The 59,805-nt window shown below is 34.8% G+C and overlaps 4 protein-coding genes, 2 long non-coding RNA genes, 3 other non-coding genes and 1 pseudogene across 10 annotated transcripts; 5 read left to right on the forward strand and 5 right to left on the reverse strand.

Moving 5' to 3' along the window:
* Window positions 1–454: 454 nt before the first annotated feature.
* On the reverse strand, window positions 455–2,797 carry LOC143468118 (D-aspartate oxidase-like). Its single transcript, XM_076965114.1, has 7 exons — window positions 2,519–2,797; window positions 2,239–2,425; window positions 1,967–2,167; window positions 1,749–1,879; window positions 1,508–1,616; window positions 1,150–1,285; window positions 455–1,019 (listed from the first exon to the last, which is right to left on the reverse strand). The coding sequence occupies exons 1-7, from the start codon at window positions 2,603–2,605 to the stop codon at window positions 788–790; spliced, it is 1,083 nt and encodes a 360-aa protein (XP_076821229.1). The 5' UTR covers window positions 2,606–2,797; the 3' UTR covers window positions 455–787.
* An 8,490-nt stretch (window positions 2,798–11,287) lies between these two features.
* Window positions 11,288–13,082, forward strand: LOC143469208 (uncharacterized). Its single transcript, XR_013119082.1, has 3 exons — window positions 11,288–12,321; window positions 12,554–12,680; window positions 12,831–13,082. It is a non-coding gene; the product is annotated as an uncharacterized LOC143469208 (long non-coding RNA).
* Window positions 13,083–17,092: 4,010 nt separating this feature from the next.
* Window positions 17,093–19,254, reverse strand: LOC143469731 (D-aspartate oxidase-like). The gene is made up of 7 exons (XM_076967537.1): window positions 19,075–19,254; window positions 18,806–18,992; window positions 18,514–18,714; window positions 18,297–18,427; window positions 18,060–18,168; window positions 17,766–17,901; window positions 17,093–17,680 (listed from the first exon to the last, which is right to left on the reverse strand). Exons 1-7 carry the CDS (start codon window positions 19,159–19,161, stop codon window positions 17,458–17,460), a joined length of 1,074 nt encoding a protein of 357 aa, XP_076823652.1. The 5' UTR covers window positions 19,162–19,254; the 3' UTR covers window positions 17,093–17,457.
* Window positions 19,255–26,220: 6,966 nt separating this feature from the next.
* On the reverse strand, window positions 26,221–28,569 carry LOC143469730 (D-aspartate oxidase-like). Its single transcript, XM_076967535.1, has 7 exons — window positions 28,412–28,569; window positions 28,132–28,318; window positions 27,860–28,060; window positions 27,597–27,727; window positions 27,330–27,438; window positions 27,029–27,164; window positions 26,221–26,902 (listed from the first exon to the last, which is right to left on the reverse strand). The coding sequence occupies exons 1-7, from the start codon at window positions 28,496–28,498 to the stop codon at window positions 26,671–26,673; spliced, it is 1,083 nt and encodes a 360-aa protein (XP_076823650.1). The 5' UTR covers window positions 28,499–28,569; the 3' UTR covers window positions 26,221–26,670.
* Window positions 28,570–36,884: 8,315 nt separating this feature from the next.
* On the forward strand, window positions 36,885–39,305 carry LOC143468753 (D-aspartate oxidase-like). Its single transcript, XM_076966127.1, has 7 exons — window positions 36,885–37,051; window positions 37,145–37,331; window positions 37,426–37,626; window positions 37,741–37,871; window positions 38,030–38,138; window positions 38,313–38,448; window positions 38,577–39,305. Exons 1-7 carry the CDS (start codon window positions 36,965–36,967, stop codon window positions 38,797–38,799), a joined length of 1,074 nt encoding a protein of 357 aa, XP_076822242.1. The 5' UTR covers window positions 36,885–36,964; the 3' UTR covers window positions 38,800–39,305.
* Window positions 39,306–40,139: 834 nt separating this feature from the next.
* On the forward strand, window positions 40,140–40,221 carry Trnas-cga (transfer RNA serine (anticodon CGA)). Its single transcript has one exon. It is a non-coding gene; the product is annotated as a tRNA-Ser (tRNA).
* A 1,117-nt stretch (window positions 40,222–41,338) lies between these two features.
* Trnar-ucu (transfer RNA arginine (anticodon UCU)) lies at window positions 41,339–41,412 on the reverse strand. The gene has a single exon. It is a non-coding gene; the product is annotated as a tRNA-Arg (tRNA).
* Window positions 41,413–41,561: 149 nt separating this feature from the next.
* On the reverse strand, window positions 41,562–41,679 carry Trnal-caa (transfer RNA leucine (anticodon CAA)). Its single transcript has 2 exons — window positions 41,642–41,679; window positions 41,562–41,607 (listed from the first exon to the last, which is right to left on the reverse strand). It is a non-coding gene; the product is annotated as a tRNA-Leu (tRNA).
* A 1,927-nt stretch (window positions 41,680–43,606) lies between these two features.
* Window positions 43,607–45,569, forward strand: LOC143468754 (uncharacterized). Its single transcript, XR_013119022.1, has 4 exons — window positions 43,607–44,550; window positions 44,630–44,693; window positions 44,815–44,896; window positions 44,971–45,569. It is a non-coding gene; the product is annotated as an uncharacterized LOC143468754 (long non-coding RNA).
* A 9,761-nt stretch (window positions 45,570–55,330) lies between these two features.
* Window positions 55,331–57,675, forward strand: LOC143468752 (D-aspartate oxidase-like; annotated as a pseudogene). The gene is made up of 7 exons (XR_013119021.1): window positions 55,331–55,622; window positions 55,745–55,931; window positions 56,003–56,203; window positions 56,291–56,421; window positions 56,553–56,661; window positions 56,879–57,014; window positions 57,120–57,675. The product of XR_013119021.1 is annotated as a D-aspartate oxidase-like (transcript).
* Window positions 57,676–59,805: the final 2,130 nt, after the last annotated feature.

Below are 59,805 nucleotides of genomic sequence, written 5' to 3' on the forward strand. Positions count from 1 at the left end.
AGAGGTCGGACCGCTCCGCACAATGACCGCCTAAACCAGACGTTAAGGTGAAAGGTTGTATTGGAATCAAATATTTGTCATCAAACAATCAAGTCAAGATCGTCAGGATGCTACTAACATCATTGACAAGAACAAATGCATTTTGATTGCTGCCTTTTTGGCGACAACAAGTGCTGCAGAACAAACACTTTATTACGAAACATTACACTAATATTTTGCACATCTGTTTATTTGTAACAAATGTTTATCTGAACATTATAATAAGTTGATGACAGGTTGATTTGATTTTTAAGCATTTAACTTCAAAAAAAGCACAAGGGAGCAATTGATTGTCGCTGTAAATTTCTTTATTTGATATAAAGCTTTGTTTGTCTTAATTCATTTCAATTCCATTAAACTTATTGCTTTGATTTGGTTTTCGGAATTATCAATACGCCATCTGAACACACGAATGTAAAAGTTTCATTTTTATTACAGCGCATAGCATTGGTTTGCATAAAAAGTAGAAATAAATATCACAGAAAGAAAATATAAAACAAGAACTTGTTTATGTACATGCTAACTTAGAAGATTTGTCTCACATGCGATACTTAAGAAATAAGGTTTGCCGAAATCGGCTCGTCGAAGCAACAATGTGTAGAAAAAAACAAGTTGATAAAAAAATTGCACAGCATCAAGAAGACAAAATGTACAGAGAATTACACATTGCAAAGGTTATATCTAAATGAGTCTTGTCCCAACGACCGATATTTACAAGGACGTCACTGCTTGATCGAGAATTTGTTTGTTACAATTTGCTCTGACAGCTCAACGTGGCAGCATTAACCATTGGAATAATATCTTTGATGCTCAGCTCCGCTGAATTCTTTGTTTTCTTGATTTTCTTCAGATAAGTTTGGAGAGCATCACTTGCTTCAATTGCACATCCCCAGTGAAAAGTGACACCAGCTCCTCCATGTCCGTAGTTGTGCAGGACTGGAACAGTTTTCCCATCAAGATTCATTTCTTCAACTTCAATTCTAAAAAACCAACATGGTATGTACAGGGTTAGATTTAAAGTTCAGCATCCTTTTTCACTTGGTTAACGATGCAGATCCCACAAACAGGTCATTAGATGATTATTATTATAGGAAGATGCTCTTTACAAACCTTATTGCACTTCTCCCCGGTCTCAGACCAACTCGAACTTCTTTGATTTCACCGTATTTCAGACTTGGACAAATCTTGAGACATTCTCTCCAGATCTTTTTTGTGTCTTCAGGATTCTCTTTCAAATTGTAATCACCTTTTACCACAAGAGAACATGAATAACTTGAGAAACTTCATAAGCTTTCAGTTAATGAAAAAAATGTTAAATGAGCAAGTTGAATACATTGGTACGTAAGTTGTAATCACCTGTTTTATACGACAATGAACGACTGGTTTGTGCTAATATTTCATTTTTAAAGGAGTAAAACATATTTAAGCTCATGTTAGCTCTGAAAAAATAATTCACTTGTAACCGTACCAACTTGGTGAGTTCCACCAAGGACAACTTCTTCCATACGAGGTAGAATGTAAGTGTCTGTTCCAGAAATGTAGAAGTGGTTGATCCAAGGAGCTTTCACCACAATCACCTGTTAATAAACCGGAGGAAAAGTTACTTTAAAATTTACAAAAAAATTTTGTTTAAATTATGGAATTTGGTTGAATAATTAAAGTTAATTTCAATTTTTCTCAACAAAATTTAAGCTTGGTTGAAAATTTACCTGTCCTCTGTCAGGTTGCATCTTCTTGTCATTTGTAATGAAATTTGCATTAATACCAGTGCAGTTCACAATAAGATCGAAATCTTTCAAGTCGCTGAATGCGTTGATGTGATGACGTATAAATCGCCCTCCTATACACATAACATACATTAATGAAGCAATTGTAAATGTAGTTCATGGTGAGTTACTTTAGCAAACTGATTCATTTTTACACTCACCCATTGCTTTGATTTGATCCATGAGCCAAGGCAAATACTTGGAGCAATCGCATTGCCATGTTGTAAAAGTATGACCTGGTTGTTGAGGAATCATAAAAGCCGATTGTGCTTTTGGGTCGATTTCCCGAAAATCAGGAAATAATTTTGTTGCATATTCGGGAACTGCCCCGCCCATTATATAACCAGACACTGGGTTTATACCTGTAGAAATTAAACCTTTTTAATGTCATATATTATCGTTTGTTTAGTGGAGATCATAGCAATATACTCACCCATTTTGTACGCATCGGGATTTTTGTAAAGCACTTTCAACCAATCCATGGTTTTTTCAAACCACCCGAAAAGTTTTGGTTCATCTTGTCCATCAGCATATGGTCGCCCGCATGGATAGGGATAGATGAAGCCAGCTGCCACATTTCCAGTCGTTTCAGGTGAGCATTTGTCGAAGAAGACAGTTACCTGTCAAGTATATTGTTTGTAGTTTAAATTTAAATTTGTTTATTTTGTTACAAACTTGTGCGTTCTTGTCACGATTAGAAGTTCTAAACTTACCTTGCAATTGGGTATGTCTTTCATAACTTTGTAAGCAGTCGACAGACCCATGATACCAGCTCCAATAACAGCGATGTTGAGGGACATTTTTGTATAGTTTTTACTTTTTTATCTTTTACAAAAGACGACAACTATTGATAACTTTTGTAACTACTTTGATATTTCTGCGAAAATCCAAAAAAATGATCAGAGACTTTTTACTTACGCTTCGTTCACGATATCGTTCTATGCCGAAAATTTCACTAAATATCTTCAGTCAATCAGCACAAGCGTTAGTGACCGCTTACTTGTACTTTGATCTGATACCACAGTAAGCGATATGTCACTAACTACCTTTCCCGAAATGCGTTTGCTTTTATAGAGACAGGCTCGATGTAAAAGTCCCTTTGTAGCTGTTTTTAGAATCTACTCCATTTTAATCGTTGCTTCGTATTTCTGTCACCTACGTCAGAAATCTTGCTGTTTGTGCCAACGGCCTTATCCTGGTTATACGACGGTTTTGTTTTTTCCCTGGCGAAGCACAACGAAGAACGTTTTTTTTAAAGTCTGTCACTAACCCTATTACTCGGGGTTGATGTGTTTTCTGCCACCGGGTCAACTTGTTGTTTGAGTACTTTCAGGAGAATGGTTCATTGTTCATGCGTGAAAACGAAAATTTCGAAACCATTTCAGCTCTAGTTTTTCTAGACGATATTGCTAAAAACGCTAATCCTGATTGTTTGATCAATATTAGACATTATAAGTTTTCTGTTTCACCTCCTTTGCTTACATCTCCATCCGCTTAAATTATTTTCAAAATGTATTCTGGCTTGTTTGGCTCTCGTTTTGTCAACGCTTTAGACATTTCAAGTACCATGTATGTTATACACCTTTATTGGTTATTTCAGTCCCCAAAAACTCTATGACCACGTCATCTTACCCATTCACAGTTGCAACAAACTTTACAAGAAAAGTTTGGAACAACATGATAATTGTCGAAGCGTGAAACCGTGACGTGACCTCGTTATTTTAAAAGCGCTACAATGTACTGGCTGTGAGTGTTTTGTTTCTCTTCACGTTAAATATGGTTTCATTATCGTTTGTATTTCATACATCGTATAAATACTATAAAGCCAAGGCGTAGTTTTGCTCTTTAATATCTGAACGCTTTTGTTCTTTAACCCTTTAACAAGCGTAATTATTGTTTCATCTCTAAGTGAAAAAAACCTAAACCAATGTAGTATATCAATCTTTCAGAGGATAATTATTCTACAGATCAAATGCATATCAATGCCGTTTGGATAAAAATTTTATTCTGTAACTTATGATTAGTAATTAATTAGATTTTGTCAAGTCACTTATGGCAAACAACATTTTCGTTCGCTGTTTACAATATGCCTGTGATATTTTTGTTTGTCGAGAGTAAACTCGTGCGTGGTTTAGGTTTTTGCTCTAGGTTTGTTTTAAACTATTGGTTTAGAGTATTCTTGCACTTGATGCAATCAGTACCAGTTTAGTTTGGATAAAAAAAATTTCTGTAAATTATGACCTTGTGTAGTAACTTATAATTTAAAACTTTTGTCAAAACACTTATGGCAAACAAAATTTTCGTTCGCTGTTTTCTATGTGCCTGTGATATTTTTGTTTGTCGAGAGTAAACTCGTGCGTGGATTAGTTTTTTCGTCTAGGTCTGTTTGGTGAAACCACATATTTGCGATAACACGTCAATTCCTTTAAAACACAAACCCGACTACGTACGTTTCTGTGACCGCAACTTTGTCAGGTTTCACTGTTGTTGAGCAGCCGAATCACTAAACCTTGACTTCTCATACCTACGAAGAAGTTTGAAATGCGCAACAACAATCTTTCATGACATACCATTTTTGGCCTGCTTCTCTGGCAGTAAGCCGATCACCACGTACTCAGCATACAACCAGAAGACGTCGATTAATATAATATACATAAACAGAGATGATAAAACACAGATTGTTGTGAGAATCAAGCCACAAACTGTGGCGTTCAACATTGTTATGTATCACTAAACCACTAAATCTTATACTTAATCATTTAAAAAACACATTTCTCTGATGTAGAAACTGTGTGAAATCCTTGGTCTTCTTCGACCAATACCAACCAGTTTCGAACATACCATCTCTGGTCACGTTTTCGTTTAATCCTAGATAAGTTAGTACAATAAGCTTGATATAATTCAATCGCAAAACTTGTTTTTCGTTTTTACTTAACCGTGCAGTGTAGTGGTATCGCTTGTATCACCTAAATTTGTGTAACACGGATTTCCAGACAACGATGACTAATTGTTTGACTTGCGCAATGACATTGTACGGGAGAAAACTCCTCTGCTTTAAAATAAACGAGGATTAACGAATTTGGAATAAAACATTTCCAACGAGTTTCGGTTGTTCATGTTCCACCATCCAGTAATGTAAAGTGCTTTTACGTTTTATTACGTTATCAAAAGATCCCTTTAAATGTCTGCACTGATGTCTATGGGCAGACAAGTTACGAGCAATAAACTGGCAAACGATTGTATGAAACATTTCGAAAATATAGAAAATGCATCAAAATAAATGACAAATAAATTTCATTTTTCTTGAAATTCTGTATTGGCTCTTTTTCTTCTAAACTCTGCTTCTTCATCATTGCTCAAGATCTGTTTCATTTGCAATGAACAGTTCGATCGGTAATATCCGTTCAAATGCTTTGCGGTTTCTTCAATGAGTAAATCCATTATTACGATTTCCTTGTTAGCTTTCAATTTTTATAACTTTGTTTATACAGAGATGTTAAATTCATATTTTTTGTTAAGTCATGAAGGTCACACTTCTTGTTATAGCTATATCCATATTTAGCGTAGTCGTCCATGAATTTAAAACCTGCATTCATCGTGGCATTATATGCAGTTGGTGGACTGTATGCTCGATGTTTCTCTGTCTTGTTCCAGATGTCAGTCCCCTACATGCTAACATGCTAACATGCTAATGACAAAATGTTCTTTGCGTGTCGTTTTCCTTTATATATAGTTGACTTGAAGTCAAAACAGTGGAAAATTTTACAAAATGTTCCACATTCTTAATAGATTAGCTTTGAGCTATATGACGTTGTTGGTGACCTCATCAGTCATGACGACATCAACCACATGTATTTGTTATGTTTGTTCACATAGAGATTTATTTTAACGCGAAACAAACTGACCTTTCAAGGAATTTCAGTTTTCCTAATTTAATTACCAACAGTTTGCACAGATGTAGAGAGTTTTAAAAGCAGATTTGACAGTTTATCATGATGCATGAGAAAGCGCACAAATAAATGTGTTGTGGTTTAACGATCATAAATTTGAACATTTGAGCGCTTCATTTTTGATCAAACGATCGCAGCAGGTGATGTCGAAAATAGAATTTTTACGGTTTTTTGTTTCTATCTGTTGTCGTTTCGTTAAAAGCAAAATTTGTTCCGGTTAGTCGAGGAAAACATTTACATGAAAAGCACACAGGCACAGGAATAATTGTTTTGCAGTAGTGGTCATGACTTCAACTTGTTTACCGATGATAAGGAAAACGTCACTATGTGACAAAGAAATGTGTCATTAAATAAATATTTGAACGGCTGACGAAAAAGATACTTCTCTCTTTAATTTTAAACTTTGTTATTTTCTCCTTTCTGAGCAGATTTCCCTTTTTTAGATGCAAATCCTAAAGTGAATACATTCGTCGTAGAAATTTATCGAAATACTTTCAAATAGCTCAAGTTGGACGTAATAAAAACAATTTTTTCAACGTTTTTATCACGTGCACAAAGACTTAGATTGCATGATTTTAATTTCTTTCCAACATCAGAAGAGTTTCCTGTTTGTGCAAACTTGTTTGTGATTGCGTCATTAGAAAAGCAAAGACTCGTTAAGCGGGAGGATTGTCGGTATTTTATAAATCAAGCAACGATTGCTTTTCTGGGAATGAAACTTTACGTGGTTATGCGCTTTATTGGATAAAGTCACTGGCTCATCAGCAACAATTATTTTGAGATCTTCCGTATTTTGAACATAAAATGAGTTTTTGCGATGCTTTCTGTTATTTCCAAAAAGTTTATGGCATAAAACTTTCCTTTTAATTTAAATCAAAGATCTTATATAAAAGTTTGCATTTGTAATTAATAAGTCCTTTGTACACTGCCAGGTTCTTATCGAGGTAATGGCTGCTTCAACAACCGGGCTTTTCTTCTTACTGCAGTGACTTACACGGTCAATCCCACCTTTTAATGACACGGAAACAACGCGTAAACGTTTAACCGCTGGCTGGGGTGTCTACTAAAAACTACTCGTTTATGAACCAAAAGAAAAACAACCTCTATCCCCCAGCCAGCCACATCCAGACTAAAAACATATCAATGTCAGTCACTCCTCCCATTTTAGCATGTGGCACACCGATCTAATCAACCGAGGGAAGAGAACGGTATCAGGGCGATGGCCGCTCCAGCGAAGCGCGTTCAATGTTCCGCGCTTGCTACAATTAAGGCTCTACATTTGACTCTTGACAAAGTGGTGAACGGCCATTTTGTTTTGGCCCAGTTATAACTTTGTGTGAAAATTTTAGCTTTCACTTTGCTTTTTTATGATAAACCGTTTTTAAAATTGAATGTCGGTGATGTTTTGAAATACGTCACCTTGCGTTTTCTGCGTTTTTGTCAGAACTATTACGTTTACAGTTTTTCAGAAATTAACGAAGTTTTATACAAGTACAAGCCAGTTATTATTACTCATATGTTTATTTCAAGGCAGCATGACATAGTTAAGGATGTGTCTAACGCGAAGCATATTTAGCTTCTTAATTTAAAATGCGGGAGAACGTTTTAAAATTCCCTTTCGCCCAATTGGCCAAAACCAGTCTAAATCTAAAGTAAGTAAATTCCAACACCACCCGGCGTTTAAACAGGAAATTATAGTCATAGTCGTATCCGAGAATAAACGGAGAGAAATAACAAGCATAAATTTAGCGTTGTTTGTCACGATGATGAACATCACGACGTTCAAGGAAAGAATTTTCGTGTGCGATTCTCAAACTTCTGATTTAGAGATTCTATTGACACGGTATGTTTTGATAACATCGTTTTTCATCGTATTAAACGGTAGAATTTTAATTAACGCTGTAGATTTTAACAGTTTTACTTTTATCTGTTGTAGAAGTTTGTGACAGCGTTTAATTTTCTAATCCAAGCACATTTATTTTTTAAATTAGTCCGTTGTAAACTATTGTGATTGACATTTTCAAACTAACTTGGAAATTTCTTCACAGTATTTGAATTATGACGCAAATGTAACTCTTGTCACGGTCTCGGTTGATTAGAGCACAATCTTCGCAAACAACTTTGTTTTTTTTGACAAAGCAGACGCTTGATGCTATTTAAAGTGTTTGAAGTACAGAAGGAGGTACTAATGATATTAGTTGCAACAAGAACCTTCTTATTTTTGCCGCCATCGCGACCAGAACAACACGCGATTCCAGGTAAATATCAAGCAAATACTGAGCTTTTTAATTCAACTACACGGTGCTTAAACCCGCTAACCGCAAGATTCGTCATGGGAGAGAAATTAAAGTCGTAATCTGCATTGTCATTATGAGGTGACTTCAGTAAGCGCGCTTTCTCGGTAAGTGGATGTTTTGTTTATGACAGCTGTGTACACAAATGATTGGTGAGCCAGGACTAGACGCGCATTATTTTGGTGCTTTTTGCAGGGGAATCACCTCTTGTTCAATAAGTCATTGACAAATTATAAGCAGTAGCCTGGCGTCGTAGCCTCAAGATATGCGTCAGCACTTTACCGATTTAAACGGATTATAACATGAATTGAGATAAACGATATTATTATACTTTATTTGTTAAAACGAGTAATGTGATATTGTCAAATATGTTTACATTTTATTTCTCCAAATATTTATTTTTTCAAAGAATGAACTGAACAATGACAATCGTTCTAAAACAACAGAAGTATTTGTAGATGTTGTTTTTGCGACGATGGCTATTACTTTTAAAGATTTAACCCAATACTTATTAAAATTTAACCCAATACTTTTACTGGACGAGTATATGTAGAGTAGCTACCAGCTAGTAGCCAGAGCAAAATGCACAAGTACAGCTGGTACAGTACGTTAATTACCTGTGTAACATCTTGTCGCAGCCCGGGTCAAAAGAATCTTTCTGCTACTTTCGCGCAGATTTTAGCGATACCCAAGTGTGCTTTCCCGGAAGCGTCAACGTCAAGCCGACGGAAGCGTCAACGATTTCTCTTTAAATTGACCGGAACTAGGACGCGTGGTGTCACCAACTGGCGTACACGTGTGCCAGGCTGTGAAGAGCTCGTAACTTGCCGATGAGAAACGCCATTCAGCCGCATAAGCTGAGAAACATTCGACGCCAGATGCCTGGTCATTTGTAGAGCTCGTCGAAGCGACGTTTAAATAGAAAGTTTACCCTGTTTGAGCCATTTTAAAGTTGGGACTATCTGAGACTTCTGCTTCTGTTCCTTGCGTAGCTCATTAAATGATCGACCCAGAAGCATCCGGCAGTCAATTGACGTAAGGTGTTCTTCTCCGTCGCCTTTAAACGACAAAGTGGCTGACAAAATTTTTCTTTTATTTTCTTGTAAATTATTTATTTGTTTTTCCTATCACGGCTGCTATTCTACTAATTACCTAATTACGTGCAACTTTAACATTTTGTTTATGAATATTAAATGTTTCGTGAAAAATATATTTAAATATAGTTAATTTAATTTGTTTTGATGAATTTTGAGCTAAACCGTATTTTCGTTGCGTTTAAAAACAAAACCTCTGCTTCACCATAATCATAACCCCATCCAAATATTAAAATTATTTTATTATTTGCATCAGCTTTGTAGGTGATTGCATCATCAGAAGAACGATTTCCTTAACTTGTGACATCTTCCCAAGATAAAATAGTAAGATTGCGAAATCTTCCAAAATAACTTTCATGAATAATTTGAGAAAAACAAAATTAGAGAGAGAAAGTCGGAGAGTTGGTGTTCTAAAGTATCGCAGACGAGTGCTTGTTTCGTCACAATCGTTACGCGAAGATTCTTAACTTCGCGACACGTGACGTATTCTCAGTTCACAAGTACAATAATAATACAAGTATTAGAATACATTTTTTAGAATAAACGGAGAGAAATACAAGCATAAATATAGCGATGTGACAAAATAGCGATATAGCATGAATATAAGGATAGACAAATACCCAAAATAAGTCTTAATAAATGGAGATTTGTTCACAAAATTTTGCATCAAAAAACTTTTATGTTTTACCAATGTTTTGATAAATTCATTTTCACGTGACCTATACTTACACGGCAATCACGAGTTACGATTAGTGTATTTTATGTTTGGAAATGCTCAAATCAAAGTAAGCTGAGGTGGCTTCTAAGAATGCTTTTTACCATGACGCACCTTCCACCTGCGGCTGTGTAACCATCCCGTAACGTGATTAAATGCAATCGTTGTCATTTTGTTTTGTTATAATATTCAAACTATACAATTATCGTTTAAATTCTTTAAAAGTTTATTATAATAAACCGTTTGCATGTAGTATACTTCATACAATTCAAATTTTATAAAAACGATTTTATATAAGTTAGAGCAAAGTTTAAGAGAACACAAAATAACTAAAGTTTAAATGAGGCCATAGCTAGCTTGGGTTGTCTAGTTATGTTATTCTCCGAACTTGTGTATTTAGATAACGAAAAAACTTTGCAAAACCTACTTTAGGCTTTTTAACAGCGCTTAAAGCTGTGTTTTCAATGCGATAGAGTTTAAGCCAAACCCAAAAATTAACACAATTATTCGGGAAGTTAAATATGCCGACATGTGGTCTAGTGCAATGTCATGATGGCCATCTATTGATGGTTGTAGCTTGAAGATTCTAAATTTTAATCAAGCTTTTTATGGTAGGTTATGGGCACGATTTTATAACTTTGGTCAAGGCTTATGAAAATGCGTTCTCATCATGATTTTTCGAAATCATCTTTTCCTTTTTTCTGGGAGTTTTTCATTTGTGTGTCATATTATGTCTGATATCGCGTATAAGTCTAAGAAATATAGCCTTCCGCGAAAAAGCGTTCAGTTTAACTTTTTATAGACCCACTTGTTAAAATTTATTTGAAGTCAAAACAATACGATTTTCCATGGTTATGTGCTTGAGTATTTTTTATGAAATTAAAGCGCTTTTGCTATGAATCGAAGATAATTAATTGTTCATAAAAACAGTTCGTTGTTTTGGGGGTAAACGTTTTACTGTGGTGCATCCCATTTTCTCTCTTGCGATATTTGTCTGAAAACGTTTTGTAAGTTTTAGTAAAAAAAAAGAAAAATTTCACAATGAATCTGCATTATTTTGTACTGTTTTGACCAATTTGTTGAGCTTGTTTGAAGTGTCAATAAAAAAGTTGGGAAATCAAGCACGAAATGTTTTACCTTGAACATTGTGATATTCATTCAACACATATCGCAGATATCGCTATTATTATGCTTGTATAATTCTCTCAATTTTATCTCATATATTCATATATATGTCTATGTCGAGTCTTGAATTTTCAATTAATGACGCATGGTTTTGGAAATCGCCTTTGTCTGAATTTCAAACCGGGTGCAGTATATATTCGTGGTTTAAAACTTAATGGCAAAAGAGAAATTTCAAAACGTCATTTCACTGCACAATTAAAGAAATTGAAAACCCTTCACATTGGACAAACCCATTTAACCCCAGTCGGAAATTATACCAGATTATGTATGGCCAATTGATCACTTATGTCTGATTATAACAGATTATGTATGTAATATGTTTGTTCGTAAGAAAGAGTTACATAATCTTACATATATCCTAGTTTATCATAAACAGCCCATCGATGGTTCATGGTACCTTTCTAAACCTTGCCTCAAGTAAGAATTTCTTGCATAATGTTGGTATAAAAATCGAAATTTTTTATGTACGTTTTATCAAAAATATTGGATTGTTATTTACGTATCCTTTTACCAAACTTGAAAGACGTTATTTCTGCATGTCACTGAAAGCCTACCAGGTAATTGGAAACAATTAATTGTATATGGACTATAGATGATTACCAACATTGTAGGTGTGAAAATTGTATAATACGATAATGATCACACAGTAGGTACTGTATTGTAATGATAATTGTGGTAGTTCGATATTACAATAAGTGGCGATAAAATGCAAGGCGCAAGTAGAACAATTAACCGGTTAACTTAATTATAAATTATTATTATAAGATGGAATGTACATTTTCAAAATTTTATGTAAAAACGCAAAATTGTTCCTTTTGGAATCATTTGTAGTTATAAAACCTAACTCACTGCCACGCTTTCAACAGCTCGTACACAATATTCATTTTCAACATGGCGACCAAATCGCAAACCTTTATAGTTGTTCTCTTTACGCCGAAGAGTTTCTACGTCATCACTCTACCCATAGTTCTACCGATAAGGTTTTTCCCTTGACCAATCGCGTGGCATTGATTTATTTCGCGCTTTTTTTTTACGAAATCTAGCCTCATGGGAATTCTTTGTCTTGAATTCCTGTCCTTAGATCTGATGAGCCCGTGAGGCCGTGACTTGTTTGCTAGTGATAGTTAGCGCTATTCTTATAGTGCTTGTTAGTTAAACCCTAGTTCTTTTGTGTTAGCCTAGCGCATCAGTTTAATCCCAGCCAATTTAGTATGAATTGGAAGTTGAAAAAAAAATTGGAAGTTATTTAGCTGCAATGTATTGTAGCCTATCAGTCAAGTGAGTACGTAGGCCTAAGTATTAATTGTTGTGTATGACTATACGCAGGTAATACAAATATTGTTTAGTTGGCATTACTGAGACATTTTTGTGAGGTTTTGTAATCTTGTAGCATGTAATTCGCTAACAGGAGAAACAAAACATCACGGAAATATCATTTTACCCGAAGCAAACCTTTTTGTGTAAACTCATTTAGATTAACGAGACTTACCTGTTCCATTATTTTTATTAGGTTTGTATGAAAAGTGCTGTCGATTAGCGTATACTACGCAGCAGTGCTCAACCAGTGAGCCAGATGCTGAGGAATGTAACCAAAATGCAAGATCACTATCAAGTCTTGTACGAACTGATGATGAAAGGTAAATACTCTTCCATTTACTGTTATCATTGCTGAAAATTGCTGGCATTCATTCTTGGTTCGTGTGTGTTTATTGTAGATGTTTGAAAATGTGAAATTTTTTAGTCTATGTTAAACCTAATGTCAATGTTTAACACCAGTTTGTATTTAGTGGAGTCGGAGATTGGGATGGTGGGAGGGAAAAGAGGGCTGCAGCTTTGACAATATCCTAAAGACCAAAAGAGCCGCATTAAAGTGTCACATTTCTCACGTTTTGTCTGAGGACGATCGAATCTTGCAGCAGTGGGGAAGAAATACACACTCACCTATAAAGAATTCTTATTTTATCTTCGTTTCATTTTCTAATTTCCTGCGTTCTTGCTTTTGTCAAGTAAAACTTTCAATAAATATCATTTAAAACGTATACGTTGCATTAAGCCGCAAAAGATCGTAGCTATTAGTAATGTTACTGAAAGGGTTTTATGTCAGGTAAAGACTAGGCCCAGAGAAAAATATAAGATAATTTTTCTCAGGCTCTTGCATGGGTATATAAGGCTTATGATCGGTCGCCATACTTGGCCCAAGCATTGCCCATTGTCAAATTTCCTGACCTCTTTCTAACATATATCTCTGGCTGTTGAATGGCGGACGTACCTTGGGCCAACTTTGTTCCTAACATGTGCGGTAGATATCACATAGTAAGGCCAAAGATAAATTTCTGACTGGGACCAAGCATGACGTTTACTTGAGTTCATCTAGCTGTCTTTAAACAAATACTTTCAAAATGAACTGGTTTTCTATGTGCATGTGATAATTTTAAATAGTATTTCCTTTTTATGTAAAGAAACGAAACCGCTACACACAATGTACTTGAAATGTTTTTGACATAGAATTTTAAAACGGCTCATCATAAAAGAACAAAATGATAACAAATCATTTATTACACAAAATCATAGCTAAGCTAAACAATACAGTCGGGTATATCTTGCATTGCTTACTTGATCGATAACGTCTTATAACGAAAAATATTAATTTGAGCGTAATTCGCCTTGCGGTGTCATGCGGTGTAAGTGCAAACCACATAAAAACCACAACTCTTTTTACACGTCATTAAAATACTGGCAAAGTTAAAAATAAGAAACGCTACGTCACGTCCAACTTCCCTCGAAAAAGTGGTTTTTAAGCCATAACAATGGGAAACTGAAGAGTTTCCATAACTACAGAAGAAATCCCCATTTTGTTCATCGTGTCAGCTGATCACCATAAAACACATCTTTTTCCTATAATAACATTGTTGTCATAATCGATAAGTATAATGACATCACAAGCAATATTTCTGAATAAATATTCTTGTGTCCACATGAGAGTTTTCACGCGATGGTCTTTATTCAACTTACCACAAATATTTTTACTTTAGTGAAAGGTTTGCATTCGGTGAGATGAGTAACTGCAACTCGCAAAATAATCTGAATTGATGAAATTAGCAGAAGAAGAAATTGATTGACAATCAAACTGCGAGAATAAAATGAGTTTTAGTCATGATCATAACGAGAGCGATGAACGTCACGCTCAGTGGCTTAGCTGAAATACTACAGGGATTTTCTGCCTGGAGTGTAAATGTACTGGTTACATTAATATCAACACGCTTGAGGTTGCGGTGATTACGTACATAACGGGCGGTGTTTTGACGGGAAATAGGCCAAAAATGGTATGTGATGATTTCTTGTTATAATTTCCTGCGTAATGAAAACTTTTTTCTATAAAGTCGAAAAAGTTAACGATTCGTGAGTCAGCCGTTCACAGCAATGTGACATAACAGAACAGTGCTCACATTCAGGCACGTAACCATGGTAATGTTTTGAAAGAGTCAAAGATTTATCGGAAAATTGTGGTTATTATGACGTCATAAACGTCAAAACAAAAAAATAAACCACGCTTAAATATATGTTATACCTCGCTCCTGGTAACCAAGAAGTCACAGACAAAGAAAGTGTTACTCGAACTTCAAAGACATGTACGAGCTACAGCATAGGTGTCAAACTCCCGGCCCGCGGGCCACATCCGGCCCGCTTTACAATAAAACTTGGCCCGCAATGCTATTTTATACATTCAACTATTTCCGGCCCGCGAGATCATTGTGCAGTATAACTTACTTTTTTCAAGCAAGAAACAAGATTATAACAAATCGCACAATATAGCAGCACAACAGTTGCCTCATCATGCGATAGAATAAATCGATTTATTCCCAGCCAAAACCGCCAAAAAAACAAAAATTTGGTGCTGTTTCGCTGACTGTTCCAATTCATGTACTCGTGTCACGAAACGTTCAATCAAGTTTTATCCTTACGGCCCGCGGCGTTAAATAAGTTTTGAGTTTTGGCCCCTGGTGCGATTGAGTTTGACACCCCTGAGCTACAGCCTAAGCTACGTAAGCTCGATAGCTACAGCTGAAAGCAATGCCACCTGCATTAGATTTTAAATGTGGTGCAAAGCCTATATTTTTATTCATTGGTTTTCTTTAAATATGTTTAACTATCATGCTGTTCGAGTTTTTCGACAAATTATCACGTTTTCAGTGCCTTGTATCGACGGTCTACTTTAAGCAAATACAATTTATTTGATGCTCCTTCTCAGTTAAAATACATTTTACGTTTTTTGTTTTCATCATTTTAATAGAAAGCATTTTTACTGTATTAATTTTTTTGTGACATTTATTTCTGCTCTCTAATGCCCACCAATATTTCGTGCAATAAAATCACAAAACATTTTCCGTTCGCGTTTCCTTTTCCGATGCATTATTACCTTTTCTGGTCAATGTGTATGTAACCAAGTTTCTCTTGGGCCAGGAGGCCTCCCGATTTAACGGCTAGTCACTTAGCCGGTTTCTGTTTCCTATCTTTTATGAGTCTTCCTTTAATAAAAACAAACGTCTTTCTTGTATTAAAAACGAAGGTAGACTGAATTAACTCTTCTCCAAAAAACCACAACGTAAGCAATTAATTATCATTCCGGTGTGAGAATGGAAATTGCGGGCAGCGTAATATACCCCGGGGGGAGTTGTGGGGCGTAAAACGTATACGTGTGTAGAAAACTTACTAACAAGAAAAGGAATCACAAGTGAAATATCGATGAGTTACTAATACTAAATAAAAACGCAGTCACACATTATGACCACAACAATACGGGTGAAATACATCTTAATATAAATCTAAAAACACATCGTGGAATATACATCTAACTATACAACTAAAACGTATCAATGTGCAGTGCTACATAATAAAACAAGGGTGTAGAAATAATCCCGTGACATGTATACACAGCTTCTTATACATAAGGAAAAGGAGAAGTATGTTACTATGGTTAATCTCTATTGTCCTTACAACTTGTGGTTTTTAAAAGGTTAAACCTAATCTATATAAATCTTAACGCGCACAAACGCCTTGAGGCTACCAGGCCAGGTCACGACTTATCATCAAACTATCATTTTCAAACTACTTGCAAAGCGACAAAGTCATAATTATTCGGTACTTTTTCTAGGGGAATTACCTTTTTGTTTCATCAACTATTTATGAGAAGCCGTCACCTGGTCTTGTATCTTAAAGAGATGATTGCTTTTCAAAGATTTATAAACATATTTGGCTAATTAAAGTGTTTTAAAACCGGCATGCCATCACATTAATAAAGATAAGAAGAAGTTAACATGCATCATCTGCATGACAATGGCGGGCTAATATATAATAAATGGTAATTCTTCAATCAAAGATATTACATTTTATTTTAGAATTTGTTTTCAAAATTCGTCTGTCCCATATAATCAAATGCGCATTTGTATCGGTTATAACTCCTTGAATCTCGCACAGTTCATTGAAGTTGTGGTAAATTTTTACTTGTATTTCAACTATTGTTTGTATAAACCATTCGGTTATACGGACAGTGTCCCCTTGGTGCATGTGTGTGCAAGGAAAAAATTATGGCGTAGTAATTCTTCAATACTCGGCAAACGTGATACAAACGTGTAATCTTATGCTGGACTTTGAACTTCTTCCCCAAAACAGAAGACCAGGAAGAAGAGAAGAGATTAGATTAGAATTAGAAGAGTGAATTTCATTCAAGATAATTAATTGCAGGTCACTTTCTAGCAGACGCTAAACCGGTAATATGTTGTTGCAGATGTTCTAATAAAAACTATGGTTTCAAAATATCTAATTACGTTTGACGTTTGAGGAAAGTGGAACGAGTATGAAATATCCAAAACAATCTGAGCAATATCACATGTGTTTTCTCGTCTTGCTTTCAAAAACGTTTTTATGGATTTAACTGTTCTGCACATATTTCATCCCACATGAATTTGCTTCCAAGTTTTGTGTGAAATTTCTAAAATCTAGGACCACCAAGCCAGCACAACACTGATTTATGGATCAAGCAACAAAAATGTTAAAATTTCAACCATTTTATTGCACACAGTATACTGGCCTGCATAAGAAAGCAAAAATAAATATCACAGAAAGACGCTTACCAAAACATTACCTTATTTACAAACGTTAAGATGTTTCAAACAATTAAACAAACAGAACAGACAAAACAAAACATTGACCTTTAGACAAAATACTTAACAAACAGTATTTGTGTAAATTGGCTCAAAACAACAGACAACAGGTAATAAGACAAGATTATGACGAGATATTTTCCCAGCATCGCACATCGTTATTAATAATTAAAGAATGAAACCGTATAAGAAAAACATTTACTTAACATATAAATTACACACATTTACCATTGCTTGTACCTATACGGCTGCCTCATAGTTTACTAAGTGAAATTGCATTGACCATTGGAATAATATCTTTGATGCTCGACTCTGATGATTTCTTTGTTTTGTTGATTTTCTTCAGATAAGTTTGGAGAGCATCACTTGCTTCAATTGCACATCCCCAGTGAAAAGTGACACCAGCTCCTCCATGTCCGTAGTTGTGCAGGACTGGAACAGTTTTCCCATCAAGATTCATTTCCTCAACTTCAATTCTAAAAACCAACAAAACACTTGATTTATACAGTAATGACTTACACAAAAGTTTGTAGTTTTATTCATAACATGCTCCCTACAAACCTAATCGCGCTTCTGCCGGGTCTCAAACCAACTCGAACTTCTTTGATTTCACCGTATTTCAGACTTGGACAAATCTTGATACATTCTCTCCAGATTTTCTTTGTGTCTGCAGGATTCTCTTTAAGGTTGTAATCACCTGTTAAATAATGGTTTATGATGAAATTCAATTTGTATAATATACAGCATATAATATATTATTTCACAATAACATTTTGAAACGGCTTGACTAATACCATAGTTATTATTTGTGTGTAACATAACTTCATTTGACAACATTTAGTATTGCAGTCATACCAACTTGGTGAGTTCCACCAAGGACAACTTCTTCCATGCGAGGTAGAATGTAAGTGTCTGTTCCAGAAATATAGAAGTGGTTGATCCAAGGAGCTTTTACCACAATTACCTGTTAACAAAATGCGGTATTTACATTAAAATTTAAGAAATTGTCTGTGGACATATTGAAGCTGGCTGAAAAACAAATTTTAAACCTTTGCAATTGTAGATTTAAAAAAAGCTTTTATCACAATTTACCTGTCCTCTGTCAGGTTGCATCTTTTTATCATTCGTAATGAAATTTGCATTAATACCAGTGCAGTTCACAATAAGATCGAAATCTTTCAAGTCGCTAAATGCGTTGATGTGATGACGAATGAATCTTCCTCCTTTAAATGATACAATTGCGTATAAATTGTCATTTTATTTTTGTGATCACCAATTGTTTACTATAACTATCAAGTTTGCTAGTTACCCATGGCTTTGATTTGATCCATGAGCCAAGGCAAATACTTGGAGCAATCGCATTGCCATGTTGTAAAAGTATGACCTGGTTGTTGAGGAATCATAAAAGCCGATTGTGCTTTTGGGTCGATTTCCCGAAAATCAGGAAATAATTTTGTTGCATATTCGGGAACTGCCCCGCCCATTATATAACCAGACACTGGGTTAATACCTGGGAAAAAAGTAGGTTTAAACAATCATGCTTTTTGGTATTAGTTTAAAGAATTCCAGTTCGTTTTAAAATATAACTGTTCTTTACTCACCCATTTTGTACGCATCAGGATTTTTGTAAAGCTCTTTCAACCAATCCATGGTCTTTTCAAACCATCCGAAGAGCTTTGGTTCATCTTGTCCATCAGCATATGGTCGCCCGCATGGATAGGGATAGATGAAGCCAGCTGCCACATTTCCAGTCGTTTCAGGTGAGCATTTGTCGAAGAAGACAGTTACCTGTTTAAGGCAGAATAACAGTAATATCAAGAAATTTTGTACAATCGGAAACCTATTTTGCCATACTTAGCCCCACATTTACCTTGCAATTGGGTATGTCTTTCATAACTTTGTAAGCAGTCGACAAACCCATGATACCAGCTCCAATAACAGCGATGTTGAGGGACATTTTATCTAGTTTTTATGAATAAATGTTTCAATTCAAAATTTCAACGCCTTACGCTTACACTGTAGTTATTATTCCTGCACAATTTAATAAACTTAATGCGGTTTATAGAAAATTCCCTTTGCCACTTTAGTTTATTTTGAGCTGCATTTACATGCCATATAGACATCCTACTAAAACGCAATGAGTGCAAGCTATGACCATTGCCGCATGCTGGTATCTTCATTGTTGTACGACAGTAGGCGATAACTCACTGTCTGCTTCCACCAAGTCCGCCTCGCTTTTATAGCGTCGGCCGCCTTTGGATGATGCCCTGGGCTAGCAACTTGGCCAGTTTTAGATTTAAGATTTTTTTGGTCATTGTGCTTCTATTACGACAGGATTTTGAAGTTATTCGCCCGCAGCATGGATATAATTTTTAACTACATTGAATTAAGACGTTTCTTTTTATTGTGTTAAGTAAAAAGCTTCATTTAGGCTTCACGTTTATGATTTTTTTCTGTCGGAGTAAGGTTTCAGCTCCATATGATATTATATTTACGGCTTGACATGTTACTCTTGCTTATAATACTATTGCAAACATTTTGTTAAACCATTTGGAATAAAACTATTTAAGTAAGGAATTAAGAATAATTATAGCAAGCAACCGTTTGACCATGCGTAATGACTACAAAAACACATTATTCAAACATTTCACCAATTATAACGTTCAAAAATGTAGACACTTAGTCAGTCTGACGATTTCAAGAAGTCAATGACATGTGATACAAACGTCGCAATATTAGTCGACTTTTCACCGTTGCTTTCAAGTGGTATACCTTCACGTGATTATGATTTGCTATCTCTGTATATGGTGGCCACGAAATCGTAACAATAATCCGCTCAAAATACTATCACCATCACGTGTATATATGTGCATTATATTACGTAGTATGTTATCAGTTTACACAGTGTTGTGGAAAAAATGATTAACAAAGTGTTGAACTTTAAGCTCTACACCTGGATAAAATTTAAACTGCGCAACAACAAGAAAGCCGAGCAAAGCGTTTTTTTCTTATTGTCATGATGTGGTAGCTTTCGTCACGTGATCATTACACAAGATTTCATGCGATATCTTGACTGTGTTGTTATACAGAATATCGAAGTATCACGTGTAAAATTGTTACGTCACAATCAAATACAAAAACGAAAATCAAAATGTTCGTAGAAATTGTGGCCCTTGTAAGCTTGTTACAGATTATCTAAATTTTAAACTTCTCCGGCAAAAGAGAGCAGAAAATGAAAGAACCATGTATCTTGTTAGGCCTATTCTGTTCAAGAGTCGTTCCGATTGTCTTTCGTTCGTGTCGCACTTTCTTCCAGAATTAATAAAATCAATTTTGCTGATTCTTGAAGAAAATTTGGTTTAGCAGTCGATTCTATCATTGCTGTGTGCATTTTTTATTTCCAGGACTGCCTTCAAGAATTGATTATGACTTCACATCATTAACTGTTTCAGTTGCTTGATGAATCTGTTATAATAAAACCCCCTCCCTTAAAAATAAAACAGATTATTGTCTTTTATAGAGGAAATGTTTCATTTTTTTACAGAGCATGTAGATGTGGACAAAGTAGATGTAAAAATTCCCTGATTGGAACGTGACCGCAGAACTCTTCATTATTACAAACTATATATAATAACTACATAGGTGTGGCCTTCAGCAAAAGAGATTGTTGTTTTTGAAAACCAAAGAAGTCTTTTATAATGGAACTTTGATCCTTAGCGTTGAACCCAAGTCGTTGCTGAGGTCAGAATTCTTTCGTAGTTTCCGGTGTTTCATGAATAAGATTAATTTAAAGTCAAACAAATTATCAGATTTTTTCTTATTTTGAACTCGATTTTGTGTAAAATGTTGCCTCAAATCAACAAAATCATATTTTAGTCGCATATTTTTACACCAAATGGGTAAATTTTAAGATTTCATAAAGCTTTCATTTCATTCATTTTCATTTTCAATTTATTTCTAACAACCGTCTATAATACTGTCATGACTTGAATTTTATGACAACATATTTAGCATTAAACTAAGAAAACTTCTCTTTATTTTTGATAATAATTTATTCGTTTCTCTTAACATGTCCACGATTGAAATGACCACGACTGATAACATGGGGCTGTTCGTTCAACTTTTTTCGCATCATTGCATCATCAGAGGAAAGATTTCCGTGACTTGTGTCATCTTTCCAAGACAAAATAGCGAATCCTCTCAAAATAACTCTGAAGTTTTGAAAAACAATAAAGTGTAGATAGAGATTGACAATTATTTCACCTCAAACTGACAACTAGAAGACACGAAAGTAGTTCGAGTCTTTGCTTTACAGATAAATCAAATAGTTTAATAAAACCATTTTTACTTAACATATTCAGTCGTATTTTACAGGTAACGCTTTGTGTATTTTATGGTTTGAACTATTCATATCGCTTCAAGGCTTTAAAAAGAGTACGTCATAATACACCTTTTTTTTGCCGCCCTTTGAATCTGCGCGTAACGTTTAGTTGATACAATGACGACCATTTTGTCATAGTTCCTGATAAGCGTAGGCTTATTTTATTTAAATATTTGATAGGTTTATTTAATAAATTATATGATAACTATAAGACATATGTAGACAATATTTATATATGTGGGCTATAGTAACATGAAATGGACCACTGAAAAAAGAAAGGTTACTTGTTTTGAAGTTTTGTAATACCGAAGCTTTCTTGTCTCTAGCACCAGCTGGAATATTTTGTCCTTACAAAATCATTATACCTATACAGGTTACGTTACCGTTTACAGATAATTTGTTTCTTTTTAACAAATGAACTCATTTGTGGGGCTTAACAGCAAAACGTAACAAAGCAAAAGATAAAAAAGTTTATTTGGGGCCCTGCTTTGCAAGTGTTGTTTAATCAAACAGTGTTTCAAACCTGTTAATTTGGATTACAAACCAGATCGCAACTTTGCTGAGCCTGGGTGTACGCTTGCAGCAATATTACTTAAGACTCCACTTGCGCAACTCAAATCTAAAATACACACACAGAATGTTTGGAAGATTGCGCAGTAACAACCTATACAGCAATCAATAGACGGTGGATAAGTGCATAATATCACGACAATCACGCAATAACAAACTTTGGGACTTGCTTAACTAAGATTTTAGTTGTGCTTTTATTTTAGTTATGGGCGTGGGTGCGGCAAAACTGCTAAAAACTGCGGTCTCATCGTGATTTTAACAATTTGTTTCTCTTTGAAAGTTACTTGTTTAACGAAAAGGGGGCTCCAGCCATGATTAACATCGCGTAGAAATTTTCCGTGATCTTCAGCAAAATAAGTGTTCAATTTTACTCTCATAAGCCTGACTATTAAAACATTAAGCGAAGTTTAAGTCATAACCAAACTCATACACGTTGCTATTTTATTGGAGTTTTACTGCAAACTCAAAACGTTGTTGGAATTCAAATCAAACATTGTTTGGATTTGGGATTCATTATATAATTAATAAAAAAATAATAATTTTAAACAAAGCTGAACGTAACAGAAATATGTCCCACAAAAACTGTTTCTGGACAGCACTATACAGGCTGAAAACAAAAAATAATCCTCAATATAATTGAAATATTTTTGTTCATTATGTTGACGATGACCCAAACAATTGTTTTATTCTGCAAATTTTATATCTGTCACTTTGTTGCTAAATGTTTGGAAATTCGTCCGCTATTTTTAGAATTCTCGATTCGCGTTTGATTTCTTACTGTAATGTTAATTAGTTCAGGTGACTTAAATTAGATTAGTCTTGAAGTGAGAACCATCAAGGTGTTCATAAATATAACTTTATCTTTATCTTTTATGTCGCTATTTAGCAAGTTTTAAAGTCTTTTTTCTTTGTTGTGATTTGTGCGTTTCCCACTAAATATACAAGCGCGTTTATTCAATTAAATTTGATCGTGATGAAATTCGACTTTTATACCACTTGTTGCGGGCAAGAATAAAACCTTTGCTTTGCCGCAATTTTAATCTCATTCTGACGTAGAAATTTTCTTCCTGCTTTGCCTTCATTGATTGGATAAGCTGAACCACCAGCATTGTTTCTTTAAGATGACACGTCGTTGCGTGTTAAGATAATATTCAAGGTTTATTCTATTAAAATAAGCAACAAAAAACGTTCAAATTTTATACATGTTTTACTAGACCAAAAAAAACTCAAAAAACTCTTCAAGAATTTAAAAATATTATTAACCCTTTATGTACTTTATGTTTTAAAAATTATAAGTTAATATTATTATATTATCAGTATTATTATAATTATATATTATTATGGTTTTATTTTTAATTTTCGTAGAGTTTTGGTTATTTCCAAAGTTACCTTTTTGGAATGAAAACGTTATTTCAATGATCAATTTTTGTTTTAGCTTTTAGTAAACTCCCAGATCGTGATTAATATCTCCGAACCAAGCTGCAAAATAACCAACTCCTGTACGTGATCACTTAAACCGTTACCAGTTAATACATTTTTCATCATGTTATTCTCATATAACAAAAAAGTTCTGCTGTGACATCAGAATAAGCCAAGAAAGCCGAACGTACATCTAGCTTGACTATTTTGATGATCGGGGCATCGTTGGGGTCATGATGTGGTAACCGCAAAGTGCGTCATCAGTCGTAAGTCCGAATCATGAAAATGTTCGATCATTATGAGATGGCGGTTTGAAGTTGAACGCTTTTAACCGATGAACCTTGTGATGTAAATCTTTGGGAATGGTTTTAACTTTTTTCCTCTACGAAAAAACTTTTCATAAGGCCGTCTTCTTTGTTTAAATGTTAATCCAATAATCCATGTCGATATTCAAGTAAACACTGTGCAATAATTCCTTCCATTAAGTTAAAAATCTCACATATTCTGATTACTACAATTCATGCGTAATGCTACATTTTTATTGCAAGATCATAGCAGGTGTCCCCATACAATTACTACACATCAAAAAACATTGGCAAAGACTTTTGCGCTGTTAATTACTAACCAACACATGTGTTGTTAACCACGCAACTTATTTCAGATTTCTTCCTCGTTTACCGACAGCATTTATATTGGTGCTGGAAATGGAACAAAAACCATGAAAAATTTCGCAAAATATTCCTGGACACTTGCGCATCACGCATGACGTCATCGATAAATTGAAGCACATTCCTGACATTTTTTTCGTATGACGTCAGTTATTTGCTTTCTTATTTATTTTGTTCGTGCATATACCAAACACTATGAGCTTGCTTTTCTTTGAAACTTTTCATCTCTGTTTGTTATGAATTTACAATATCGAAAGAATCCTTCACTTCTTCAAAATAACCATGGTAAGAAAAGTTTGACTTGTTTAAGATCGTAGAAGAAGACTTTCCTGCAGATGACTTCAAGCTAAATTGAGTAAATAACTCGAGTGCATCTAAATAACTTCATTAATGCACATCCTGAGATGGATTTATTTCTTCGTAAAGTGTTTTGCTTTGAATACTCCGTGATAAATGAAAAAAATTGATTGCTTGTTCCTTTCGTCTGTTTTTACAAATTGTCGTCTTTCTTGTGTAGGCTTAGGCATACTTGGTTTGTTATTACCAAATTACTGCTATTTATTGCTCACTTCAAGCAAGTTTTAATCTGGTATTGGAAGCTTAGTCTCGCAAATTGCAATATGTTAGGAGAATGTGATGAAAATACGAATAAATAGGGCATTTTTTGTGTTGAATATATGGAAAAGAATAGATTTATCCAGCACTTCTTCATTTAGCTAATCTTATTGTGTCTTAGCTTTTGCTCATTCTTGTGGTTTTAGTGCAGATAGACTTACTATAACATTTAATATAGGCTGTTCCTTAAGATAAAATGCAAGATAGCTTCAAATCTAAAAGGTACCAAAAATATCGAAATTCGCTAATATCTTAAAAACTAGAGCCAATTTGCAAAAACTAATGGCATTTTCGAGCTCAGCGCCCCAGATATACTCTAAGATCGTTCTTACCTTCCATGCCAAAATTTTTTTGTTGGCCAGTGTAATTGTTTGTGTATTTGAAGTATATTGCGTTCGTATACGATTTGGTGACCTACTCGGTTTACGTTTTGTGGACAGGTTGGCTGTGGTGTTTAAACACAATCGTCTGTCAGTTAAAAACCATTTACTTTATTGTGCTCTGCAAGATTAAAATAAAACTTGAAAGTGTGTGTATGCACTAATGTCGCGATAAATTCTTAAGTTAAGGAAACTTTCCGTTCTTACTGCTAGACACTTAATTAATCTTTCAACTCGAGCATGTTTGTGATCAAAGCAAAGGTATTCGCTTCACAGTCAGTAAAAACAAGCGTCCTTCTTACATACAACCAAAACGAAGAATAAAAACGTCCTTGTCCACAAAATCACAGCGCAATCAACTAAAAGTAAGGTGTGAGATTAGAAGATGCGGCCGTATAACATGCCTCGAGGGTAGTTGTGGGAAAAGGCGTAAACCGTGTACGTGTGTAGAAAACTTACTAACAACAATAAAAGGAATCATAAGTGGCATATCGATAAATCATTAATACAAAACTCGCAGTCACACATTGTGCACAAGAATGGCCGCGACAAAATGGGTAGAATATATCTATATATAAAACTAAAAACACATCGTGAAATACATTTAAATACACGTTTAAAAACGTATCAAAGTGCAGTGCAACACTAGCACGACTACCAGCATGATTAATATACGACCAAATACAAAACGTGAAATTTATTTACAAAGATGCCCCCAAGATTAACGTTTTTTTTATGAAAAGAAACGTTTTCGCAAACAAGCATGATAGATAAAATCAAAACAACACTAACATTTGTTTGACTTCTTTTATACATGCGATTAAGTATCGACTGCATTCAGATTGTAGATTACAAATTTGGCGGGCGAGCTTATAAATCATTGACAGGCTTCATAGACCGTTGTTGTTACTCTCCCTACTGACGTTTCTATAAATAATTATTCGTAAATGTGCGGCCTACAAAGCATTACCAGCACAAATATTTCAGTTCTACGAGTTTATTTTCGATAGTTCAAACCATTTTTCATAAATAACAGAAAGCATTAAATGTACAACGCTTAGAACATGGAGAAATAAATGTTACATAAAACCATACAGCAAGTAATTCAGTCTTATTTACACGTAGCATAGTCTTCCAAATACAGAAAATTACAATTACAGACAAGGCATCTACAAATCTAGTTTTAACCTCATTCGCATACTTTCAAAATATCAAGATCGTATTTAATAAAATTCAAGCAAACTTCAGAAGTTAAAAAAGCAAATATTAACAACAAAATATTGCAGGAAATCATCATAATAAATAGTAAAAAGTAAATAAACTTTGAGTAGTAAATAAATTAGAAAATAAGTAGTAAATGAACTTTATGAAATAAATCCTTCATCTCGTACCAAAATTTATACGAAACCCGTCATTGTTTTTATCTCAATTTTTTACAGTTTACTCTGACAACTCAAAGTGACAGCATTAACCATTGGAATAATATCTTTGATGCTCAGCTCCGATGAATTCTTTGTTTTCTTGATTTTCTTCAGATAAGTTTGGAGAGCATCACTTGCTTCAATTGCACATCCCCAGTGAAAAGTGACACCAGCTCCTCCATGTCCGTAGTTGTGCAGGACTGGAACAGTTTTCCCATCAAGATCCATTTCCTCAACTTCAATTCTAAAAAGTGCCATCAAAATTTATTACTTTAAAGAAAATAAATTTTCATATTTTGCTCATCTTATTACATACAAAATATTGGAGGCATAATAATATATTCCATAGAGAGTATAGTTAGTATCCAACCTTATTGCACTTCTTCCAGGTCTCAGACCAACTCGAACTTCTTTGATTTCACCGTATTTCAGACTTGGACAAATCTTGAGACATTCTCTCCAGATTTTCTTTGTGTCTTCAGGATTTTCTTTCAAGTTGTAATCACCTGTTAAATAATGGTTTATGGTGAAATTTTATTTAAAAAATATACAGTTTGTTAAATACCTGTTGAATACACGATATCAAATAGATTTTGCTCTTAAACATGAAACTAAAATAACTAAGTTACAAAACGTAGCTACAGTGATAACACTTTGTGTAGCAGTCATACCAACTTGGTGAGTTCCACCAAGGACAACTTCTTCCATACGAGGTAGAATGTAAGTGTCTGTTCCAGAAATGTAGAAGTGGTTGATCCAAGGAGCTTTCACCACAATCACCTTTAAAGGAAATGAATTTTGTGACAAGAGTTTTCGAAAAATAAAATAAAATGTTTGAGGCAAATCTCATTGCAGTTTCCATTTCTTTGCATTTTATTTTAAGGTTTCATCAAATTGCGAATAAATGTTGAATATTCAAAGTTGTTGAGGATTTTCACCTGTCCTCTGTCAGGTTGCATCTTCTTGTCATTTGTAATGAAGTTTGCATTGATACCAGTGCAGTTCACAATAAGATCGAAATCTTTCAAGTCGCTAAATGCATTGATATGATGACGAATGAATCTTCCGCCTTTAAATGATATAATTGCGTATAAATTGCCAATTTGCCATTTCCAACGAGACTTAAAAGAGTTTTAAAATGAGATATTTCAATGTTCGCTATTTTACCACTTTTTTACGAGATCTTGGTGTGATGTCTTACCCATGGCTTTGATTTGGTCCATGAGCCAAGGCAAATACTTGGAGCAATCGCATTGCCATGTTGTAAAAGTATAACCTGGTTGTTGAGGAATCATAAAAGCCGATTGTGCTTTTGGGTCGATTTCCCGAAAATCAGGAAATAATTTTGTTGCATATTCGGGAACTGCCCCGCCCATTATATAACCAGACACTGGGTTTATACCTACAAAAATTAAACCTTTTTAATGTAATATATTATCGTTTGTTTAGTGGAGATCATAGCAATATACTCACCCATTTTGTACGCATCAGGATTTTTGTAAAGCACTTTCAACCAATCCATGGTTTTTTCAAACCACCCGAAAAGTTTTGGTTCATCTTGTCCATCAGCATATGGTCGCCCGCATGGATAGGGATAGATGAAGCCAGCTGCCACATTTCCAGTCGTTTCAGGTGAGCATTTGTCGAAGAAGACAGTTACCTGTCAAGTATATTGTTTGTAGTTTAAATTTAAATTTGTTTATTTTGTTACAAACTTGTGCGTTCTTGTCACGGTTAGCAACTCTAAACTTACCTTGCAATTGGGTATGTCTTTCATAACTTTGTAAGCAGTCGACAGACCCATGATACCAGCTCCAATAACAGCGATGTTGAGGGACATTTTGTATAGTTTTTGAAAATTTTTTCTTTTTCCAAAAAGTGTTTTTACACACCTATATACTTTTCTGCAAAAATGCGTTATTTAATCATTTAAATAGTTCAAGTTTAAACTTCTTTAATATCGTTTCCTTACTGACAAAAAACAAAAATCAGGGAGTATAAGCTTTATTTCAGTTACGCTTATACTCTAATATTTTTGTTGAGATGTCGCAGATGTCGATATCTTGCTGATTAACTTCGTCGAGAAGCGTTCGCTTTTATAGGAAGGAGCTGAAGTTAAAATCGTCATTCGGCTGGATTTAGAAACTCGTTCTTTTTTTCCTCTCACTGTTAAAATTATAGATTAGTTGAAAATGTGCTGATTTGTGCTTACGGCCGACATAATTTTAACCACAATGATTTGGAGTTTTTTTAGTTACTTTAAACTTTAGCTTTTCTTATACTTGGCCATGAAGGTCATTAACTAAAGAGCTTCGTTGTTTACAATTGTTCGCTTGATGCGATTGGGCTGGGCCGCGTATATGACAAACGCGTTTATAAAAAACTTGGCTTTGTTTCACAATGTCATAAAAGAAATCTTTTCCAAAGACTGAATTTTATAATTTTAAGAGAACGCCGAAAGTTATCATAATAAATTACAATACACATTTTACACATTCATTTAATGTAATCATATTTCCTGATATTTCTTGTTAGTTGCTTAATGACATCATCTTTAATTACCACGTGTTTGCACGCTGCTTGTCACGTGATCAATAAAGTCACGCGTCATTGACATCATTGGTAGGTCATAACAAGGAAATCCTTCAGCTAAAAATGCGCAGCGACTGTTAATCGTACTGTATACTAAAAGAAACGCGATTCTCGAAACTCACAATTTAACGCACATTATAAAGCCATAACAGACGCTTTTCTTAGTTTTTGCTTCTGTTTAACAACGATTTCGTCATTATTGCCCGCCACACTTGCAGTATTTTTTAAATTTGTTGATTTTGAGTTGCGATTTTTTAGTACTTTTTTAGCGTGTAAAACCACTTCTACACATTACCACGATCCTATCCCTTTCTGACGTCATTGTTTTCTTCCTGATGTTTGTGCAACTTATTGATGCTGTTGCGTCACCTAAAATAATAATCGCTTAATAAATACACGTGTCTTTACGAGGATTGTGTCGCTTTAACATCATCTTACAATTAATTTTAAAATTATTCCCATACCAAAATATTGAACAAACAGCGGTAACGGTTGTGTTAAGTTAGATTTAGATTTGTATGACGGTTTGATGGTTTGTGATGTCATGTTTTTCATGATGAAACGACTGGAAACATTTCGGCTTATTGCGTTATAGTTTCAGTGACATCACAACTGCGTTCACTTCCCACAGTTCATTTCACTTTTAATTGTTCTAAAACAACTTTAAAAGAAATTATAAATACAGCAAAAGTTAACGTTTTTCTAAATTGAGGTTTTTGGTAAATCTTTGGCTTGACAGTTTTATGTGACGATGAACGACCACGACTTTCTTGCGGTTTTAAACTTTTCGCCGCGAGCCAGAGAGTTTTTAATGGCCATGCACTAGGTCATGACAAGTAGTCAATCATGCCGACGCTATAAATGAACAGAACGATATTCATTGATCTTGGTTGGGGTTTTTCAGCAAAATCTTTTGCTTTTGATATTTTAATTCTGAGTTCATATCACATAAATTTGTTGCGAACGTTACATGCGCATGGAACGAATTTCTTCTGCTATATACCGTGCATTGTTAAATAAAAGAAGCTATTATTTGTATTGTATTTAAACTATTATTATTATAGTTTGTAATTATAAATTGTTTCAAGTTTCTCAAAATTGTTGTCTGGAGGCCGGACTACGACTAAAATGTCTAAGTATGATCATATTTGGCAGGGGGTGGAGCAATAATCACTCCAGACTGGCAATGTGCTATTTAATAGAATAGCGAAGTGACCTTGTAAAGCTTCTGCTCGTCTTCGAACGCAGTTTTTGTCATACTTAAACTTTATATGAAAAATTTTATATAACTCGCTATGCTTGTGTTTGTTATATTTGTTAAGCTTTTAGTTTCATTTTCACTTGGGTGGACGTCTATAATTGTTTATGTTAGCTTTGAATCGTTGTTTTTGGTGGGTTTGTTGATGCAAATGATTGCAGAGCTACGCTGTCCTGGTGAATTGTCGTTCTTGCACAACCTTGTAAAAGCACAATTAAAAGTCAGAATGACGTTTTCTCTGACGTTATTTTATTTGGTGCTTTTTTTAGGGAAATCTCCCCAGCTCAGTGAAGCGATTATTGAAAAAACACAGCTTGTCTTGTTGGCTGCAAGGAATGTAGGTATACTACCGAAGAATTTAAACATATTACAAAATCATTTTAGTCCGATAAAACAAATCATTTTTACAGTTAACAAAATTTTTTCTATAAGCAGTACATCTGCACTTCAAAAATTCAAACAAAATATACCCAAAAGTCTTAAACCAGAAAATTTGTATGCTTATGATAAGCAGTGGATCGATTTACTCGCCATAATGGAACAGCTCTACTTTTTTAACTTACAACGTACAACTAAAAAGCTCACAGACACGTTCATTTCGTTCAGTTATCCCAAGTCCGCAAGTTACTCGTTAATTATTATTATTAATACTTATAGTAAATTTATTTTCCATGATTTCTCTTTTATTTTTATAATGAATGAGGAAATAAGTCATTGTCTAATTTTCTATACATAGTTATATATGAACATGTAATTATATACAAATTCAATGCCTTTTGAAAATCCCCTTCTGATGTAAGTCATCTGAACGCTAATACTTCGTGAAGATCTGTGCACATTTTAAATTGTGATCGTTGGCGGACGTATTTTGGTTATATAGTATGCCTTATGCTTCAACACTATCCAACAGGCAAACACCAAATTACAAAACCTTGGAATAACGTCCGTGGAAGAGTTAAGCGAAATGCGGTTTGAAAAAGATCATTTATTGTTAGTTTTTTGCTTGAATTTAAAACTATTAAAACTATGAATTTACAACTATTGATTATAACTTATTTTTTACTTTACCGGAGCGATGTTAAAAATGAAAGCTTAAACGTCTGCCATGCAGTGTAAGCTAAGCGTAATTTGTAAAATGTTCTAAAACTTTTCTTTTAAATCACGTATGGTCACAAACTTTTTACGTTTTTGGCGTTAGTTATTTCACGTTTCTGTACGTTTAAGAATGATCAAGACATTTTTTATTGAGAAGTTTTAAGCCCATTTGAAGTCTTTAGATGATATGTTTACAATTTAGAATACATTTATACATCGCGTAACATAAAATATTTCTGTACATTTATGCCTGTAGTTGTCAAGGTCATTTCTGAAAAAAAGGATTAAAAATTCAGAGTTTTTTCTTAGATGAAATTTAATCGTGAAGAAGTTTGTCTATTACTGGAGATGTTCACTTTTAAGCAAAATTCGTTTAGTTTAATTTCATCCTGACATTGAAGTGTTTTCCTGTTTGTTTGGCTTAAAATATAAATACATTGGCTTCATTCTCTTTCATATAAGTTCTGTTTCTATGACCGCTCTTACTTTTTTAAGTTTTGCGTGATCACTTCTCACAATGAACGTTTATCTTGATCAAGGACTAACTGTTGGTTTTAGCTCGTGGTAAACTCCAAGATCGTGATTAGCGTATTTTCTTGAATAGAAACCGCGGCTACTATTTTTTATTTTTGAACGTTTTGTGCGGCTTCTATTTTTATTACGTGAAAGTTTTTGTCTTCTAATTGGTGCTCAGTGGGCATTCGAGTTTATCTACCATAAGTACCGGTAACAAAAAAACGGAAACAGTAATTCAGCTGCAATTTTATTGTCTTTTTTTGTAAAACCGCTAATCCGACAGCTGCTATTATTGTCGCATCTGTGTAAAGAAAACAAAACCAGAAGGAAGTACCGGTAGTGTTGATTTGGTGACAATAAAATTTTGCGCTCTCTTTTTACAAAAAGGTTTTATTCTATTACTATCCGAACACTACTGTAATGTGACAACTGCTGTTTTTCGCATGTGCAAGCTCTCAATGAAAGCCTTTATATTACACCGGAGTCAACACTCTATTGGAAGACGCTGTTTTCATTGTCTTCCAAGTTGTGTCGTTATAATTATATTTCTGCTACGGTATTTATTGCGCTATTACATAACGTCATACTTGCCATAAGTTCAATCTCGGTTCACGGTATAATTGCAAACTTATCGAAGAATAGTTGATTGACAATCAGTGGTTCCGTAAACATGCTATCCACCTTGCACTTTTGAACTTATTGTACTAAGATAACCCCATACTTGTCATCCTATTTTGTAAACATGTTATTTACATTGCATTATGAACTTGCCGAATTTGAAATAACCCCTATGTGATTGACAACTTAATTGTACATTGTACATAAAAAATATGTACAACGCTTGAGTTGTTTTTTTTGCATGTCGTTAGATATGTTTGCTTTGTTTTATGTTATCAGTAAAGATGCGATTTCATCATTGTCTTCTGCGGCTTCTATGGGAAGGCGGCTTCTATGCGAGGGCGGCTTCTATGGGAAGGCGGCTTCTATGCGAGGGAGGCTTCTATTGTTTATTTTTAATCAAATCGTGCGGTTTCTATTAAAGAAATTGCGGTAGACACTTATGATCAAGTTGAAAAATACGCTACTCGATATGCGTTATGACGCAAATTACAGTACGTGACATGGCGTAGGTCAAAAATATGATAAAAAAGTTTCATGTGGCATGTACGCCCTTGTTATATAACAAAGAAGCAATGAGAAAATATTTCGGAGAAATTTTCCAAGTGATAGTTTTAGCTCGTGGTAAATTCCCAGATCGTTATTAGACACTTATGATCAAGTTGAAAAATATGCTACTCGATATGCGTTATGACGCAAATTACAGTACCTGTCTTGAAAACTGTTTCTGGACAGCACTACAGGCTGAAAACAAAAAATAATCCTCAATATAATTGAAATATTTTTGTTATTTATGTTGACGATGACCCAAATAATTGTTTTATTCTGCAAATATTAAATCTCTCACTTTGTTGCTAAATGTTTGGAAATTCGTCCGCTATTTCTTGAATTCTCAATTCTCGTTTGATTTCTTACTTTAATGTTTAGTTTATTTGATTTAGATTAGATTAGTCTTGAAGTGAGAACCGTCAAGGTGTTCATAAATATAACTTTATCTTTATATTTTATGTGGCTATTTAGCAAGTTTTACAGTCTATTGTCTTTGTTGTGATTTGTGCGTTTCCCACTAATTATACAGGCGCGTTTATTCAATAACATTTGATCGTGATGAAATTCGACTTTTATACCACTTGTTACGGCAAGAATAAAACGTTTGCTTTGCCGCAAGTTTAATCTCATTCTGACGTAGAAATTTTCTTCCTGCTTTGCCTTCATTGATTGGATAAGCTGAACAACCAGCATTGTTTCTTTAAGATGACACGTCGTTGCGTGTTAAGATAATATTCACCGTTTATTCAAGGTTTATTCTATTAAAATAACCAACAAAAACTTTCAAATCTTATACATGTTTTACTAGACCAAAGAAAACTCGAAAAACTCTTCAAAAATATAAAAATATTATTAACCCATTATTTACTTCATGTTGTAAACATTATTATGGTTTTATTTTTAACTTTTGTGAAGTTTTGGTTATTTACAAAGTTACCTTTTTGGAATGAAAACGTTGGTTCAAAGAGGAAAATTTTGTTTTAGCTTTTAGTGAACTCCCAGATCATGATTAAAATTTCCGGACCAAGCTGAAAAATAACCTACTCCTATACGTGATCACTTAAATCGTTACGATTTAACACATTTTTCTTCATGTTATTCTCATAAAACAAACAAGTTCTGCTGTGAAATCAGAATAAGCCAAGAAAGCCGAACGTACATCTATCTTGATTATTTTGATGATCGTGGCATCATTGGGGTCATGATGTGGTAACAGCAAAGTGCGTCATCAGTCATAAGTCCGAATCATGAAAATGTTCCATCATCATGAGATGGGATTCTGAAGTTGAACGCTTTTAACGCGAATATTTTTTGGCTTTAGGAGGCTTAAGTTCTGAAGTTTTATGTAAAGCTCTGTAGGAGATGTTGACATAGAATAAAACCATAAAAATATTTAATTATAATAATACTAATAATATAATAATATTAACTTATAATTTTTACAACATAAAGTACATAAAGGGTTAATAATATTTTTATATTTTTGAAGAGTTTATCGAGTTTTTTTGGTCTAGTAAAAAACGTATAAAATTTAAACATTTTTGTTGGTTATTTCAATATAATAAACCTTGAATATTATCTTAACACGCAACGACGTGTCATCTTAAAGAAGCAATATATTATAATTATATATATAATTATATAATTTTTCATATAAAGTTTAAGTATGACAAAAACTGCGTTCGAAAACGAGGAGAACCTTGACAAGGTCACTTCGCTCTTCTATTAAATAGCACGTTGTCAATATGGAGTGATTATTGCTCCACCCCCTGCCAAATATGACTTTACTTGGACATTTTAGTCGTAGTCCAGCCTCCAGACAACAATTTTGACAAACTTGAAACAATTTATAATTACAAACTATAATAATAATAGTTTAAATACAATACAAATAATAGCTTCTTTTATTTAACAATGCACGGTATATAGCAGAAGAATGTCGTTCCATGCGCATGTAACGTTCGCAACAAATTTATGTGATATGAACTCAGAATGAAAAAATCAAAAGCAAAAGATTTTCCTGAAAAACCCCAACCAAGACCAATGAATGTTGTTCTGTTCATTTATAGCGTCGGCATGATTGACTACTTGTCATGACCTAGTGCATGGCCATTACGGACTCTCTGGCTCGCTGCGAAAAATTTAAAACCACAAGAAAGTCGTGGTCGTTCATCGTCACATAAAACTGTCTAGCCAAAGAATTACCAAAAACCTCAATTTAGAAAAACGTTAACTTTTGCTGTATTTATAATTTCTTTTAAAGTTGTTTTAGAACAATTAAAAGTGAAATGAACTGTGGGAAGTGAACGCAGTTGTGATTTCACTAAAACTATAACGCAATAAGCCGAAATGTTTCCAGTCGTTTCATCATGACAAACATGACATCACAAACCAGCAAACCGTCATACAAATCTAAATCTAACTTAACACAACCGTTACCGCTGTTTGTTCAATATTTTGGTATGGGAATAATTTTAAAATTAATTGTAAGATGATGTTAAAGCGACACAATCCTCGTAAAGACACGTGTATTTATTATGCAATTTTTATTTTAGGTGACGCAACAGCATCAATAAGTTGCACAAACATCAGGAAGAAAACAATGACGTCAGAAAGGGATAGGATCGTGGTAATGTGTAGAAGTGGTTTTACACGCTAAAAAAGTACTAAAAAATCGCAACTCAAAATCAACAAATTTAAAAAATACTGTAAGTGTGGCGGGCAATAATGACGAAATCGTTGTTAAACAGAAGCAAAAACTAAGAAAAGCGTCTGTTATGGCTTTATAATGTGCGTTAAACTTTGAGTTTCGAGAATCGCGTTTCTTTTAGTATACAGTACGATTAACAGTCGCTGCGCATTTTTAGCTGAAGGATTTCCTTGTTATGACCTACCAATGATGTCAATGACGCGTGACTTTATTGATCACGTGACAAGCAGCGTGCAACCACGTGGTAATTAAAGATGATGTCATTAAGCAACTAGCAAGAAATATCAGGAAATATGATTACATTAAATGAATGTGTAAAATGTATATTGTAATTTATTATGATAACTTTCAGCGTTCTCTTAAAATTATAAAATTCAGTCTTTGGAAAAGATTTCTTTTATGACATTGTGAAACAAAGCCAAGTTTTTTATAAAAGTGTTTGTCATATACGCGGCCCAGCCCAATCGCATCAAGCGAATATTTGTAAACAACGAAGCTCTTTAGTTAATGACCTTCATGGCCAAGTGTAATGAAAGCTAAAATTTAAAGTAACTAAAAAACTCCAAATCATTGTGGTTAAAATTATGTCGGTCGTAAGCACAAATCAGCACATTTTCAACTTCTCTATAATTTTAACAGTGAGAGGAAAAAAAGAACGAGTTTCTAAATCCAGCCGAATGACGATTTTAACTTCAGCTCCTTCCTATAAAAGCGAACGCATCTCGACGAAATTAATCAGCAAGATATCGCAATCTGCGACATCTCAACAAAAATATTAGAGTATAAGCGTAATTGAAATAAAGCTTATACTGCCTGATTTTTGTTTTTTTGACAGTAAGGAAACGATATTAAATAAGTTTAAACTTAAAATATTTAAATGATTAAATAACGCATTTTTGCAGAAGAACATATAGGTGTGTAAAAACACTTTTTTGAAAAAGCAATAAGTTTTCAAAAACTATACAAAAATGTCCCTCAACATTGCTGTTATTGGAGCTGGTATCATGGGTCTGTCGACTGCTTACAAAGTTATGAAAGACATACCCAATTGCAAGGTAAGTTTAGAACTTCTAATCGTGACAAGAACGCACAAGTTTGTAACAAAATAAACAAATTTAAATTTAAACTACAAACAATATACTTGACAGGTAACTGTCTTCTTCGACAAATGCTCACCTGAAACAACTGGAAATGTGGCAGCTGGCTTCATCTATCCCTATCCATGCGGGCGACCATATGCTGATGGACAAGACGAACCAAAACTCTTCGGATGGTTTGAAAAAACCATGGATTGGTTGAAAGTGCTTTACAAAAATCCTGATGCGTACAAAATGGGTGAGTATAAAAAATTAATATGCAATAAAACAAGAAAGATCTAAACATCATCTTAGAAATCCACAACAACTTGCTATTATTTGTCTTTCTACAGGTATAAACCCAGTGTCTGGTTATATAATGGGCGGGGCAGTTCCCGAATATGCAACAAAACTATTCCCTGATTTTCGGGAAATCGATCCTAAAGCACAATCGGCTTTTATGATTCCTCAACAACCAGGTTATACTTTTACAACATGGCAATGCGATTGCTCCAAGTATTTGCCATGGCTCATGGACCAAATCAAAACCATGGGTAGGTGATAAAGTGGTAAAATAGCGAACATTGAAATATTTCATTTTAAAAATTCTTTTATGTCTCGTTCGAAATGGCAAATTGGCAATTTATACGCCATTATATCATTTAAAGGCGGAAGATTTATACGTCATCACATCAACGCATTCAGCGACTTGAAAGATTTCGATCTTATTGTGAACTGCACTGGTATTAATGCAAATTTCATTACAAATGACAAGAAGATGCAACCTGACAGAGGACAGGTAAATATCCTCAACAATTTTGAATATTCAACATTTATTCGCAATTTGATGAAACCTTAAAATAAAATGCAAAGAAATGGAAACTGCAATGAGACTTGCCTCAAACATTTTATTTTATTTTTCGAAAACTCTTGTTACAAAATTCATTTCCTTTACAGGTGATTGTGGTGAAAGCTCCTTGGATCAACCACTTCTACATTTCTGGAACAGACACTTACATTCTACCTCGTATGGAAGAAGTTGTCCTTGGTGGAACTCACCAAGTTGGTATGATTACCATACAAAGTGTAATTACTTTATTTACATTATGTTACATAGTTATTTTAGTTATTTTAGTTTCATGTTTAAGAGCAAAATCTATTCAATATCGTGTATTCAACAGGTATTTAACAAACTGTATATTTTTTAAATAAAATTTAACCATAAACCAATATCTAACAGGTGATTACAACTTGAAAGAGAATCCTGAAGACACGAAGAAAATCTGGAGAGAATGTCTCAAGATTTGTCCAAGTCTAAAATACGGTGAAATCAAAGAAGTTCGAGTTGGTCTGAGACCTGGAAGAAGTGCAATAAGGTTGGTTACTAACTATACTCTCTATGTAGAATATATTATTATGCCCCCAATATTTTTTATGTAATAAGATGAGCAAAATATGAAAATTTATTTTCTTTAAAGTAATAAATTTTCATGGCATTTTTTAGAATTGAAGTTGAAGAAATGAATCTTGATGGGAAAACTGTTCCAGTCCTGCACAACTACGGACATGGAGGAGCTGGTGTCACTTTTCACTGGGGATGTGCAATTGAAGCAAGTGATGCTCTCCAAACTTATCTGAAGAAAATCAAGAAAACAAAGAAGTCGTCGGAACCGAGCATCAAAGATATTATTCCAATGGTCAATGCAATTTCACTTAGTAAACTATGAGGCAGCCGTATAGGTACAAGCAATGGTAAATGTGTGTAATTTATATGTTAAGTAAATGTTTTTCTTGTACAGTTTCATTCTTTAATTATTTATAACGATGATGCTGCGTAAATATGTCGTCATATTCTTGTCTTAATTATTACTTGTTTTCTGTTGTTTTGAGCCAATTTACACAAATGCTGTTTGTTAAATATTTAGTGTAAAAGTCAATGTTTTGTTTTGTTTGTTCTGTTTGTTTAAATGTTTGAAACATCTTAACGTTTGTAAATAAGGTAATGTTTTGGTAAGCATCTTTCTGTGATATTTATTTTTGCTTTCTTAAGGGGTCACTTCCCAATAAAACGACAATTTTGTGCCGACAACACAGTGATTGTGACCGTGTCGCACTCAATGCGTCATATTAAAAAAAGTAAAAATTTTCCGGTCCAATGCGCATGTGACGTCGATGTGGAGTATTTCGTCGTTGCTTTGACGACAGCTGGTTCCAGGTCTAGGCTAAGTTGTAAATTTTGTGTGGGTTTGAATTTTTGTTTTTTTGGAGTATTTGTCATAAAATGTTAAGCTAAAAACTTGTAATAAAGTTTAGGCAATTGTTATAGAAAACTGAGTACATGGATTTTGTCCAAATTTAGACTGTAGACAGACATAACCTAGGTCTTGTTGCAAGCCAAAATTCAGGGTAGGTTTATGATGTAGTTTTGCGTTGGTAGCTTCTTGATTTAGTGTACTTTGCATTAAAAAGCCTATCTCTTTGAATTGGGACATGACCCCTTAAGCAAATAACAGAAGTTTACTTTAGTACTTAAAATTTAGTTGAAACTAGTTTATAGTTAATACACTACAGAGACGTAGGCGTAGCTAGGTCTCGAAATCAGCTTGATTTTCATCTAGAATACGCTAGCTTGATTTTCATCTAGACTACGCTTGCTTGATTTTCGTCTAGACTACGCTAGCTTGATTTTCATCTAGACTACGCTAGCTTGATTTTCATCTAGACTACCCTAGCTAGATTTTTATCTAGACTACGCTTGCTTGATTTTCATCTAGACTACGCTAGCTACATTTTCATCTTGTCAGATTTGAAAGTCAGGAGAAGATTCCGGAAACACCGACATGGTGGAATCTATCTAGTGATTCGAGAAAAGTGCCATTTTATCTATTTGCATTGCACATTAAGCACAGTTGTCGTGGCCGAGTGGTTAAGGCGACAGACTTGAAATCTGTTAGGCCCTGCCCGCGTAGGTTCGAATCCCGCCGACAACGCCGATATTACTTTTGCAATTTCATATGGATATTCGGAAAAGTGCCATTTTATCTATTTCATTTATGCATTAAGCACAGTTGTCGTGGCCGAGTGGTTAAGGCGACAGACTCGAAATCTGTTGGGCCCTGCCCGCGTAGGTTCGAATCCCGCCGACAACGCCGATATTACTTTTGCAATTTCATATGGATATTCGGAAAAGTGCGATTTTATCTATTTCATCTATGCATTAAGCACAGTTGTCGTGGCCGAGTGGTTAAGGCGACAGACTCGAAATCTGTTGGGCCCTGCCCGCGTAGGTTAGAATCCTGCCGACAATGCAGATATTACTTTTGCAATTTCGTATGGATATTCGGAAATGTGGCATTTTAACTATTTCATCTATGCATTAAGCGCAGTTGTCGTGGCCGAGTGGTTAAGGCGACAGACTCGAAATCTGCTGAGATCTGCTCGCTTAGGTTCGAATCCTGCCGACAACGGGGAATTGGAATCACGCTTCCATAAGTGATTTGCGAAAAGTGCGATTTTATTTAAGTCCTAAAGCAATAAAGTCAAGATGCGCAGAAAGCATAGGGCGGGCGGGGGGAACGTTCAGTGGAAAAACCGGAGAACGTCGACAGACAAGCTGCAGGTTCAAACCAGCGAGCCGCAGAGCGACGAGCCAACAACCGTTTGATGACCATTTGACTGTATAGGCCACCAGCTGGCCAGACTCACGTCTGTAGGCCACCAGCTGGCCAGACTCACGTCTGTAGGCCACCAGCTGGCCAGACTCACGTCTGTAGGCCACCAGCTGGCCAGACTCACGTCTGTGAACTTGATTCGTGCTATTACGCCAGTCAGATAAACTGTAAGTAGAAAATCGTCTATATTATCTTTATATATAGCTTTCACGTTTTTCACGCCTCCATTCGGAGACCAGAACACCCTAGAGCCGCACAAAGCGACTAAGCTTCTGCTTGAGTCTGGCGCCTTAGACCACTCGGCCATCCTGACCTCCATGTTCTGTATGCATCTCCGTTCTTATAATACTTACCACAAAACCAGGAAAAAGCTTAATTTAGCACTAATATCACGGTTGTTTTTCCTCGTGGCTGTATAAAATTCACAGATGCATGCAACGATGTTTAATCGAGCATAAATACAACGAACCAGGCCAAGTTGTTTCATTCTAGTTTTACTTTATGGAAGACGTAGACGATGATGTTAACGGTATGCTCAATTTAGGATGAAACTATGTACAGTTAATTGATAAGATTTTAAAAATATTAAGCCAATCATCTCTGCCAGAAGTCGAACCCGGAACCTCTGGATTAGAAGTCCAGCGCGCTAATCCATTGCGCCACAGAGACAAACTCATAATAACCTTTAACATTTTCACGCTTTAAAAAACAATCCAGCCTAGAAAGTCGGAAAAAATTACTGGATAGAACCGTTTTTGAACTAAGACCTAAGTTTATCAAAGTTAGCATATATGTGAAGTAAAACTTTCCAAAGCTACTGTCAGAAGTGGGATTCGAACCCACGCCTCCATTCGGAGATCAGAACACCCTAGAGCCGCACAAAGCGACTAAGCCTCTGCTTGAGTCTGGCGCCTTAGACCACTCGGCCATCCTGACCTCCATGTTTTGTATGCATTTCCGTTCTGAGTCTGTAGGCCACCAGCTGGCCAGACTCACGTCTGTAGGCCACCAGCTGGCGGGAATATTTAGGAAGCTGTCGGAAGCTGTAAAACAAAGTTGCAAAAGTTGCAAAAACTTGCCCTACTAATCACCTAATCCTAATCCTAATCACTTACCTTATATAATATATATAGATATAGGCATAAGTAAAACTAAAATTTATGAATTTTTTCACGTTAAGGGGTCACTTCCCAATAAAACGACAATTTTGTGCCGGCAACACAGTGATTGTGACCGTGTCGCACTCAATGCGTCATATTAAAAAAAGTAAAAATTTTCCGGTCCAATGCGCATGTGACGTCGATGTGGAGTAGTTTGTCGTTGCTTTGACGACAGCTGGTTCCAGGTCTAGGCTAAGTTGTAAATTTTGTGTGGGTTTGAATTTTTGTTTTTTTGGAGTATTTGTCATAAAATGTTAAGCTAAAAACTTGTTATAAAGTTTAGGCAATTGTTATAGAAAACTGAGTACATGGATTTTGTCCAAATTAAGACTGTAGACAGACATAACCTAGGTCTTGTTGCAAGCCAAAATTCAGGGTAGGTTTATGATGTAGTTTTGCGTTGGTAGCTTCTTGATTTAGTGTACTTTGCATTAAAAAGCCTATCTCTTTGAATTGGGACATGACCCCTTAAGCAGGCCAGTATACTGTGTGCAATAAAATGGTTGAAAGTTTAGCATTTTTTTTGCTTGATCCATAAATCAGTGTTGTGCTGGCTTGGTGGCCCTTGATTGGAGAAATATCTCACAAAACTTGGAAGCGAAATCATGTGGGATGATATATGTGCAGAACAGTTAAATCCATAAAAAAATTTTTGAAAGCAAGACGAGAAAACACATGTGATATTGCTCAGATTGTTTTGGATATTTCATACTCGTTCCACTTTCCTCAAACGTCAAACGTAATTAGATATTTTGAAACCATAGTTTTTATTAGAACATCTGCAACAACATATTACCGGTTTAGCGTCTGCTAGAAAGTGACCTGCAATTAATTATCTTGAATGAAATTCACTCTTCTAATTCTAATTCTAATCTCTTCTTTTCTTCCTGGTCTTCTGTTTTGCGGAAATAGTTCAAAGTCCAGCATAAGATTACATGTTTATATCACGTTTGCCGAGTATTGAAGAATTACTACGCCATAATGTTTTCCTTGCACACACCAAGGAGACACTGTCCATATAACCGAATAGTTCATACGAGCAATAGTTGAAAAACAAATAAAAATTTACCACAACTTCAATGAACTGTGCGAGATTCAAGGATTTATGACTGATCCAAATGCGCATTTGATTATTTGGTACAGACAATTTTTTGAAAACAAATTCTAAAATAAAATGTAATATCTTTGATTGAAGAATTACCATTTATTATATATTAGCCCGCCATTGTCATGCAGATGATGTATGTTAACTTCTTCTTATCTTTATTAATGTGATGGCATGCCGGTTTTAAAACACTGTAATAAGCCAAATATGTTTATAAATCTTTGAAAAGCAATCATCTCTTTAAGATACAAGACCAGGTGACGGCTTGTCATTAATTGCTAATGAAACAAAAAGGTAATTCCCCTAGAAAAAGCACCGAATAATTATGACTTCATCACATTACAAGTTGCTTGAAAATGATGTTTTGATGGTAAGTCGTTGCCTGGCCTGGTAGCCTCAAGGCATATGTGCGCGTTAAGATTTATATACATGAACTGTTAAAAAAATTTTACATGCCTGATTGTAAATGCATTTTACCCTAATTTGCTGTAAATATTACGCTACGGACGGCGTCGCTACCTAAAATTTCAGAATTAACCAATGAAATCGAGTTATGCTTGTCACGTGTTTGCAAAGTACACGAAATGTTGAAAGAACGGCATTGTCATCTGCAGTCTAGAGAACACCTGATCGTGGGAGGTGTAGGCTAGGTTGAAAAGTTAGTAGTTTTATTTCTTTGAACTAGGCTACGTAAATAATGGAAGAATGAGTGTTTAACTGGATATTACAATGCAAAGTTTTAAATCTAGCTGGACTCTATTGACAAAATCACCCTACAGGCTACGAATAATACCAGTACGGTGTAGCAATAGTGGAACCGACTGGAAAGTAAGGCAGTTTTTGACGAGTAATCGTGCGTGCAAAGATTGATGTGATGGTGTAATTTTATAGCAATGAAACAAAAAAATTAGGCATCAGTACACATCACCAGCCCAAAATTTGCGTATGCTCGCTCGACAACTGGTCAAACTGCCACACTTTTCAGTTGGGTACTGTATAGGATTTAGGCCTGAGCCAAACTAGGCTAATCCTATAGACTACAATTTGCTAAGTGAACAGATGAAGTCCTGTAGTACTTGCGTTTTATTGCAGGGAGATTTAAGCCGAAAATATTCACTTCTAGCCTAAGCCTATGTTTTACGCCATGCAAATACTGAAATTCTAATTATTTTCTGCCGCAACTAATTCCTAGGTCTATATTTTAATAAATGATGCTGATTGTAAGGCCATTGGCACTACCCTGCTTATCTGTCCCACTGTTAAGTTACAACTGTCAAGTAATGAAACTAGGCTAAATGGAATTTCACTGTAGGCCTACTTGAAATCTTTGTATGCTTGTTTCTTGTGACACGATTTTATGACACTGCGCCAGAATTGTTTGTTTTTGTACTTGTACAGGTATAGCCTTGGTTAACGATAAATGGCATCTGCAGTAGGTTTTCAGTGCACATTGCCAATATGTAACAAGGAATTTCGTGATATGTCTTTGCGAAGTCATATCAAATGTCATATTAGAAGCAATCTATCTTTGAAGTCTTTGCTGTAAGTAAACTTTTTGATTCATTTTTGTCAAGGTTGATCAGTGATGATGGCTTTTTAAGTCTTGTTTTTGGGGTTTTAGGAAGATGTTTCTATGGAAAGTACATTAAGCAGAATTCCAGTCACACCATTCATTACCACATTGGGTATGTTTAACTTTATGTTGTTCTATTTCTCCGTCTGTTGGTTTGGATATTAACTGTTAAAACAAAAGGAATTTTTCGGTTATATTTGTTGTCTTCATGTGCTTTTTATTCTTTATTGCAGGCAGTTCTCTTATGACTGGAAGAACATATGTCGTGTCAACAGAAAGACAAAAGGCCAAATTTACATCGAAATTTGTGCAAAGGTACTGTATTTTTGTGCAAGAAAATTACTTTGCTGTAAAATACTGACTTACTAATGTTTAATTTTTATGTGAAGGTAATGGGTCAATCAGCAGGAAACGTCAAAAATCTTGAAACTTTGCAAAATGATATCTCAAGCTTGTAATGATCACTAAAATGATGCAGAGAAGTCGTTCTATGCTGTTTTACAGTGTTGTTGAAAAGAACCCTGCGTTATGTTGGCTTTCGTTAACCTTTCTATGTTCAAAATGTTTTTACTACATTTTTTTCTTTTATGAAATCTGACATGACACCATTTCTAAACAAAATTTAAACTTGATTTACCTTGTATTGCACCTATTTCAAATTTAGATGTACAATTACCACACAGCAAAGTATGTGTATGGGTGCAATTCTCTAGTTATCAATTCTGCCTCATCAACATGCAACATTTTAAGGATACATGTACAGTTTAAATCAATGAAAAACGTCAACTTAGTTATATAAATTAGTATTGTTATATTATTTTGAATGTCTCTTGTAAATGCTTTGGTTCTACTTTAAACACCCCTGTTTTTCATGTGATATGATTTACTTCATGATGTGTTTCCCACGTTTATCATTTAGTGGGCATGTGTTTCATGTTAAAAAAGTTTTGTGTAATTCAAATTATGCAAAATAAATTGTGTAAATGTGTTTGAAGGTCTGTTTTCAATTTTAAGTGCAAAAGTTGTGTGCTCGCATTTTAATCACGCAATGAAATTCATATCAAAAATACCACCTAACCATGTAAAATTTACTGCTTTAAACCAACAAATTTTCCATCTTTAGTAAGTAAATATTACAAACCATGCTACGTAGATTTTACAGGTAAACATCGGAACATTTGCGAAAAAAGTAAGTAAAATTTACAATGTTTTTAGAGGAAAATTTACAATAATTTTTGTAAAAACTGCTGCCAAGATTTAAGGGGTAAATTTTACAAGATTTTTTTAACAGTGTAGATTAAGTTTAAACTTTTAAAAACCACAAGTTGTAATGTCAATAAAGATTACCATAGTAACATACGTCTCCTTTTCCTTATGTATAAGAAGCTGTGTATACACATTGACCAGAAGAGGTAATTATGCATCGGAGATGGAAACGCGAACGGAAAATGTTTTGTGATTTTATTGCACGAAATATTGGTGGGCATAAGAGAGCAGAAATAAATGTCACAGAAAAATTAATACAGTAAAAATGCTTTCTATTAAAATGATGAAAACAAAAAACGCAAAATGTGTTCTAACTGAGAAGGAGCATCAAATAAATTGCATTTGCTCAAAGTAGACTGTCGATACAAGGCACTGAAAACGTGATAATTTGTCGAAAAACTCGAACAGCATGATAGTTAAACATATTTAAAGAAAACCAATGAATAAAAATATAGGCTTTGGACCATATTTATAATCTAATGCAGGTGGCATTGCTTTCAGCTGTAGCTATCGAGCTTACGTATAGCTTAGGCTGTAGCTCGTACATGTCTTTGAAGTTCGAGTAACACTTTCTTTGTCTGTGACTTCTTGGTTACCAAGAACGAAATATAACATATATTTAAGCGTGGTTTAGCTTTTTGTTTTGACGCTTATGACGTTATAATAACCACAATTTTCCGATAAATCTTTGACTCTTTCAAAACATTACCATGGTTACGTGCCTGAATGTGAGCACTGTTCTGTTATGTCACATTGCTGTGAGCTGTTGACTCACGAATCGTTAACTTTTTCGACTTTATAGAGAAAAGTTTTCAATACTCAGGAAATCATAACAATAAATCATCACAAATCATTTTTGGCCTATTTCCCGTCGAAACACCGCCCGTTACATAATCACCGCAACCTCAAGCGTGTTGATATTAATGTAACCATGCAGTACATTTACACTTCAGGGCAGAAAATCCCTGTCGTATTTCAACTAAACCACTGAACTTGACGTTTATCGCTCTCGTTATGATCATGACTAAAATTCATTTTATTCTCGCAGTTTGATTGTCAATCAATTTCTTCTTCTGTTATTTTCATCAATTCAGATTATTTTGCGAGTTGCAGTTACTCATCTCACCGAATGCAAACCTTTCACAAAAGTAAACATTTTTGTGGCAAGTTGAATAAAGACCATTGCGTGAAAAATCTCTTGTAGACACAAGAATATTTATTCAGAATTATTGCTTGTGACGTCATAATACTTATCGATTATGACGACAATGTTATTATAGCAAAAAGATGTGTTTTATAGTGATCAGCTGACACGATGATCAAAATGGGGATTTCTTCTGTAGTTATGGAAACTCTTCAGTTTCCCATTGTTATGGCTTAAAAAACACCTTTTCGAGTGAATTTTGCCGTGACGTAACGTTTCTTATTTCTAACGTTGCCAGTATTTTAATGACGTGTAAAAAGAGTTGTGGTTTTTATGTGGTTTGCACTTACACCGCATGACACCGCAAGGCAAATTATGCTCTAAGTATTTTTCGTTATAAGACGTTATCGATCAAGTAAACGATGCAAGATATACCCGACTGTATTGTTTTAGCTTAACTATGATTTTGTGTAATAAGTGATTTGTTATAAAAAAAATTTTATGATGAGCCGTTTTAAAATTCTATGTCAATAACATTTCAAGTACATTGTGTGTAGCGATTTTGCTTCTTTACATAAAAGGAAATACTATTTAAAATTATCACATGCACATAGAAAACCAGTTCATTTTGAAACTATTTGTTTAAAAACAGCGAGATGAGCTCAAATAAACGTCATGCTTGGTTAAATGGGTTTGTCCAATGTGAAGGGTTCAATTTCTTTAATTGTGCAGTGAAATGACGTTTTGAAATTTCTCTTTTGCCATTAAGTTTTAAACCACGAATTTATACTGCACCCGGTTTGAAATTCAGACAAAGGCGATTTCCAAAATCATACGCCATTAATTGAAAACTAAAGACACGACATAGACATATAAATCAATATATGAGATGAAATTGTGAGAATTATACAAGCATAATAATAGCGATATCTGCGATATGTGTTGAATGAATATCACAATGTTCAAGGTAAAACATTTCGTGCTTGATTTCCCAACTTTTTTATTGACACTTCAAACAAGCTCAACAAATTGGTCAAAACAGTACAAAATAATGCAGATTCATTGTGAAATTTTTCTTTTTTTTTACTAAAACTTACAAAACGTTTTCAGACAAATATCGCAAGAGAGAAAATGGGATGCACCACAGTAAAACGTTTACCCCCAAAACAACGAAATGTTTTTATGAACAATTAATTATCTACGATTCATAGCAAAAGCGCTTTAATTTCATAAAAAATACTCAAGCACATAACCATGGAAAATCGTATTGTTTTGACTTCAAATAAATTTTAACAAGTGGGTCTATAAAAAGTTAAACTGAACGCTTTTTCGCTGAGGGCTATATTTCATGGACTTATGCGCGATATCAGACATAATATGACGTACAACGAAAAACTTTCAGACAAAACGAAAATATATTTTTGCGAAATCATGATGAAAACGCATTTTCATGAGCCTTGACCAAAGTTATAAAACCGTGCCCATAACCTACCATAAAAAGCTTGATTAAAATTTAGATTATTCAGGCTACAACCATCAATAGATGGCCATCGTGACATTGCACTTGACCACATATCGGCATATTTAACTTCCCGAATAAATGTGTTAATTTTTGGGTTTGGCTTAAACTCTATCGCATTAAAAAACACAGCTTTAAGGGCTGTTAAAAAGCCTAAAGTAGGTTTTGCAAAGTTATTTCGTTATCTTAATAAACAAGTTCAGAGAATAACATAGCTGGGCGACCCAAGCTAGCTATGACCTCATTTAAACTTTGGTTATTTTGTGTTCTCTTAAACTTTGCAGTTTGAATACTATAACAAAACAAAATGGCAACGATTGCATTTAATCACCTTACGGGATGGTTGGCACAGCCGCAGATTGAAGGTGTGTCATGGTAAAAAACATTCTTAGAAACCACCTCAGCTTGCTTTGATTTGAGCATTTCCAAACATGAAATACACTAATCGTAACTCGTGATTGCCGTGTTATTATAGGTCACGTGAAACTGAATTTATCAAAACATTGGTAAAACATCATGCATATAGGGTAAAAACATAAAAGTTTTTTGATGCAAAATTTTGTAAACAAATCCCTTTTTAATAAGACTAAATTTGAGTATTTGTCTATCGTTATATTCTATTTAAGTCAACAATCGGCAAGCCACGAGAACTTCACAGCCGTGTACGCCAGTTGGTGACACCACGCGTCCTAGTTCCGGACACTTTAAAGAGAAATCGTTGACGCTTCCGTCGGCTTGACGTTGACGCTTCCGGGAAAGCGCACTCGGGTATCGCTAAAACCCGCGCGAAAGTAGCAGAAAGATTCTTTTGGCCCGGGTGGCAACAAGATGTTACACGGGTAATCAATGTACTGTACGACCTGTACTTGTGCATTTTGCTGTGGCTACTAGCTGGTAGCTACTCTACATATACTCGTCCAGTAAAAGTATTGGGTTAAATGTGTAGATTGAGAAAATTGAATCAGGTCATTACCACGACGGCAACCGTCGTTACAACACAAAGTAAGACAAGGTTTTGCGCAAACAAGCTTTCGATGTAAATGAAACATGACGCCGTAAAAAAGTTAATAGCCAAAAATTACAAATTCACTTGCTTTATACGGCATATAATATATACTAGAATAATTCCTTTTAAAAGTAACAGCCATCGTCGCAAAAAACACATCTACAAATACTTCTGTTGTTTTAGAACGATTGTCATTGTTCAGTTCATTCTTTAAAAATAAAATGTAAACATATTTGACGATATCACCTTACTCGTTTTAACAAATAAAGTATGATAATATCGTTTATCTCAATTCATGTTATTATCCGTTTAAATCGGTAAAGTGCTAACGCATACCTTGAGGCTACGACGCCAGGCTACTGCTTATAATTTGTCAATGGCTTTTCGATTAAGGGGTGATTCCCCTGCAAAAAGCACCAAATAGTAATGCGCGTCTAGTCCTGGCTCACCAATCATTTGTGTACACAGCTGTCATAGACAAAACATCCGCTTACCGACAAAGCGCGCTTACTGAAGTCACCTCATAATGACAATGCCGATTACGACTTTAATTTCTCTCCCATGGCGAATCTTGTGGTTAGCGGGTTTAAGCACCGTGTAGTTGAATTAAAAAGCTCAGTATTTGCTTGATATTTACCTGGAATCGCGTGTTGTTCTGGTCGCGATGGCGGCAAAAATAAGAAGGTTCTTGTTGCAACTAATATCATTAGTACCTCCTTCTGTACTTCAAACACTTTAAATAAGATCAAGCGTCTGCTTTGTCAAAAAAACAAGGTTGTTTGCGTAGATTGTGCTCTAATCAACCGAGACCGTGGCAAGAGTTACATTTGCGTCATAATTCAAATACCGTGAAGAAATTTCCAAGTTAATCTGAAAATGTCAATCACAATAGTTTACAACGGACTAATTTATAAAATAAATGTGCTTGGATTAGAAAAGAAAACGCTGTCACAAACTTCTACAACAGATAGAAGTAAAACTGTTAAAATGTACAGTTAGTATCGTGTTAAACGCAACAAACATAGTGTAAGGTTCAAGTTATATCGCAGCCAACGTTAATTAAAATGCTATTGTTTAATACGATAAAAAACGATGTTATCAAAATACGATGATATCAAAACATGCCTTGTCAATAGAATCTCTCAATCAGAAGTTTGAGAATCGCGCACGAAAATTCTTTCCTTGAGCGTCGTGATGTTCATTGTCGTGACAAACAGCGCTATGTTTAGGCTGGTTATTTCTCTCCGTTTATTCTCGGATACGACTATGACTATAATTTCCTGTTTAAACGCCGGGTGGTGTTGGGATTTACTTACTTTAGATTTAGACTAGTTTTGGTCAATAGGGCGAAAGGGAATTTTAAAACGTTCTCCCACGTTTTAAATTAAGAAGCTAAAAATGCTTCGCGTTAGACACATCCTTAACTATGTCATGCTGCCTTGAAATAAATATATGAGTAATAATAACTGGCTTCGTCCGGTATTCAACTTCATTAATTTCTGAAAAACTGTAAACGTAATAGTTCTGACAAAAACGCATATAACGCAAGGTAACGTCTTTCAAAACATCACCGACATTCAATTTTAAAAACGGTTTATCATAAAAAAGCAAAGTGAAAGCTAAAATTTTCACACAAAGTTATAACTGGGCCAAAACGAAATCGCCGTTCACCACTTTGTTGAGAGTCAAATGCAGAGCTTTGTAGCAAGCACGGAACATTGAACGCGCTTCGCTGGAGCGGCCATCGCCCTGATAACGTTCTCCTCCCTGGGTTGATTAGATCGGTGTGCCACATGCTAGAATGGTAAGAGTGGCTGACATTGATATGTTTTTAGTCTGGATGTGGCTGGCTGGGGAAAGAGGTTGTTTTTCTTTTTACTCATGAACGAGTATTTTAGTAGACACCCCAACTAGCGGTTAAACGTTTGTGCGTTGTTTCCATGTCATTAAAAGGTGGGATTGACTGTGTAAGTGACTGCAGTAAGAAGAAAAGCCCGGTTGTTGAAGCAGCCGTTACCTCGATAAGAACCTGGCAGTGTACGAAAGTCTTATTAGTTGCTAATGCAAACTTTTATATAAGATCTTTGATTTGATTTAAAAGGAAAGTTTTATGCCATAAACTTTTTGGCATAAAGTATAACATAAAGTATCGCAAAAACTCATTTTATGTTCAAAATACGAAAATTCCCGAAACTAATGTTGTTGATGAGCCAGTGACTTTATGTCATAAAGCGCATAACCACGTAAAGTTTTATTCCTAGAAAAGCAATCGTTACTTGATTTATAGAATACCGACAATCCTCCCGCTTAACGAGTCTTTGCTTTTCTAATGACGCAATCACAAACAAGTTTGCACAAACAAGAAACTCTTCTGATGTTGGAAAGAAATTAAGATCATGCGTTGCAAACTAAGTCATTGTGCACGTGATAAAAACGTTGAAAAAATTGTTTTTTTTACGTCCAACTTGAGCTATTTCAAAGTATTTCGATAAGTTTCTACAAAGAATGTATTCACTTTAGGATTTGCATCCAAAGTAGGGGAATTTGCTCAGAAAGGTGAAAATAACAAAGTTTAAAATTAAAGAGGAAGGTATCTTTTTCGTCAGCCGTTCAAATATTTATTTAATGACACATTTCTTTGTCACATAGTGACGTTTTCCTTATCATCGGTAAACAAGTTGAAGTCATGACCGCTATTGCAAAACAACTATTCCTGTGCCTGTGTGCTTTTCATGTAAATGTTTTCCTCGACTAACCGGAACAAGTTTTACTTTTAACGAAACGACAACAAATAGAAACAAAAGACCGTAAAAAATTCTATTTTCGACGTCACCTGCTGCGATCGCTTGATCAAAAATGAAGTGCTCAAATGCTCAAATTTATGATCGTTAAACCACAACACATTTATTTGTGCGCTTTCGCATGCATCATGATAAACTGTCAAACCTGTATTTAAAACTCTCTACATCTGTGCAAACTGTTGGTGATTAAATTAGGAAAACTGAAATTCCTTGAAAGGTCAGTTTGTTTCCCGTTAAAATAAATCTCTATGGGAACAAACATAACAAATACATGTGGTTAATGTCGTCATGACTGATGAGGTCACCAACAACGTCATATAGCTCAAAGCTAACCTATTAAGAATGTGGAACATTTTGTAAAATTTTCCACTGTTTTGACTTCAAGTCAACTATATATAAAGGAAAACGACACGCAAAGAACATTTCGTCATTAGCATGTTAGCATGTAGGGGACTGACATCTGGAACAAGACAGAGAAACATCGAGCATACAGTCCACCAACTGCATGTAATGCCTCGATGAATGCAGGCTTTAAATTCATGGGCGACTACGCTAAATATGGATACAGCTATAACAAGAAGTGTGACCTTCATGACTTAACAAAAAATATGAATTTAACATCTCTGTATAAACAAAGTTATAAAAATTGAAAGCTAACAAGGAAATCGCAATAATGGATTTACTCATTGAAGAAACCGCAAAGCATTTGAACGGATATTACCGATCGAACTGTTCATTACAAATGAAACAGATCTTGAGCAATGATGAAGTAGCAGAATTTAGAAGAAAAAAAGCCAATACAGAATTTCAAGGAAACTAAAATTTATTTGTCATTTATTTTTCTGTATTTTCGAAATGTTTCATACAATCGTTTGCCAGTTTATTGCTCGTAACTTGTCTGCCCATAGACATCAGTGCAGACATTTGCAGAGATCTTTTGACAACGTAATAAAACGTAAAAGCACTTTACATTACTGGATGGTGGAACATGAACAACCGAAACTCGTTGGAAATGTTTTATTCCAAATTCGTTAATCCTCGTTTATTTTAAAGCAGAGGAGTTTTCTCCCATACAATGTCATTGCGCAAGTCAAACAATTAGTCATCATTGTCTGGAAATCCGTGTTACAGGAATTTAGGTGATACAAGCGATACAACTACACTGCACGGTAAAGTAAAAACGAAAAACAAGTTTTGCGATTGAATTATATCAAGCTTATTGTACTAACTTGTCTAGGATTAAACGAAAACGTGACCAGAGTTCGAAACTGCGTCAAATTCTCGGTCGAATGAGACCAAGGATCTCTCACAGTTCCCAAATCAAAAAAATGTGTTTTTTAAATGATTAAGTATAAGATTTACATAAATGACGTAACTGGACCCTGTGCACGGGTAATGATACATAGCAATGTTGAACACCACAGTTTGTGGCTTGATTCTCACAAAAACCTGTGTTTTATCGTCTCTGTTTATGTATATTATATTAATCGACGTCTTCTGGTTGTATGCTGAGTACGTGGTGATCGGCTTACTGCCAGAGAAGCAGGCCAAAAATGGTACGTCATGAAAGATTGTTGTTGCGCATTTCAAGCTTTTTCGTAGGTATGAGAAGTCAAGGTTTAGTGATTCGGCTGCTCAACAACAGTGAAACCTGACAAAGTTGCGGTCACAGAAACGCACGTAGTTGGGTTTGTGTTTTGAAGGAATTGACGTGTTATCGCAAATATGTGGTTTCACCAAACAAACGTAGAGCAAAAAACTAATCCACGCACGAGTTTGTTCTCGACAAACAAAAATATCACAGGCACATAGAAAACAGCGAATGAAAATGTTATTTGCCATAAGTGTTTTGACAAAAACTTTAAATTATGAGTTACTAATACACAAGGTCATAATTTACAGAAATTTTTTTTATCCAAACTAAACTGGTACTGATTGCATCAAGTGCAAGAATACTCTAAACCAATAGTTTAAAATACAAATCGGCATTGGTTTTAATTTGATCTGTACAATAATTATCTTCTGATAGATTGATACGACATTGGTTTAGGTTTTTTTCAGTTAGACATGAAACAATAATTACATTTGTTAAGGGGTTAAAGAGCAAAAGAGTTCAGATATTAAAGATCAAAAAAACGCATTGGCTTTATACAACGTATGAAATACAAACGATATTGAAACCATATTTAACGTGAAGAGTAACAAGACACTCACAGCCAATACATTGTAGCGCTTTTAAAATAACGAGGTCACGTCACGGTTTCACGCTTCGACAAATATCATGTTGTTCCAAACTTTTCTTGTAAATTTTGTTGCGACTGTGAATGGGTAAGATGACGTGGTCATATAGTTTTTGGGGACTGAAATAACCAATAAAGGTATATAACATACATGATACTTGAAATGTCTAAAGCGCTGACAAAGCGAGCGCCAAATAAGCCAGAATACATTTTGAAAATAATTTAGGCGGATATAGATGTAAGCAATACAGTAGTTTTGATATTTTGTAGCAATTAAATATTTGTTTGAGGTTAAACAGAAAACTTATAATGTCTAATATTGATCAAACAATCAGGATTAGCGTTTTCAGCAATATCGTCTAGAAAAACTAGAGCTGAAATGGTTTCGAAATTTTCATTTTCACGCATGAACAATGAACCATTCTCCTGAAAGTACTTAAACAACAAGTTGACCCGGTGGCAGAAAACACATCAACCCCGAGTAATAGGGATAGTGACGACACAAAGTTTGTCAAAACAGGAAGATCCAGACTTTTCAAACAAAAAAAATGTATTTCTTTGTGCTTCGGCAGGAAAGAAACAAAACCTTCGTATAACCAGGATAAGGCCGTTGGCACAAACAGCAAGATTTCTGACGTAGGTGACAGAAATACGAAGCAACGATTAAAATGAAGTAGATTCTAAAAACAGCTACAAAGGGACTTTTACATCGAGCCTGTCTCTATAAAAGCAAACGCATTTCGGGAAAGGTAGTTAGTGACATATCGCTTACTGTGGTATCAGATCAAAGTACAAGTAAGCGGTCACTAACGCTTGTGCTGATTGACTGAAGATATTTAGTGAAATTTTCGGCAAAGAACGATATCGTGAACGAAGCTTAAGTAAAAAGTCTCTGATCATTTTTTTGGGTTTTCGCAGAAACATCAATTAGTTACAAAAGTTATCAATAGTGGTCGTATTTTTTAAAAAATAAAAAAAATGTCCCTTAACATCGCTGTTATTGGAGCTGGTATCATGGGTCTGTCGACTGCTTACAAAGTTATGAAAGACATACCCAATTGCAAGGTAAGTCACTGACATTTTCAAACGTTTGATGATTTAGTAGCAGCGAAAAGGTTCATCATACTTTGGGAATTTTGGTTACAAGTTAAACTCAAAGTTAACATTAACACAAAGTTATTTAACAGGTAACCGTCTTCTTTGACAAATGCTCACCTGAAACGACTGGAAATGTGGCAGCTGGTTTCATCTATCCCTATCCATGCGGACGACCATATGCTGATGGACAAGATGAACCAAAACTCTTCGGATGGTTTGAAAAGACCATGGATTGGTTGAAAATGCTTTACAAAAATCCCGATGCGTACAAAATGGGTGAGTATATTGCTATGATCTCCACTAAACAAACTATAATATATGAAATTAAAAAGGTTTAATTTCTACAGGTATTAACCCAGTGTCTGGTTATATTATGGGCGGGGCAGTTCCTGAATATGCAACAAAATTATTTCCTGATTTTCGGGAAATCGATCCAAAAGCACAATCGGCTTTTATGATTCCTCAACAACCAGGTTATACTTTTACAACATGGCAATGTGATTGCTCCAAGTATTTGCCATGGCTCATGGATCAAATCAAAGCCATGGGTAAGTGTGAAAATGAATCAGTTTGCTAAAGTAACTAACCATGAACTACATTTGCGATTCCTTCATTAATATATGTTTGGTGTATAGGAGGGCGATTTATACGTCACCATATCAACGCATTTACCGATTTGAAAGATTTCGATCTTATTGTGAACTGCACTGGTATTAATGCAAACTTCATTACAAATGACAAGAAGATGCAACCTGACAGAGGACAGGTGAATTTTCAACCAAGCTTAAATTTTGTTGAGAAAAATTGAAATTAACTTTAATTATTCAACCAGATTCCATAATTTAAACAAAAGTGTTTGTAAATTTTAAAGTAACATTTCCTCTGGTTTATTTACAGGTGATTGTGGTAAAAGCTCCTTGGATCAACCACTTCTACATTTCTGGAACAGACACTTACATTCTACCTCGTATGGAAGAAGTTGTCCTTGGTGGGACTCACCAAGTTGGTACGGTTGCAAGTGAATTGTTTTTTCAGAGCTAAAATGAGCATAAATATGTTTTACTCATTTAAAAATGAAGTATTAGCACGAACCAGTTGATCACTGTCGTATAAAACAGGTGATTACAACTTACGTACCAACGTACTACTCATCTAACATTTATTATCATTAGCTGAAAGCCTACGAAATTTCTCAAGTTATTCATGTTCTCTTGTGGTAACAGGTGATTACAATTTGAAAGAAAATCCTGAAGACACAAAAAAGATCTGGAGAGAATGTCTCAAGATTTGTCCAAGTCTGAAATACGGTGAAATAAAAGAAGTTTGAGTTGGTCTGAGACCGGGGAGAAGTGCAATAAGGTTTGTAAAGAGCATGACCTGTTTGTGGGATCTGCATCGTTAGTCAAGTGAAAAAGGTCGCTCAACTTTTAATCTAACCCTGTACATACCATGTTGGTTTTTTAGAATTGAAGTTGAGGAAATGAATCTTGATGGGAAAACTGTTCCAGTTCTGCACAACTACGGACATGGAGGAGCTGGTGTCACTTTTCACTGGGGATGTGCAATTGAAGCAAGTGATGCTCTCCAAACTTATCTGAAGAAAACAAAGAATTCATCGCAGCTGAGCATCAAAGATATTATTCCAATGGTTAATGCTGCCACGTTGAGCTGTCAGAGCAAATTGTAACAAACAAATTCTCGATCAAGCAGTGACGACCTTGTTTATATCGGTCGTTGCGACAAGACTCATTTAAATATAACCTTTGCAACGTGTAATTCTCTGTACATTTTGTCTTCTTGATGCTGTGCAATTTTTTTATCAACTTGTTATTTTCTACACACTGTTGCTTCGACGAGCCGATTTCGGCAAACCTTATTTCTTAAATATCACATGTGAGACGAATCTTCTAAGTTAGCATGTACATAAACAAGTTCTTGTTGTATATTTTCTTTCTGAGATATTTATTTCTGCTTTTTATGCAAACCAATGCTATGCGCTGTAATAAAAATTAATCTTTTACATTCGTGTGTTCAGATGGCGTATTGATAATTCCGAAAACCAAATCAAAGCAATGAGTTTAATGGAATTGACATGAATTAATACAAACAAAGCTTTATACCAAATAAAAATATTTACAGCGACAATCAATTGCTCCCTTGTGCTGTTTTTGAGGTTAAATACATAAAAAACAAATCAACCTGTCATCAACTTATCATAATGTTCAGATAAACAAATAAACAGATGTGCAAAACATTAGCGTAATGTTTCGTAATAAAGTGTTCGTTCTGCAGCACTTGTTGTCGCCAAAAAGGCAGCAATCAAAAAGTATTTGTTCTTGTCAATGATGTTAGTAGCATCCTGACGATCTTGACTTGATTGTGTGATGACAAATATTTGATTCCAATACAACCTTTCACCTTAACATCTGGTTTAGGCGGTCTAATGCAAAGAATAGCCTGAATGCCGTTTATGACCTTCCTAATCCAATGCCAAAATGGTAATAATGAAAAATGTTATTAACTACAGTACTTATAACTAATATAACACTAATAACTGTGAGTCAACTGATATTTGTAACTTTGCAGTAAGAAAAATTTTAATACTTTTGTAGCTAAAACGCTGGATTTAAGTAAGATGTGTTATTTCGCAATAAAAAACGTCATAAATTAAGATACACTTAAATTGTGTTATCATATTTTCTATTTTTATGCTTATTATTCCGGAACTGATTTTGCACATTAGCATGACTTGTTGAATAGGCTACAAGCATCAAGTTCTGCAACTTGCAAACTAGACTTTGAGATCCCGTCATACGATTATGGCGTCATATATCAGATTTAGAACAAACACAATCAAAAATATGACCTGGTTTTACCAAGCGCTTATACCAATTTAAACAAGACCGTTGGCTTTGAATATGGCTAATGGGTGTGTTTACGGGTCGACGTTACAACATTTCTAATAAATTGAAACTTTCCCGGACAGATAAATTTCTCGTTACACCGTTGACACATGATCGTCTGTTTGCTTTCCAGGCTTGGCTGTAACATTAACATCTTTGCCCTAAACCACAAAAATAAAATGTTGCACGCAACAATCTTTTTGTACCTGGTAAAACTAACCGCAAAGTTACTATTCTGGGAAATGCTGGGGTTACCAGGAATCTATAGGACAATAAATTAATGTATTACGTAAACTAACAAAGCATCAAATCACGAAGGCGCATCTGTTTCTCCTAAACGTTGTTGTCCAATCAAGTAAACGTTTTATGTCAGGCCTTTTCAAAAGTTCGGGGTCACATACTGTAGACAATTATTTTCTGACGTAGGTGTCAATATTATCTGAATTTATGCTGACAACCTCGGATCATATTACATGGCTTCAAACATCACTTAAATCAACAAAGACAGTGAAATACTGTCTACAGTTAATTTGCAAAATGAAGCACTCTTGGTAAACTTTTGTATCGATGATATTCCAATGTTGGTAAATGCGGTTCCCATCTGTATGTATGCTATCAAAGTTTATCCTTTGTGTATATGTTGCCTTTTGAACAAACCTAAAAAAGAACAGATTGCTAACAAAATTCATATCAACGCTTCTTCGTAAATGAAGGATAATTTCCAAACTTTAGTTGAGTTTTTTTAACTTCTTCTCGTTCTCTGTATTCCAAGGCCATAATACGCCGCAAATGGACTCGATGATATGGAGCAGTTAGAGCACCAGGCTCGCATTACAGAAATACGAGACGAGGTCGATAGTTAGCGGCGTTGTCGTCGTAAGAACGGAACAATGCTTGCTCTTGTTCAGCGGTCCAAATGAACACTTCCAAATTCGGGCAAAACTTCATTGAAAAACGAAAATGTTGGTTTCTAACGGAACTTGCACAAATTCAAGCTCGGCAAAGGGTTGAAGTCGTGCAAAGACGTTCCTCATTCCGAAGATATAAATTTTTTACCACACCATCAATTACATTTACATTTATGGGCAGTCTAAAAAATAAATCCTAGCAGTCGTTTGCCTTAGCTGAATATTTCATCGTGTTTTTCTTTACTCGCCATTTCTACATTTCAAACTCTTACTATACATTTATCATCTATTTACGAATCATATTCTGCATTAAGTTAAGGACAATCAAAATTTTATCTG

Source organism: Clavelina lepadiformis, chromosome 8 (assembly GCF_947623445.1).
Source record: "Clavelina lepadiformis chromosome 8, kaClaLepa1.1, whole genome shotgun sequence".
NCBI classification, from domain to species: Eukaryota; Metazoa; Chordata; class Ascidiacea; order Aplousobranchia; family Clavelinidae; genus Clavelina; species Clavelina lepadiformis.

Coding starts and splice junctions, on each gene's coding strand:
- LOC143468118 (XM_076965114.1), bottom strand. CDS start 2,605: ATGTCCCTCAACATCGCTGTTATTGGAGCTGGTATCATGGGTCTGTCG. Junction 1,880..1,966: donor GGATCAAATCAAAGCAATGG/GTGAGTGTAAAA, acceptor TTATGTGTATAG/GAGGGCGATTTATACGTCAT. Junction 1,020..1,149: donor CCGGGGAGAAGTGCAATAAG/GTTTGTAAAGAG, acceptor TTGGTTTTTTAG/AATTGAAGTTGAAGAAATGA.
- LOC143469731 (XM_076967537.1), bottom strand. CDS start 19,161: ATGTCCCTCAACATCGCTGTTATTGGAGCTGGTATCATGGGTTTGTCG. Junction 18,428..18,513: donor GGATCAAATCAAAGCCATGG/GTAACTAGCAAA, acceptor TATCATTTAAAG/GAGGAAGATTCATTCGTCAT. Junction 18,169..18,296: donor TGCAACCTGACAGAGGACAG/GTAAATTGTGAT, acceptor TTTTGTTAACAG/GTAATTGTGGTAAAAGCTCC.
- LOC143469730 (XM_076967535.1), bottom strand. CDS start 28,498: ATGTCCCTCAACATCGCTGTTATTGGAGCTGGTATCATGGGTCTGTCG. Junction 27,439..27,596: donor TGCAACCTGACAGAGGACAG/GTGAAAATCCTC, acceptor TTTCCTTTAAAG/GTGATTGTGGTGAAAGCTCC. Junction 26,903..27,028: donor CCTGGAAGAAGTGCAATAAG/GTTGGATACTAA, acceptor GGCACTTTTTAG/AATTGAAGTTGAGGAAATGG.
- LOC143468753 (XM_076966127.1), top strand. CDS start 36,965: ATGTCCCTCAACATTGCTGTTATTGGAGCTGGTATCATGGGTCTGTCG. Junction 37,052..37,144: donor AAGACATACCCAATTGCAAG/GTAAGTTTAGAA, acceptor TATACTTGACAG/GTAACTGTCTTCTTCGACAA. Junction 37,627..37,740: donor GGACCAAATCAAAACCATGG/GTAGGTGATAAA, acceptor TATCATTTAAAG/GCGGAAGATTTATACGTCAT.